General features: G+C 37.9%; 1 protein-coding gene across 2 annotated transcripts; it reads right to left on the reverse strand.

Annotated features, from left to right (window-relative positions):
- Positions 1-16,067: 16,067 nt before the first annotated feature.
- On the reverse strand, positions 16,068-51,318 carry wu:fa11c10 (protein FAM110A). 2 transcript variants are annotated; one of them, XM_056449224.1, is made up of 2 exons: positions 51,226-51,318; positions 16,068-19,938 (listed from the first exon to the last, which is right to left on the reverse strand). In XM_056449224.1, exon 2 carries the CDS (start codon positions 19,428-19,430, stop codon positions 18,090-18,092), a length of 1,341 nt encoding a protein of 446 aa, XP_056305199.1. In that variant the 5' UTR covers positions 19,431-19,938; positions 51,226-51,318; the 3' UTR covers positions 16,068-18,089. The 2 variants fall into 2 exon arrangements, with proteins under 2 accessions (XP_056305199.1, XP_056305198.1); XM_056449223.1 differs by lacking the exon at positions 51,226-51,318 and adding an exon at positions 36,126-36,251.
- Positions 51,319-58,223: the final 6,905 nt, after the last annotated feature.

The following is a 58,223-nucleotide window of genomic DNA, read 5'->3' on the forward strand; positions in this document are numbered from 1 at the left end:
TATATATATATATATATATATATATATATATATATTAGTTGGCAGCAACTCTCACATGGTCGCCCACTGAAGCTTAGCATGGCTGCGTCAGGTCAGTACTTGGATGGTAGACCACATGGGAATGCTAGGTTGATGCCGGAAGTGGTGTTAGTTAGGCCAGCAGGGGCTCTACGCTCTGTGTGGGTCCTAACGCCCCAGTATATTGATCAGGACTCTATACTGCACAGTGAGCGCCATCTCTCGCATGATCTCTCGATGTTTAGCTGAGGTCCTGACTCTCTGTGGTCATTAAAAACCCCAGGATGGCCTTCGAAAAAGAGTAGAGGTTTAACCCGGCATCCTGGCCAAATTTGCCCACTTCCCTCTGTCCATCATGGCCTCCTAACCGTCCCTATATCATAATTGGCTTCATCACTCTGTCTGAAATTCCCCCCCAAAAAATGTATGTTGAGTGTCCAGAAAAATCGCTATATAAATGTAAGGAATTAATATAATATAATATAATATAATATAATATAATATAATATAATATAATATAATATAATATAATATAATATAATATAATATAATATAATATACATGAAAAAATAAATCACTGGATATTATTATAATAATAATTATTATTATTATTATTACTATTATTAGATGAAAAGGGGAAGATACAATTATTTTAATTTTTTTATTAGTTAAATGTTTAGCTTGAATGTTTCTTTCAGTGTGATATTTGGCTTGAACATGCATAATATAAAAAATATACAGTCACATCAGTATTCTATTTTATGAGAATAATACTAGATCCATATGGTCTTTTTTCCACTTGTCTGTTCTACTTTAAGGAACTAAGCCATCACGTGCATTTGAAAAATGTGTAACAGTAAGATCAAAGAAATTCCGAAATGTTTGGACTCGGTTGGATGGTTTAGTGAAATGCCAGGCTACAAAACCGTAAACGGTGACATCTATGATTATGTGCCAGTGTATGAATCTCTGCGTATGAATCACTGCCTACAAACTTGAAAGTCATTTGTATTATTTTTATGTCTGAATGTTCACCCACACCTCAGGCTCAGGAGTGTGCAAGTGTGTGTGTGTGCGTGTGTGCGTGTGAGAGAGATTTACATTACTGAGAAACAGGCAGTGACATCTGAAAGTTGCGGCGGCAGTTTTACACGCATTAGTGAGAGCCGAAAGTGGGCTAGATTTTGCATTTTTAATTAGAGCAGGGATTTACTATCTGTATGAATCCTCTGCTGTGTGAATGAAGACAGAAGTGAGAGATAGAAGAGCTTTTGATGATGCTGTTGTTTTTGTGTGCTCAATACTGTATCTCTAGATGTGAAAGTTTTTCCCGGTCTAGACCTTCTTTCTCGTTTCTGATTTCTTTCGGCTGGCGCTCAGTGTTGTGGATTTTATTTGAGGTTTCACAGTCGGTTCATGAGTTAATAGGGCTGTTTTTGGCTCAGTTTTCAGGTTCACACTGCCTCACACAGCTGTTGAAAACACATCTGCGCTCAACAAGAACTAGAAGAGGAATAGTCGACCTTGCATATATGTTCAGCTCAAATTCACAGCATTTACACATCCAGAGAAAATTTGTGAGCCATGAAATAAAAAAAATTCTAGAGACATGAAAAGTGAAATGACAACTCTGAAGTAAATTTTGTTTCTGTAATAATGCATTCCTTTCTCTCTTCTTGAGCTACTTTCTAAATGTGTATTTATTTGTTTCATTTTATTTTAAGTACAAGTAAATCTCACAAATAATGAATATCCAAAAAGGCCCATTGGAACCCACATGGGCCCAAGATTCTCATAGAAATCAGTCAAGTTTGGTAAAAGGAAAAAACATGGTTTGGGGTTACATTCAGCATGGAGGTGTGCGAGAGATCTGCAGAGTGGATGGCAGCATCAACACCTTTAGCTATCAAAGACATTTGTGCTGCCCATTACATTACAAGCCACAAAAGAGGGCAAATACTTCAGTAGGATAGCACTCCTTCTCATACTTCAGCCTCCACATCAAAGTTCCTGAAAGCAAAGAAGGTCAAGGTGCTCCAGGATTGGCCAGCCCAGTCACCAGAATTAATATTATTGAGCATGTCTCGGGTAAGATGAATGAGGCATTTAAGATGAATCCAAAGAATCTTGATGAACTCTGGGAGTCCTGCAAGAACGCTTTCTTTGCCATTCCAGATGACTTTATTAATAAGTTATTTGAGTTATCAGGGATGTATGGATGCAGTCCTCCTAGCTCATGAGAGTCATACACCATATTAATGCTTTCTCCAATGCACCATGACTTTACATTCTATACTGTACATTATTTCTGGTAAGTGACAAGACTTTTGTCTAAGTAAAATCAGACCATATATTAAATCATTAAAAATAAAGGCTTGATCATATTTTATTTTGGTAAAATAAGTGTAATCTAGAGACCTTTGCCTTTCATATAAGCCACTTCTGATACCAAATGATCTACTAGAAGTCAAGTTATTATTTGTTGTTCCTAAAACTTGGATAGGCAACAAGACTTTTGTCAAGTAGTGTATAATCTAGCTTTTCCTTAATTTATAATTTTACTCCACTGGATTAAATAAACTCGAATTTCAGTAAGTAAAAATTACTTAAATCAACAACAATAATAATAATATTATGAAAAGAAAATAGATTATATGACAAAAGGTCACTTAAATATTACTACAGAAAAAACATTTGTGACACCAAGTAAAGAAGTCAAATGAGGCCAGTCAACAAACATTAAAATACATAAAGGGATAGTTCACCTAACAATGGAGTTTTCTTTCAAAGAGTTTCTGTCTTCTGTTGAGCAAACAATCACATAAACTGTTTTAAAGAATTCTGATTGCTGGGATCCATTGACTTCCATAGTATGTTTTTTTCCTACTTCAACATTCTTTAAAATATCTTTTTTTGCTTTCAACAGAAGAAAGAAACTGATCTCACAAGGAAGCATAACTATTTTATGTTTTGTCAGTTTAGTGGCTAATTTGTACAAATTTGTATGAGTTGAGTTGTACGAAAATGTACGATTTTAAAAAGGATGCATGGCACCAAACCTCACCCCTAAACTGAACCATCATTGGGGGATAAGCAAATAGTATTAAATTGTACAAATGAGATCAAACGAATTCATCCAAATTAGCCACTAAATCAAAAGTTAAGAATTGCCATCAGATAGCGTTGGTTTAACAGAGGTAAGAAACTCATAAAGGTTTAAAACCACATGAGGGAAAGTAAATGCAATAGCAATAGGACGTCAACAATATGCGTTAATATGAAAGTTCCTTAATGGTAAATCATAGTAAAATTACTAAACTGCAAATGATAATTCAGGAAGCTTCTCATTTCAATATTTACTCACTTTCCTTCAGCTTTTGGCCTTAGTCCCTGATTTATCAGGGGTCACCACCGAGGAATGAACCGCCAATTACTCTGGCATATGTTTTATGCAGCGGATGCCCTTCCAACTGCACATTTCAACATTTAAACTATCCAAAATGTTCCCCTTTAATTCAGATATTTTCACTGTTACTTTTCATTTAATATACATAGTCATAAATACATGGTACTAACTAAGCTGAGTTTGTATTAAGCATGAAATATCATTTTCAGCAAATAATAAATGTATCCTAATTGCTCTTGAAGTCTGTGTATCAAGTTTATTAAATGCTGACCATATAACCACTCTAAGTTGTTAACAGAGTGAGGACTGACTAAAAACATCATTTCATTAAGGGTTTTGTTAAAGTATTCCAATTTTCTGACAGTTTCTTTTGAATAATTTATACCCACAACATAAAAAACCAACATGTAGGGAAAAGCTAAACTGCTTTCCTTTCCAGGGTGATAAAGGAAAGGATTTTTGGGCGCTCAGAGATTCAGACATGAACCAGACAAACAGTCTCGCTCTTATCTACAAAAACACCTGCTGTCAGCCGAGACCTGGTGTCATTTCACAGAGTGAAGAAAAGACGAGAAAGAGCTGAGCACTACTGTGTATATCCTCTTTTCAGAAAGTAAAGTTTATAAAGTACACAGACCTGTAATGAACAACCAGAGACAAGAGGAAATGAGAGATGAAAATAAAGGTACTGGCACAAAACAAGTGAGAAAGAGTGTAAAGAAGGTTATAGATAATAAGTTATTTTTACAATGTTCACTCTAAAAATGCTGGATTGTAACCCAATGTTGGGTCAAATATGGACAACCACTGGGTTAAAACTGCTATGAAATTTCTGTAAAATGTACAGTAAGAATGTCAGCAATATTCACAAATTGTACAGTTAAAACTAATGTAATTTACAGAGAAACAGGCACTAGTAAATTCAGTGGACCATTTCTGCTGAATTAACAAGACATTTTATTTTTACCTTAAAATTCCAATGATTTGAAGAAGCTGAGCCAAAGTTGCTTTAAGGCAAGTCATTTCACCGGACGGCCATCTTTGAAACGCCTCTCAGGGTGTTTGAAATTAAACAAAAGCAGTCTCTTTAGTTTCATTTCTAAACATTCGAATCACACAAAAGCTGTGTCTCATTTCAGAGGCTGCATCTTTTGAAGTCCTTCAAAGTCCACACAGGCCAAACCGAGCGTTTTGAAATGAGCCGATCTAGCCTACAGAGGAAGGATCTCATCAACAGGCAACCATCAGAGCTGGCAAGCATCACAGCTGCTGTTAATAAGCAGTAATAAAATTTGTAATGACTTTTTTCAAAGTGATTTTACAACTTATTTTAAACGATCTGAAGGCAAAACAAGGTTACAAAAGCCGGAAATATATTTCCTTTGATCTATACATGTACATATAAAAATGTAAACTGTCTATAAAATCACTCTTTTGTGTCACGATCACCAGTGATCTAACCACCATATGGAGAACATTCACATTCACACGACCTACCATCCTGAAACTCTCATTGCTGAGTCTTGTTATAGTGTTGTGAACATTACGACAGTTTCCCTTGCCTTGTGTTTAGACCTTGCTTAGTTTTGTTTGTTTACGTTGTATGCTGCCTGCCTTCTGACCTATTGCCTGTTTTTCGACTACGACTCTGGATTGCCCATGCACTTCTGTTTGTTCCTGTATTGACCACTGCTTGCCTGACCATTCTGTTTGATAAAACCTGTAAAAGGATCCTCACTCCGTTGTCTAGCGTCACTGTCACATTACATTTAGTAAGACATTTCACACTCTTTTTGCTTTTTAACATGTGTTTAGATATCCAATGAAATAAACTGAAATAAAATCTTCCTGCTGTTATCAGCGCGCAATGAATCTTGAGATGTAGAGGCCGCAAAGGATCCACCGGTTGTGTCCTTCATTTCTTGGGAAACCAAGGACGCATTTGGAGGCTACATTTGAAGGAGCCTTTGAATTTTTTTTTAATAAAACAGTCTTGGTCGCGATATCGCAGCACACTTCGAACGCATCCTACGGAGGATGCAGCCTCTAAAATGAGACGCATCTAGCATCTGCAAAAACTCATATCTGATCTGAGCCCCTCCCCCGGAAAATCGTCAGTCTATAACGATCGATGATTGGCTCCTGTGGAAGGCAGGGCTTCATTCGCCATTTTGACCAATATCTGAGTTCACCAAGTAGGACATGCTCCTGAATTAACGTCTATCTTGATACTGGAACAACATTCCAATCAGCCAATCAGAATTGAGTGATGCATTTACCATTTGTGTTAAGTTTAGGCTTACGGTTAGGTTTATGCACTTCTACATGATTGTTATCCAGTTATTATTCCCCTCTGATTTTGGGAATAATTTACAGTTATGGTTGGGTTTAGGGGTAGGGAATTGGTATGGATTACATTTTCGAACAAAAATGATGTTCCAGGATCAACATAGATGTTAATCCAGGATCGCATCATACTTGGCAAAATCATGACGTGCATACGAGTGACATGTCTTGTGATTTCTACAGTCTATAGGTTGAGCTGCCATTTTGATGGGTGGAAGGAAGTGACATCACATGACCTGGTTTATGAGTCAGGGTTCAGCCATGCTCGTCCATCAGGGCCACGAGCCATTGATCTGTTGAGTCTGGCTGATGAAAGACCGACTGACACACATCAGATCAGCGTACACTCATAACATTCATCTAACTAGGCTTTAGTGTGAGAGTTGTTGTTGTATATGATCAATGAATATTGGGTTGCTAGGATTGTCAGAGTGGTTTCTAAGGTGTTGTCACATTTTCTGAGGTATTCTCAGATTTCTAGGGTGTATTTTTGGCTGATAAAATACTTCAGGTTGCTGCTTTTGTATTTTTATGCAGTTGGTACAGTATTTTAGGTGGTTGCTATGATACTCTGATATGGTTTCTAAGGTGATGCCATGTAGTGGCTAAGGTACAGTGCTCAGCATATACAAGAAAGTACACTCCTCACAAATCTATGCTTTAAATTACATTTTAATAACAAGCTAGACAATATTATATTTGTGCATATATATTAGATTAGTCAGTACTGAAGCCAAATCTGGAGCTAATCTAACAAAATAACTTACAATAACAGTCCAAAAACTAGGACATCCAAATTTATATGTTATAGAAAAATATTAAATACAAAATAAAAAAGAGGAAAAATCAAGAGAAGCAAAAAAAATTTATATTGTATTTTTTTTTTTTGCAATATGTAGCTTGAATTTAAATGTATTTTCTTTCAATTTCTAAATATGTTTGGTGACTAAAATATTATTTTAATAAATATTTATGTTTAATAAACAGAAAAAAACAGTTTTATTTAAATGCACCACAATACATTTTTTTTAATACACTGAGAATAAAATTATTTATTTTCATAATGGGGTGTACTCATATATGTTGAGCACTGTACTTGGGATGCTTGTTAGGGTGTTCTTCTGCAATATATGGTGTTTCTGTGTGGTTTCTAAAGTGATGAAAGGTGCTAGGACACTAAATAAACATAAATTAAGTTTAATTTACTTAAAAAAATGTATTATGTCTACATAATAATAAAAAAATAAGCTGAAATAACTAAATCCCCAAAAAAAGTTTACATTTTGGGTTGGAATTTATGTTTTTTTCTGCAAGTTGTGTTACAGTATATAAAGCACTATATAATATTAAAACTATCAATGATATTTAACATCTACAGCAAACCTTTCTGTAGATTTCACATTGGCAAGCTGATTCAAAATTTTCTTGTGAAATTAACTCCAAACAAACTTCATTTTGGCAATTAGAGAAAATCAAGAATATTGCTTGATAGAAATTGTTAGAAATTATGTTACATCAGTTCTTGATCACGGTCTGAAATCTGAAATTAGAAATACCCATACATTCAACGTAATTAAATGTATATTTTAAGGCAGGTTTTTACAACTTACAACAAGAACAGAAAAGCAATTAGGTCAAAGTCCTGATAAACATGGCCTTCATAACCCCTCTTTATCTCATGGCTTTAAGCGCAGAACAGACAGACATAAGAATGCTCTACATTTCCTGAAAAACTTTCCCAAGCCAGCAGCCGTGTCTCTCTCCCACCATATATATGCAAAGGCTTCTACCCATAAACAACCCAGCTAAAAAAGCTACTTTTCTTGCCCTGGGCATTATCAAGCTTCCCTACCCAATTTACTGTTCCCCTAGTCTTTAAAATCAGCTTTGTGGGATATCAAATATGTCTGAGAAAGGCAAATCAAATCTCCATATTGAATGCTGAATAGAAACCCTCTCAGATCTCTGAGCTGATCAAATATTGAGCAGGTTTCGGTCTTTGCTTTCCTCCCGTTAACTTGAGCTTGCAGCATTACTTTCTGAGTTCAGTTGTTATTGCTTTATTGTTTGGGGCTTGAAAAAAATAATAAGATGTTAATATTAAGTTAGATTTAAGTCACCAGCGTGATTCTCTTGCATAATATCTAAAGTGATGACAAAAGAGGTGATTTTGCTGACATTTTAAGATTATATGGCTGAACGGCATGAATGGCCATCAGTCTACAGCGATAGCTCCCAGTATTTCTTTGTTGTAATCGGGAGATCACAATAATTCACCCCGCAAAAGCACGAGCAGTGCAATCACTACCAGATTACTGTTGTGTTAGCAATAAGAAAAAAACGCATGCGGGTATTTCTTCTTTCTTTCTGTTTACTGAACTAGTCTGCAGTTATGAAAACAGGAGCCTCATTAGAAACAGATAACCAACCAAAAAAGTAACTCAGGGCTGTACAAAGAGTGACCAACACAAAATATATACATCCCTTATATGTGAGTCCCATCTCACACTCAACACACTACAATTACTATAGTATAAATACAGCACTGCAACATAAAAAAAAGAAAGAGATCGGCTTAGAAAGTCACTTACCAGTTTTATAATAATTTGATAAGCTGCGGTTTAAAATTACACTAAGCTTTTTATGCGGTCTCTGTTGACATCTTGTGGATGACGCTGTATCTCCGAAATTATAAATATTTAAAATAGCCACTGTCTTTATAAATAAACTCCATAATTACAATCTAAACAACAACATTCTTACCTAAAAAAAAGCCTCAAAAGTACATTATGTTGTCCAACAGCTGCAATATTTGTCAAACTAAAGTGAGTTTATTGATCTGCTGTCACTCTATAAGGGCGAATTAATACAGAAAATTGAGGAGGTTGTAGGAGTCCTGATATTGCAGAATATTGCACTGCTATCAGCCAATCAGATTCGAGAACCAGACTTTTTTTTCGAGAAACAGATTTATTTATTTATTTAATTTTATTTAGTTAGAATCACTTAATTGCATAATCACATAAATCCAGTTGATCAACCAATCGGTATCCATCCAAATTAAAATCATTGACTTTCCAAGTGTCAGATGTTAAAAGCAGAACATTAGTGTGTACACCAATAGAATTATTGCAATGGTTACAGCTCTTGATGAGAACAGGCCTTTAGGTAAATAAAAAACATACTGTGTATACAATACACCAAGAGAGTTTATTTATATTAGTATGAATGGGAGAAAGTGCAGAGTTCAAAATGGCAGAATAAGCCCCACCCCTCTAAATAAAAGAGCCAATCACATACTAATAAAGTCATCGCATCACTGCTGCTGCTGGTGTTCAGTTGCCACAAAAGTAGATGCACTATTTCTACAAAAGAAACAACATTTACATAACACCGAATCCCATATTTTGTGGCAGACAAGCTAGACAGAGCTGATGCAAAATGTCCACCAAATGAACTGACCTTCCTTAAAAGAGTCTTTACATGGGTTCAAACTGTCTCTCCAAAAGCATCGCTTCATTTAATAGGTCAAAGTTCACTCCTGCCATTACAACATTACAGATGTTTATTATGACTGTCCATAACTGACATAGATCTGAACGGCTTATCTCCCTGAATTCAGCTGCTGATGGTCTGGTCTCTAAGCAGATGAGTAGTGAGGGTTAAGTGGTTTAAGTTGACAACCAATACTCAATGTACATCACATCCTGTCTGGTACACATACACAGCCCCATCTGTCCTGTGCATCTAATCAGCTTATGACCGCATGACTGAGTGAGTCCATGGGACAGATACTGACATACATTGGAGGATGCTGAGCTTTGTGCTTTACATCTCATCTGCACAGTACCCTCAATGAAAAATATTCTGTAAGTAAGAAAATGTTATACATACCGTTGAAGTCAGAATTATTAGCCCACATTTGAATTGTTTGTTTTTAAAATATTTCCCAAATGATGTTTAACAGAGCAAGGACATTTTCACAGTATGTCTGATAATATTTTTTCTTCTGGAGAAAGTCTTAATTGTTTTATTTCCGCTAAATAAAAGCAGTTTTACATTTTTTAAAGCCATTTTAAGGTCAAAATTATTAGCCCCTTTAAGCAGTTATTTTTTGATAGTCTACAGAACAAACCCTCGATGTACAATAAATTGCCTAATGACCCTAACCTGCCTAGTTAACCAAATTAACCTAGTTAAGCCTTTAAATGTACCTTTAAGCTGTATAGATGTGTCTTGAAAAATATCTAGTCAAATATTATTTACTGTCATCATGGCAAAGATAAAATAAATCAGTTATTAGAAATGAGTTATTAAAACTATTAGGTTTGGAAATGTGTTGAAGAATATCTTTAAAAAATAAACACGGGGGGCTAATAATTCAGGAGGGCTAATAATTCTGACTTCAACTGTACATGTGTTTAGGGCAGCACAATATATCATTTCAGCATCGATATCGCAATGTAATAATTCACGATACACACATTGCAGAATATATGCAATGTTGATTTTGTATTATAATTTAGCATTTGCATGCGTTTTTGATGCCTGTGATTGTATAATGATCTTAAAAACATTCAGGAATAAGAAACTGTACAATGTGTGACCTAAACTATGATTGATTTTATTGGATTATTTTTATTTGTATTATTCAGGTACTGTACAGTACACGATATCATAAGACGTTAATATTAGGTTAGATTTAGGTCATAACGTCATGTGACCAAAATTCAAGGTCTAGTCAGCGTCTAAGGACCACGTTATTTTGACATCCAATAACGATGTCAAATTACTTTGATATTTGGTTGATTTGAGGTAGTGTTGGAAAGTGACCAAAATCCAACGTCTAATAGATATCACAGTGGTAACGTCCACACAACGTCAAGGTGTAACAAGATTAGACGTTGATATTTGGTTGATTTTAGATTGGGCATTGGACATTGTCATCGGCCTGATGTTGGGTTCTGACGTCAACCCGATTTTCATTTCCAAACAAAATCCAACATCCCCACGACGTTGGGGTATGTTGGGGTACGTTGGGGTACGTTGGGGTACAATGTCAATATGATGTCATGTTGACGTCCTGTGCCTGCAGGGCTGTTAGACTCGGAAATGCTTAAATATTTTATTTTTGCTGTATTTTTTTCTTGATTGTATTTATAGATAGTTATGCATGAAAATACTCTCAACACAGTCGAATACAGAAACGCACTGCACACAGCACAAACCACAGCAAAATGTGTCGGGGGACCCCAAAAACTTTATAGGTTGTTTATTAGATTTTATGAAGATGCACTCCCACTGCAGAATCATCCCAATCTATCGAACATTATAAATTCTTTCCAAATAGAGATATTGAGTCATCCGGTGAAATTCTATTCATATCACGATATATATCACAATATAAAAAAAACATCGCAATGATAGATTTTTCCAATATCATGCAGCCCTACATGTGTGTGCAAGATATCTTTTTTCCATTGTTGATAATACTGTTATCTGACTTTTTATCATTAAGTGGCTTTGACACAGTCTGCATTGTATTTACACACTAAAGTTACAAAGGTAACAAGAACGTAGAATTTGTTCACTAAAAGTAATTCTCAACAACTTAATTCCCTACATTATCAATGTAAAAAAAACATTTTATATATACATCTCTTAAAAGTATTGCCTTATTGGCAATGAAAAAAACATTAATATTTGTTTCATATTATAAAGAAATGTATACATTTTATAAAGTCTGATCAGATTTCTTCAAAAGTTCAAATAAAAATGTTTTTAGCGCATAATCAGTTTTTCAGAAAATGACAAACGGTCAGAATAACAAAATGTTTTAATTTGTTGTGATAGAAAATGATAGTTATTACTCCAAATATTAATATAGTGCAACTCTTATGAAGTTTAATTATTGGTATTGTATAGGCATGACACATTTATTTATTTATTTTTGTAATGTTCTGTGCCAGGATCTAAAACATGATTTTTGTTTTATCATCATTTTAAATGTCATTATTTTGTTGTAGAGTTTGCATTAATCTTTTTTCTGCAACAACTTGCTACAACCAAACTTTCAAAATGATCAAGACCATTTTTTTTACATAGGGGAGAGCAGGGACAAATGTAACAGGGCGAAAGTCACAAACTGATTTTCTTGAAGCCCTGACTGCATTTACTTTCCAGGCTATAACAGCACATTCAGAATGCAACGCTTGAAGGAGCTGCCATATATCACATAATTCTACAAGTTGTGTTTCACTTTTTATGTGTCACACTAAAGATCAATCTACAGGTCATTCAGTGCAATCCTTAAGTTTGCAAAGTCTGAGTTTTTTATTTTTTTTGTTTAAAAGTAAATCAGGTTTAAATGGCAAGAGTTCCTATGGGAACACTAAGTAACACTGTTATTTATGTGCCATTGCTAATATTTACACCTTACTTTTCGCTTCCACATTTGAGTTTGCGATGTTTGGATTTAGATGTTTTATCAAATTAATGCATATTGACAATAATAATAAAACATATTCAGAAATTTTAACATATTGCATTATTGGATTGCTTTTGAAACGTTTGATGGAACTAAAATTAATGTAAAAATGCTGTTTAATATTTTTTCAAAAATAAAGAACAACACAAGTTTGCAGTTAACATTAAAAAGGTGACGCAGTGGCGCAGTAGGTAGTGCTGTTGCCTCAGCAATAAGGTTGCTGGTTTGAGCTTCGGCTGGGTCAGTTGGCGTTTCTGTGTGGAGTTTGCATGTTCTCCCTGCATTCGCGTGAGTTTCCTCCGGGTGGTGCGGAGTTTCCTCCGGGTGCTCCGGTTTCCCCCACAGTCCAAAGACATGTGGTACAGGTGAATTAGGTAGGCTAAATTGTCCGTAGTATATGAGTGTGTATGGATGTTTCCCAGAGATGGGTTGCAGCTGGAAGGGCATCTGCTGCATAAAACATATGCTGTATAAGTTGGCAGTTCATTCCGCTGTGGCAACCCCAGATCAATAAAGGGACTAAGCCGAAAAGAAAATGAATGAATGAGTTAACATTAACAAAGTCATAGTCAGATGTATTTAAAATAAACAAGATTAAGCCAGTAAACCTAGCAAATATTGTTGTATTACTTTTGACCCACCCGTGTGCTGTTCGTCCCTGCTGATGGGGTCAAAAGTAACAATGTACAACTTTTGTTTAAAATGTAGTTATATAGGAGTTGTTCTACACCTGATTTTGATAGATCACTCTTGTGAGTTAGTTCCCACAGCAAAAATATATTTCTGCTAAAATAATGAGGCTATGAAAACTTACTTAACTTTTCTAAATTATTAATATAATTATCAACCTTATAATAGTGAGGATAATTATAATTTATGAGAGGTGCCAGACATAATTTTAGAATGCTCATTAAACTCTGTTATCAACAAAGAATAAACAAAGCTCAAAGTAAAAGTTCCTAAAATCACCATTGAAAACCAACAACACAGCACAAACAACATCAGCAAACAATAAAGTAAAATAACTAGCCTATAGAAATAACTGCATAATTTATTCATGCTGCAGCAATGTAGCCTATGTCAGAAATGCTAATTCAGCAACATTGTTCAAAGCACATTGGGGCACTGTTTGAATGAATCTATTTTAAACACGTTAGACAAAGTAATGGATATTTCTCAGCTGCGATTCAAAAAACCCTTGATAATACAACTCCAATTTTACCAGCCTCAGTGGTGCAATTCTCCCAAAACACTGCCAACACCAGTTTAATCACGGTAATATTTTTAAAATATGTGATCTCACTATAATGTCTAAGGAACGCAGGGTATTAGAATAAGCTACAGAACTAATTACAAGTGCAAAATAGTAAGTTACACAAAAACTGCGGATAAAGCTTTAACTACAAATCCTTCCCATTATCCAGTAGTGAGAATATATTGCCGGAGGCTCGCAGGTGCAGCAGTGTTTACCGTAGTACTGTGCGTGTGTTCCTGAGTGAAGCAGCTGGTGGAAATACGAACACACGTCTCCTTTCCACCATCAGTTCACTAAACACCCAAACAAACTCACTAGGGAACAGCAATTACTATAAATCGTACCCGTCCTTCCATCGCCGGATTAAAACAGGAAGTTCTTCAATAAAAACTAACTGGCCTTCAGAAAACGCTGTTAATCACACCTCTGTCCTCCATCTTTTATGCGGTCAGTCTTCTCGTCACATCCCCTTCTGGCTGTAATTTTCTGCTTCTTCGTTGGTTATATTTTACATTTGACTGAGGTCTGGGTCAACAGGAGACCTCAAGCTCGACCTCATGACACGATATTTTGCACAAATATAAACGATTGAAGCAGAGACAGTGGGGTTAAAGGCACAGGTGAGACAAAATGCCATTTGTTGTTTTTTATTCACTGGGTGACTTTTTGATTCAATCATTTTTGATTCATTCATTTTCTTTTCAGCTTAGTCCCTTTAATAATCTGGGTCACCACAGCGGAATGAACCACCAACTTATCCAGCTGCAACCTATCACCAAAAAACATCCACACACACTCATTTACTACAGACAATTTAGTTTACCCAATTCACCTGTACCACGATTTTGTGGGGGAAACCGGAGTACGCGGAGGAAACCCATGCGAACATGTAGAGAACATGCAAACTCCACACAGAAATGCCAACTGACCTAGCCGGGTCGAACCAGCAACCTTCTTGCTGTGAGGCGATTGTGCTACCCACTACACCAGTGTTTCTCAACCCTGTTCCTGGAGGCACACCAACAGTACATATTTTGAATGTCTCCCTTTTCTGACCCATTAACTTCAGGTGTTGGAGTCTATTCTGATGTTATGATAAGTTGATTCAGGTGTGTTTGATTAGGGAGAGGATGAAAATGTGTACTGTTGGTGTGCCTTCAGGAACAGGGTTGGGAAACACTGCACTACACCATCGTGCTGCCCCTCTGGTGATTCAGAGTTTAATTAAGTCCAAAAAACTACGAGCTACAGGAAAAAATAAATAATCTTCATGACTTCTGTGATGATTGGTTACATTTTGGTTTTCTGAAGCTAAACAATTTGATGTGAAATGATCTTTTCTTCAGAAAAACATTATTTCTAACATTATACCACAGGCTCGTTCAAAGCTTGATTGTGATTAGCTGATGAACATTCAAATGTGTGCAATTATCTTAAGAGAAAAATCAAGTAGTTCCAGAAGTTATTACAGGGCTCCATATCACTACGCCAACTGTTTTAGTTATTAAAAAATAAATACCCTCTCTAAAATTTGCAGTCAAGTTTAAACCACAGTTACAATGTAATAGTTTTTTGTTTTTGGTCCATACACTTGAAGTAATTATTTTGGATTGTGCTGACTTTCATTGTATAGGCAATAAATAAATAAATAAAAATGAAATAAAATAGAAACAAACAAATATCTGTGACAATATAAGCTATGAGTAGGGCCACACAGAATCTGCAGACATCTTTTGCCATTTATTCAGAGAATTTTGTTTAAAAAAATCTGTGGATTTATGGGGAATGATTTTAGAAGTATTGTAACTAAAAACTTAATATATGAAATAAAAAATAATACCTTTTTAACTTTTATTTAATGTTTACAATGCAAATCCAATTACAGCCACTTATTTGGTGAACAAAGCAAGTCTCTCACATAATAAATCTACTAAAAGACTAAATATTACTTTACAAACAGTAGTCTAAATAAATCATATGAACATTTAATATTACTACTGTTATATCACAATAATATTAGTGAAATGAACTTAAAAACCGAATAAATATAAATTTACACACATTTACACAAGTAAATAGACTCAATGGGCTAAAAATCTGATTTTGTGTTGGCCTAGCTATGAGCAAACTCATGTTAACACAGATGTAGTCAAGATGTCAAGCCCAGCTCACACTGTGTGATTTTTAATAATCCTAGATGATTGTAGCTTGTCAAACTGCATAAACATGATTTTCATGTAACACTGTAAAATTTGTTGTCATAATGTTAGCCTTGTGTCATAATGTTGAATGTGTCAAAGCATCGATCAAAGAACACCGATTTTAGCCTAGGATTTCATTAATCTTTTTAGCATTTCCCAAACTGGTCCAAGATGACCAAATCGTAGCTGAGCTCACACAATGTGAGCAAGGCTTTAGAGAGCAACATCTGTTCAGTTCAAGTTTGAATCTTGCCTCATGGTGGAATGTATCTGATACCTTTAGATTCAGCATGCTGTCTCTCAATGGACATTCTCAGTTTTAAACTAAATATATGGAAATAATAAAATCACAACTTGTGTTCAAAAACATCTTTTTATTGACATCTTCAAAAGACCGGTTTTGTATTCGACTCTTTCCGAGCCAATGGTAAACTTCACAGAAAATAGCAGATCCATCACATTACCCTCTTACTTCAATTACTACTGCGCTGAGCTGTATGAGGGTGCGTACCTTTGTGTCTTTTCTCTCTGAATGTGCCAGCAAAGCAATGTATCTCAGTCAATAGAAATGTTGCATTTATCTTTTCATGCATTTATGGCTATATTTAGATTGCACAGTCAAGGAAAAATAATCTTGATTATTGAGTTTTAAAGCAAAACGTTCAAAAACTTTCATCCTTTTGTGTAGCCCCATGACTTGTCTATGTGCACAAATTCAACCAGTTTCCATCAAAATCACATTTTCTCTTTGTAAGGCTTTCATTTTCAGTACAAGTGCGAAAATTCTGCAGTAAACACATTTAACAGATTTGATTCCCCCTATAGCAGTGGTCTAAAACTCAATTCCTGGAGAGTTGCAGCTCTGCATAGTTTAGCTCCAACCACCTCCAACTCACACCTGCTTAATAGTCTCTAGTAGTCTTGAACACCTTGATTAGTTGCTCAGCTCTGTTTGATTACTGCTGGAGCAAAACTGTGCAGAGCTGCGGCCCTCCAGGAATCGAGTTTGAGACCTATGCCCTAGAGCAGAACTCGGTCCTGGAGGGCCGGTGTCTTGCAAAGTTTAGTTCCAACCCCAATTAGACACACCTGAACCAGCTAATAAAGCTCTTTCTAGGTATACTAGAAATTTCCAGCAGCTTGTGTTGAAGGAAGGTGAAACTAAACTATGCAGGACACCAGGACCGAGTTTGGACACCCCTGGCCTAGAGTATAGTGCCAAACACTCTTTCAGTTCTGTCCGCTCTCAAACCTTACCTTTCTTAAACAACTGACTCAAAAAAATCTCTCTCCAAAACATTGAAAAAGGCAAAAGGAACAATCACAAACAACCACAACTCACACAAGCCATATATAAACATTATGTTGAACGGAATGTATGTCCATAGTTTTTTGGAATGCATGTTTGAGTGCACATTGTGCAACTGTGCTTTGCCAGGTTATACAGCTGTACACACACGTGTGCATGCTGACAAGAATCTCTCACATGCTTATATTTTGAACTTCTAAACCTCTTTTCAATATTAACAGTCTATCAGCCATGTTTGCTGAGAAGCAGTGTGTCCATGGAAGCTCTGAATTCTTCACAGTATCATAGTCTCGCCTTCAAAAACATCTGCACCAAACATCTGACGCACTTGTGAATTTGACACCTATGGAGCAAAAGTGTGTGCACAGTGAGCAGGGGTTAGTGTGCATCTTGGTTTCTATATGCGTGTACTGGTAGGACATTGCAGTCTGTTTTTCTGTTAGGTGTGGCTTATTAAACATGTCCCTGAGGCCTCAATACCACAGATACCAAATGACGACCCCATAAAGCAATGTAAATAGATTCAATCATACCTCAATTCTTTGAACAATAGAAAGGCTTCTAAAACTAGAAAGTACCTGCTTGATTTTCAATACTATGAACACAACGGTTCCTAGGAATTAGCTTAGGCCACATGTCCCACAGCACTGCTGTTAAATAAAGACTTTGTACCTGAACAGCACCGGCACAGCAGATCCACTGCTGCCTTCATCAACATCATCATCCATTCAGTCACTCTTTTATCGCATTTTATCAGAACAGTCTTATTGCTTAAATCAAACTGCATCAAAGTCACAGTGCTGAAAGTCTGTAGTATTCTGCATCTGGAGATTCATCAGATGCTCAAGATTCAGGATGTCCACGTAAATTCTATGTAACAAACATCATGAACATTATCCCGTAAGTAAGGCAAATACAAACAAAACAATTACTTGTCAGAGCCTTCAAACATTTTCAGACAAGAATGCAATAAATATTAAATGTGTGAAAGACATCAGTTCAGTCTGGCATCTTTATATTGTCTATATCTGATACTCCTGGCATAATAGACATCCTGAAAGAAGCTTCTAGACATTGGAAATGTTTTGTGATGCATCTCTTGCTTGCCTAATACCATAGAGCCACTTAATGACACGTGCATTCCTCTCGATGACAGAGATGCCGTAGGGAACTCGTTCACTGGGTTTGATTGGCCCCATATCGTCATCTTCATCCTCCTCCTCCTCTCCTCGCTGTCCATCCCCGCACTCTGAGCTAGGCGTACTGACACTGCGGAGCTTTGAGACTGAAACAATGTCTGAATTTGCCCGGGCAAAACACTCCACACCACCCATTCCATCCACCTCATCTGGGTCCAGCCCACAGTAATTAAAGAATCGCTCCAGGTCAGCTGTGGCCCGAGAGTAGCGATCACTTAAGTCTGATTTGGAACGGTGGAGGGAGGGGTGTTTCCGGGCTGAACCAGGACGTGAGCCTCGTGAGCTGGCTGAGGACAGGCGAGTAAAAGCAGGGGAAGGTGGGGGTATAATGCCTGGGCGCAGAAGCCGTGGGCTGGGGGGTATACAGGGCGATGGAGGGTGAGCTGCCGAAGGTTGCTGCTGAACAGGTGTGGGAGGTGCCTGTGGCTGGGCTACCTGTGGTTGGGTCTGTCTAGGTTTGGGTTGTAGAGGCATTCTTTGAGGTTTTCTGATTTCCGCTTGAGGTCGCACATCCACCCGTCGTACAGTTACAGAGTTGGGTGGACCATAACTACCTTGTGGTATCAGTCGGGGAGCTCTAGCTGGGACAGGAGGCGGCCTTCGACTAGGCTCTGCAGGTGAGGGTTGATTGTTAAGAGGAGAAGATGTGCGAGAGGAGTTAGGTGTTGAGGCAAGATGTGCTTTGAAATTGATGCAGTGCTGCAGTTCTGCAGATTGTCCACTACCAACACTCTGACCACCAGAAGAGGGAGAGGAGGCTGAAGGAGAAGGAGAGGAAGGAATGGAAGAGGATGCAAGTGGCCCATCGCAAACATTGATTAGATTATTGAGTACTTCCAGATTGAGTTGCGGTCCTCTGCTCATGCCATGATCCGGTCCTCCATTCTCTGTGTCAAGTACCCGTCGGGTAATCTTCCTTGCTGGTGGAGTATTTATTCTGCATTGCATTAACATGCTTGGTGATAATAGCGGTTTGCGGATTATTGGGGGCTTCACGGGTTCTTGTCTAGTAAGTGCGACTTGTTGGCTCTTTACGTACTTGGCCTTGTCTGCTTCCAGGCGCTCAACTGCACTAAGCTTCCGAGTTCCTGTCTCTGGTACTCTGCGAAAGTAGCCCGGGCCTTTGTTGAGGATACGGAAAGGCATAGCAGAGGTGAAGGGACCCCCCGTCAGACGTCCATCTGTGGGACGAAGGGTCTCCACTGGCATGATGGGTAGCAGTGGGATTAATTTAAGAGGTGAAATGAAGGCTAAGGGTCAAAGTTTTCCTTGCTTTTATGAATGCCTTGCAGTCCCCAGAAAGACTTTCGTATTCACAGGTCTCTTTATTCCTTCTTCTTTGTGTTTTAAGCTCTTTTTCCCCACCTTTAAGGGCCCCTTTAACTTTCTTACTAGTCCGAACACTCCTGCTGCTGTTACTTCACTCCTTTTTGTGGGGCAGCCTCTTGCTTCTATTATCTGTGCTCTCCCGAGTCCAGCTCATTGAATAGAGGCCCGTGGGATGGGGTCATAAAGGGTCGCATTCCACATCAGTCCGGCTGAGTGACCCACCAGGATGGGGCAGATCCTAAAGTGAGCTTCTTACAGCTGAAAGGTTAGCGGAAGAGTTTTGGTGAAACACATTGGCTCTGTCCTATCCTGTCAAACTCTGGATGCCTCCAGCTTGTAAAACACTCCTTAAAAACCAGAGCCTCTTTTGCAATCCTGGACTCTTTTCCTGGAGGAAGAAGAGAAAGAGAGAGATGCTGTCAGACATGGGTAAGCAAAAAGAGGACCTCCTCTCGCTCCCTCTACTCCACACATACAGATACTCGAGTGCTCTACAGAGAATGGGGGCAGACGTTTGGTTTAAATGCACTGTCTGACCCCTCCCACTCCACTCTTAAAACCTCCAGATGCTGCATGTGTGAGCAACCAATCTGCAAAGAGAAAAGGGTTCCGAGCACAAGAGGAGGAGAAACCAGCAACTCATCTCTGATTGGCTGAAGGTTAGAACTCCGACCAATTGCACCCTCCCCCCACTCACAACAAACACTCCTACTGAATTTTCATTCAAATGTGATTCTTTGAAAAGAAACAAAAATGAAAAGAGCATAGCTAAAGAACAGCTGCAATCTTTTACATTCAGTTGCATCAAACAGTGCCTTTTTATGAAAATATTTAAATGTCCTCCTCCTTTCCACTTGTCCAGTGTTCGTGAGCACACAATGGTGCCTAGTGTATTGTATTTACAGAAGTACATTATATGCAGATTATCATATATTATTTTCTGGTCTGAGACGAGAGCCAAGCCAAGGCTCATTTAAATCTGTGTGAAACACTCGTGAGTATCCCCACAGCTTGAGTGCCACACAATGCAGTACAGTCTTTTTACCTTCACTTATGATAAACAGACAGAGAACTGCTCTCAAGTCTGTGCTGGCTCAAAATTAGTCTCTTCTTCAACTCTCTTTTTTCATCACAACTTCTGATGTATTCATATTCTCTTGATCCTCAGTGTCAGGGGAGTGAAGTCAATTTCCCTTTCTTTTTCTTTGACTATTCTCCTTTTTATTACTACATTAAAGGTTTGGATTACATCATTAAGAATGCTGAGAGGTTTGTTCCTTGCCATCCTCATCCTCATTATATTCGTATACACATTTTTAATTAATCTTTTTATAGCATGACTTTGTGTCTAGGCCCTCATCCCCGTTACGCTCCCTCTCCCCTACTTTCACTAATAAGATAGAAAAGACTCAGTACAACAGTAAAACATATTCTCTAACCAAGCAATAGTTCAGGCAAAAATCTAAATATAATCTTAAACTCTAATTACAGAACAGAATGTACAGCCTTCAAAAAAAACCTCTATCCTTACAGACATTCGCCTGAAAGGCTGAACAATAAAAAGCCTCAATTGCTTAAATGAGCTACTTGGTTTCCACTGCAATTATTTTTAACCTCAAATCAAAACTGACCCCATTTAATTTTGTTTAATCATAAACATTTTAGCGATTTATATGTTTCCAGATACTACAATTGTGATTTTCTTCCTAACCCTAATCCAAACATTCTAACTGGTTCTTCATCTGAAACAACCTTTCCTTTTCTACTTTCATCCCTTAACTAATGGATAGTTTCATAGCTATTATTTCAACAATTTCAAATTAATTTGGACAGCCGATTTTCACAATCCAATCCAATCTCAATGGATAAATTCAAGCTTCACACTATATTTTATTGATTCTGCAGAGTGATTTGTTTTGAATGCAGGATTACTGTTGCCAGATTATTCCATTGTGATTTTTTACATCAATTGGACAGCTGAGAAAAGTTAAATGTTGGTTCACATTGGTCTGCGAACACTGAAAAATGTTTTGTTGTGGTGTTTTAATTATGAAAAGAGAACTATTTAATCATGCTTTGGATGCCTCTGTTATTGTGTCTTATAAGTAGCTTATGGATAATGCAATAAATGCTTATCCAGGTCAAATTCTGTGATGCATTTAGATGATGATGAAAACACACTCACACATATACAGCTGTCTCTCGGTGACCAGGCTTTTAATAGTAACCACAGTTGCTCAGGATCCTGCCATACTGAAAGGGGTGAGGCAGCTCTAGTGTCCAAAAACCAAAGTGGATCATCATTCCATCCCTTCTACATCTCTGTATTCCCCAGCGCTAAACTGGCCTTTACCAGACACCAGCATGGAGGAAAGGGCTTCCACATGGACCATAGACAACAAGCACAAGGGCTTACATGGACGTATATGGATAACAATGAGCGCTTGCAAAAATTCTCAGCTTGTTAAGTCATCAGAGCCCTCTTTGAAAACTACTCAAGTACCTCAGGCATCAAAGAGATAAGCACATCAACAACATACAGCAAATGTAGCAACTCATGCTTAAATTATACCCTAGATCAGGGGTGCCCAAACCTCAGAGCCAATAGAATGATTTCACGCAGCCACCATTTTAAAGGCGAAATCGAGGCCAAGAAGAAACCCAGAAGTATCGCCTGAAGTCACACAGGAATGTTGTGTACCTGGCTGTATATTCTTTCACTATATTAGACTTGTCACGATGCTGAATGTCGGTACTGAAATTTTAAAAAACACCAACTTCCCACTAACATTTAAGCACTGTTGAGCACGTTCTTAAACACCGCCATAGTATTCGCCAGTGCTCGACGGAAATGACTGTGATTGGCCGTGAAGGTCATCAGTTCAGTGCACTTCACCAATGTTTACCAAGTGCAAATACAGACGAGCAATGGACTGATCTTTGCAGCTTTAAAGTGCTCCAGTGTCCCTGTATTTATGTTTGCACTCGGTGAGAGTGGTGAACTGATGACCTTCACAGCCAATCACAGTCATTTCTGTTGAGCACTGGTGAATACTATGGCAAATCAGCAGTGTTTAAGAATGCGCTCAGCAGCGCTTAAATGGACGTTTTTAAAATTTCAGTATCGAGACAACACTATTACAGACAACATGAGGGTGTGCTACAGAGGACTGCATCGTTTTATCACTCACCGGGTTACATAAGTTGAAGCAAGGAATTGTCCTCTCGATGCTTACCTGGTGCCATGAACTGAAGTCTAGGAGGACACTTAAGTGGATTACTCTTAAAGAGATTGTGATGCCTAATATGCTTTTAATTATTTAAATTAAACTTAATGGAATGATATTAAAGTGTTCACACAATATCTGCATTTTGAAATCGCGGTTGAAATGGAGGTTTATAGTCCACAGCAAGTTGTTGCAATGTTTACAGTGCTGATCCTATACTTCTGGGTTTCTTCCCACTTCAGCCTCGCTTTTGTTTTTAAAATGGCAGCCGTGTGAAATAAGCATATGTCCAGCAGAGTTAAAACTCTTGTACCAGCCTATATACTGTATGTGTTCCATAAGACAAGAAACATCCAGGCAAGTGCTTTTGGAATTGGAGACACATCACTAGAAACATTAAAATTAGATCCAATACAGATACAGACACAAATACAATCTTTAAGAAAACATAAACATACCAATATAAATAAATATCCTTCATGCATGCAGAACGTAACCTTCATTTTGATTTTCCTCAGCAGACCACAATAAGCAAGAGTTTGTTTCCTCGTGAATTGTACCTGACCAGCTGAGAACCATTGTTTACAGTTGATATACTCTGTCCAACGGAAGCAAAACTCAAGCTCATCTTACAGCACACAGTGATCACAAAACCATTAAAGCGTTTAGGTCTCATGTAAAATAAGATCCCCCAACAGAAGCAGACTCATTCCAGACTGGATTGTGATGGCCATGGGGGCGATGGTGGCACGAACAGCCCACAGCTTTGGGCACAAATGTGGTGTGAACTGATTGAGATAACAGAAGTCTATCAGCACTGAGCCAACTGGACCCACAACACTGAAGACGTGGGGAGAGCCAGGAATACACACACTTAGAGCCACATACACAGACACACATCTACATTAGACTGCCACAACCACAGACACATGCAGACATCTCCAAAACAAACCTTACTGGGCACAAAACTGAAGATCTGGTCTTGATTTCTGAGAGCTGATGTAATGTTCCCCACAGAGTTTAGTGGTAATATGTACCATTGGTTGAATTACAAAAAACGTGAATGGAAAAATGTTCGCTAACGGCTTAAACGCTGAAGCTAACAGTGATGTTTTTGTGAGTGTTTTTAAATTTGAAGAGATGTGATTTCCAATGTTCGTTTTAGTACTGTTTGAGAACACAATGTACACTAGATAGAGGAAAATGTGATGCAAATAAGCTAATCCAAAAAACCCATGGGTGAATCCACTGGGAGACGGCGGGTCGAGTGCGGCGGTCTACAGCTGTAGGGGGAAGAGTAAAAATGACCTCACTAATTTTGGCTGAAAGAAACTCCGCAATGTAATTAGAGGGGAATTTTGCGTGACTGCATGAGATCTGCTGCTTTAAGAATATCTATCAATTATGGTTGCGACAACAGGCCTGACATGACAGACACGTGAGAGGGGAAGATAAAAAAAGACCAAGGATGAGAAAATTATAATATAGTGTACATACGTAATGGCCTATGGTAAAGGTCTGCAAGTCAAAAAGAAAAACTAAATGTAGTAACTACAAGACTAGACCAAGCACAATTATTTTTTTTAGAATTTGATTAATTTTCATATCAATTTTCAGTTCAAAAGAATATCAAACAATAGAACAGATTTTAGTCATAACTCATCATAATTTAGACTAAATTTATTGTTACTATATTTTGTTATAAAATGGAAGAATACTAATGGAGATGCCTGCCATAGCATTAAAAGGATAGCACCCAAAAATAAAAAATAAAAAAAACCCACACAAACACGGGGAGAACACGCAAACTCCACACAGGAATCCCAGCTGACCCAGCCGAGGCTCAAACCAGCGCGACCTTGCAGTGAGGCAACATCGCTACCCACTACACCACCACATCATCCAAAATAAAAACAGTAATACTGTAAAAATAGGTACAAAATCTGGATTTAAACATAGCTGATACAGTCTTTCTCATATTTAACCAAAATTGTACAGTTTTCTTACTGGAACTATTTATTTTGACAGTGGTGTATTCCAAACTAATAATGTCCAGTAGAATTCTTCTTTGGTTAATGGATAAGGAGAGTGATGAATCATCCAGCAGGTGAAAAAACAATGGGTTGCATTGGATTTGAGTCTCCGTTAGGCCTGTCACAATATTCAATATATCGACTTCTTGCACAACACATGGACATGACTTCAATCATTTTTGGTGATGCAATATATATCGCCCATACATAAAAACCAATTCTAGCAACATTTTAGCTGATTCTATGTCTATTGGAGGTGTCAGTGTCAGTATGGTTAAAAAAACACTATAGTATTTACTGTAAATTACTTTAGTATATTTTCATGTGGGTATCTGTATACTGAAAATAGATCTTGTAGCAGATATCGCAGCCTCTATTACATTTCACCTTACACTTTTTTGTTAACATTTATTATTATTTATTTAGGATTTGCATTTTCACATTCTGATTCCAATGACTAATTATTAAACCATTAAAATTACTATAATTAAATTCAATATTCTTAAGAATAAAATATCATGTGTTCTTTGGAAAAGTGTACTTGCATTGTGATTATATTATATTGTCATTGTGGCATTAAATAATGAGTGCCAAAAATGGCCTTAAGATGACAATAATATCGTTTATCGCAATATATTTTGGTGCAATATATCATACAACAAAAACAAATGGTGACAGGCCTAGATTCCATTAGGTCTGATAGTAGTTCTCGTATCTTGGACCAGAATAATGCAATTTGGGGACATTCCCAGAACATATGTACATAAAGTACCTAGTGTAGAGTTGTTACATAAGTGACAAAAAGGGACTGATTTTTTTTTTTGTTTGTTTGTTTTAAATAACAGGTAGGGTGTACCATAAGCCTTAAAAATTAATTAATAGTAAATCATTTGGTGAGCTGGGTTTTTTGAAGTTACAAAACAGTTCTCCCAGACAGTATCCCAATCAATAATTATATTGAGTTCTCTCTCGCAGAAGCCCTAAATTACGATATTTGAATATTGCCATACTAGTGATTTATAAATTATATTTACAATACCTCTCGAGTCCAAACTGGAATCTATCCTGTCTATCATAGGATGAGGGGATATTTTGATTGACCAAGGAACTCCATAAGCTTTCAGCACAGATCTCAATCTTAAACATAAGAAAAAGGAGAATCCTGAAAAACAGAATTCCTCTTTCAAAATCTGAAACGATTTAAGTGCATCATCATTGTATAGGTCCTTTATCACAAAGATACCATTTCTGCCCAGCATTTGTATATAAATGATTTGTTACCAGTACATATATTATTACTATGCCAGATGGATGTGGAATAGGGCTGTGAGATTAATCGAAATCGAATCTCAATTTGAAATGGTGTGATTAGTTAATTGCAAGAAGCTGCAATATAAAATATATATGTATATGTAAACAAAAATAATGAATAACATCTGAGGTGAAGCCCTTTAAAACCAGCACGCTATGCTTGACTTTCTGCGATAGTGAGAAGATTGAATCTTGTGCCACGACGTCCATTTGTCATTTACAACTTCTCATGACACCCAACGTCAAAGAAATCATGCCGAAATCGTGGGATCTGACTCGGGCTTTATAACTAGCCAATTGAATAAGCACACTTTCGTTCTGCCTAATCAGAATTGCGCAACTGAACTACGCCCACGATAAAAAAAGAAAACATACAGGAAAGCGCTGACAAGTGGGATTATGGCGTCTGCTGCTTCAGAAGCATTATTAGATGAATTAATGTCATAGAAAAACAGCATTTGTAATATGGGAATATTTTGGTTTAAAGTCAAAGGCACTGAACAAAACAGATCATTTTTAAGAGCTGTCGCAGAATTGTTGCCATGGCTTACAGATTATTGAGCTAAAGCTTAAATTAAAATAAAATCAGCTTGAAGCCTGAATTAAATTGTAAATCAAATCGCAATTGCAATATCTATAAATAAATAAATAAATAATCGCAATTAGATATTTTCCCCAAGTCGCACAGCCCTAGTGTGGAATCACAACAACAATCAGATGCTTCCATAATTTTTTCTGATGCTTTCCAGGTTAATAGAATGGTCTATAATTGGACCAAAATTTTCATGAAATTTCTTGGATGTTTTAGTAAAGGGTAGATCCTTAGATGCAGTGGATGAATAATATTAGCTTTTAAGGCCCGCCATGGAACAGAGGAAAAAAAATACAAATTATTTGAAGAATGTTGGAAACACTGACTTTCATAGAATTACTTTCTTCTACTATGCATGTCAATAGTTACAGATTTCCAACATTCTTTATACATCATCCTTTGTGTTCAAGGAAATAAAGAAACTCAAACAGATTTGGAACAAGTAAAGGATGAGTAAAGGATGACAGACTTCATTTTATGCTGAACTATCACTTTAAAGCACTGTAGAAAAGCTGAATGTCAAATGATCTACGCATGCAGGCATGTTAAGGCTTAATTACTAGGGAATGACAGCTTTAAAATAGGTCAAAACCAACATTTCCTGCTCCGAGCAACCTGGATTTACTTTGAAGCTGAATCACCTATGCCAGTTACACTCCTGTTCCTCAGGCTGCATGCTATCCTTTAACATGTCAACATTCCAGGAAGTTTGTGTGAATCCTCAGAGGTATTAGGTAAGGACTGAGCACAGTGATCTGACGTCACTATGAGTAACAGGGGATCTCAGGAATTTCTCCCAAATGTGAATGAGACATTCAACTGACAAAAGCGGAAGTTATGTAAAGAAAATACAGAAGGTATGTCAACGACGAATGCTCATCATTGACAAGCCCACTGACGTCTTTACAGACTGCCGTTCTGCCCCTTTTCCACTTGATCAGAGAAGATCTGGCTACCCGACTGAGCCTGAATTCTCCCAAGGTTTCTTCTCCACTTCAGTCAATTGGAAGAGCTTGGTTTCTTGCCACTCTTGCCTCTGGCTTGCTTGGTTGGGGTTGGTGTAGCTGCTTTTCAGTGGAATATTACTCAACTCATCATATTAATGGAACATTCCACTTTTTAGGGAAATAGGTTCATTTTGCAAGCCACCTAAAGTTAAACCGTAACATTTTCCCATTTTTTACTCCATTCAGCTGATCTCCAGGTCTAGCACGAGCCCTTTTAGCTTGGCATATACCATTGAATCGGACTAGACCATTACCTTCTGGCTAAAAAAAAAAAGAGTTTCGATAATTTTCCTATTTAAAATTTGACCCTTCTGTAGGTACATTGCTGCAGCCATGGTACAACAACAAAGTTGATTATTACTCCTGAATGAGAGTAGTTTCTTGAGATCTTGAAAACATCAAGGTTTCATTTTTTGTTGGTCTTAGTACACAATGCAATTACAGAATATTCTGTAACTCTTTTTGAATACATGGAGAGTGGCTGAATGGATTAAAAAATATATAAAAATAAACAACTGTTTAACGCTAGGGGACTATGGAAAAAACGCTTTAAGCTGAGCCGAATCAGTCTTAACCTAATCTACACCAGCAGTTACACACTCAAAAAATGACTTTTGGTGCTTGTTCAAACTACGTATTTAAAATTAGTTGAAACAACACAATTCTTACTTTTTGGAGGTGGACAGACAACTTAATTGTTTTAAGTTCAATCCACTTAAAATTGTAAAAATTATAACTTACATAGTTAACTTAATCAATTTGTGCTGAAACAACAAAGGAATTGTGTGGAAGCCAGCATTTTTTACAGTGTACCACTGCTCTGCTGTCTGTCTGATACTGTAACTGTGGGAGGCTGGACAAAGGATCCACGTGCAGTTTTTATTAACAAAGAATAGTTATGCATCAAATACAGGAACAAACAGTAGCATACAGGTAATCCAATGTGGTATTCAAAAAACAGGCGGGTGGTCGGTACAGGTGGCAAAGAATCAATAACAGAAAACCAGGTAAGGATCAAACATGGAATGACTAGATAGGATAACGCTTTGTAATGCTACAATACAGTGAACAAGACTCAGCAATGTCTGTGAGTGTGTGTGCTCTTTATATGGTCCATGTAATCAGTCTTAAGTAGCTCCCAGCTGTGAGTGTGTCTGTAATCAATGGAGAACTGGAACAGGTGTGTGTGTGTGTGAGGTGCCTAAAGGGAGTTGTAGTTCATATGTAGTTCGATCTATGAGGGTTAGATCACTGGTGACTGTAACAAATATGCTGAATATATTCCACAATCTAAAATATTGTTCTGTCTTTTTATTCACTCTATAAAATAAAGCTGCTTTGATACAAGTGACATTGTAAAAAGCACTATAGAAATAGAGATGAGCGTGTGAATCAAACAGGTTTGACCATCACCTGGTGGAGAAAAGTGAGGAAAATATTTCCCTCAGAGTCATATTCTTCAAGGCGGATGCTGATAAGGAGATTATTTTGGACAAGCAGTCATAAACTACTGTTGAACAACAAGTTGTTATATATGCCCAGTGCTTTTATGTGACACTTCCTTATTGATTCATTGATAATGGCCTGTTTCAGTTATATTAAAGTGATTTTGAGTGGCTGTGCCCTACAGATGAACCTCATTTGTGTGACCGCTCACTTAAATCTTTGACCTCTTGCACTATACTGTAGCTGTTAGGTGTAAGTACAAGCTAACTAGCATAATTCCCAAGGGTTTTCCCTGACGGCTTTTACTGCATTGACAGAGTCACACCTCTCCCTCAGCCCACCTCAGCGACTGCGATAAAGACGCCCCAGAGGATTCAAGCCTTTAGCCTGATAACCTTTCACACTGCCTCCATCCGTTACTACCACAAAGCTCTATCGGTGAAGGACAGCTGGTTATAAAGAGTTTTAAACAGGCTTCTCTTCTGCACAGCTGTTTCCCCTCTGTCCACAGCAGGCCAGGATGACCTCTCAACACAACATCATTAGACAGAGCTGGTATTGTACTAAACGTCCCACAGATACACCACGAAACAACTAACACAGAATGTCTGAATGAGCCCTCAGGATTTTATCATCATTCATCTCCCGTGAATAATTACAGTCAGTACGTGGATTTCCAAACAGATGTAAATACAGTTGCCCTCAGTGCCATTTCTTACATTGATGGTTTACACAACAAAAAAAAGGAATGACAGTTCTGTTGTTTTTAAATAATGTTAATAATAATATTAATAATAAATCAAGAACTACTATAGAATTCTAGCTTAAAAATTCAAAAAATTTTTACAATTATGGCCCGTTTCCACTGAGTGGTACGGTACGGTTCGGTTTGGTACGCTTTAAGGGCCGTTTCCACTGTCAAAAGGCGTACCGAACTGAACCGTACCACTTTTTCGGCACCCTTTCGAAAGTGTACCAAACACGAGAAAGGGTACCAAAAGGCGGAGCTAGACGCGCAGCTGAACGCTATTGGTTTACAGAGATACGTCATTCGCCTACGCAACAAGACAGAATGAAAACAAAAAACCCGCCATGTTTAAAATACACACACAGCCGAGAGATTACAGCGGAATTATATATACATATAATAACGAGCCATGGTCAATCTGGGCTCAAACAAACCTTGTTGTCGTCTTGATGAACAGCCACAAAGCCATGAAGTAGAGCAGAATCTACCCTGTGCCTCGTAGTTTTTTACAAGGCAGTCAGAAGCGTGAGTGGTTTCGCTTTCTTCCTTGCGTTCGCCGCGCGTCTAACATTATATCTGAAATAACAAACTTCTTGAGCTGATGATAATAACCTGCGGTTGATTATTGACGTGCTTTTGAAACCCAATCCTGTCAGACACTGACGAACGCGAGAGTGAAGCGTGAAGAAACAAAGGAGAGGCCGGAAAAAAAGGAGCACATTACTTTTCAGCAAACATGAACAAAATGCCATGTATAACTAACTTATTATCTTCACCTTTTGGACTAATATGAACTGGGAATGATGGAATTACTGTCTAACAGAGGCTACATGTGCTGCTGAAGATTACAGACACAGATGAGAGGTTTTCACTGACTGTGGGCTATATTTTGTGTTGTTTTTGAACCTAAATAAGGACTAAATGTCTGCTGTGTGTAGTTCTTCTGTAGTTGGTAACATATCGGAGACTGTAAGGGGCTGTATGTGTTTATATATGTTCATTTATTTATTTATTTTATATAATTACAGACGTTACAGTAGGCTGTTTCGCACCGTCATTGATCTGCAGTTATAATCAACTCATGTTCATTGTAAAGTTAGTAATAAACATTTCTACACAAGTATTTATGTGTGTAAAGCATCTGTTTTGTGAGAAGTGCTTCTCATATGATATGTGAGCTACCTGTACAGCTTTATTGTAAAAATGTCCCCGAACGAGAATGACGTCGACTGAAACTTTCTGTCATGCACCACGCCCACCAAAAGTGTACCCTTGTTAGTGGAAACGCAAGCCTGATAAAGGTGACCCGTACCGACCCGAACCGTACGTACCGTACCGTACTGTACCAGTCAGTGGAAACGAGCCATTACTAATAATCAATGCTTTCACATTCTGGTAGTAAATTAATCTGTTAAATATTTCTTACGGTAAATCAGATTTAAAAACCATGCTAAACCAGCGTTATCCTCCGAACATTGTGCAAAAACAATGAAACAAATATAATTTATCAATGTAGGCCACAGTGTAATTTCAGTACCCCTGAGTAACTGCTGAAGTAGTTTTCTTTTTTGTAAGTTTATCCCATTTGTTGTGTTTTTTTAGGTCTATTTAATTGTTTGAAGGTTTTATTTAATATAAAGTGAAAGTTAATTAAAATAAGTTAATATATGAGCAATATCACACGAGTAGCAGTGCGATGTTGTATACAACAGTTCAACGACATAATCGTGTATATGAAAAAGAAAATCAAACATGGAGAGTCTAAAAATCCTTTTGTATGAGGAACTACTTTTCTTCCGCCATTCATTCACATCTGCAGCTGCGTCAGAACAGCAGAGACCAATGCTATTTTACAAACGTCATTTTAAAGTTAGTATTTGAATGATTCTCCAGCGTAATGTCTAAAATGATGACAAAACAGGTGATTTTGCTGACATTTTAAGATTATAAGGCTGAACGGCATGAAATGCCATCAGTCTACATTGATTTCCCAGTATTTCTCTGTAGCAATCGGGAGATCACAATAATTAACCCCGAAAAAGCCAAAGCAACGCAAACACTACCAGATTACTGTTGTGTTTGCGATAAGGAAAAACGCTAAATACATGCGGGCATTTCTTTCTTTCTTTTTACCGAACTAGTCTGCAGTAATGAAAACAGCAGATTCATTAGAAGCAAACAGATTGTCAACCAAAAAGTAACTCAAGGTTGTACAAAGAGTGGCCAAAACAAAACATATATATTCCTGATATGTGAGTCCCATCTCACACTCAATACACTACAATTACTATGGTATAATTGTACTACAGTACTACAGCATACAAAAGAGAGTGATTGACTTAGAATGTCATTTACTAGATTAATAGTGTTTTGATCAGCTACAGTTTAAAAATATGCCAATCTTTTCTTCTCTAAGGGCTTATTACGTGGTCCCTGTCGCCATCTTGTGGATGGACAATGTCAACAGCCTTTGCTCTGCTCAGTATGACAGGTTGATGGATGCTGATGTGCTGTCTCTCAGAAATTATAAATATTTTAGATAGGCACTCTCCTTATAAATCAACGGCATAGTTGCAATCTAAAAAACAACATCCTCGCCTGAAAAGCGCTTAAGTACATTATGTTGTCCAACAGCAGCAATATTTGTCAAACTGTATTGAGTTTTTTCATATGCTGTCACTCTATGTGGGCAGAGTAATACAGAAGGGTGAAGAGGCTGTACGAGTGCTGTTATTGCAGAATATCGCATGGCTGTGAGTCAATCTGATCCGAGAACCAGACAGAACTATTGTATAAATATATTCACACACTTTGTGTTGTTTCATTTAAAATTCAGTACTCTGAAAACAGTTAATTATTATTAAAATATCTTGTACATTTATTCATTTATTCCTATAACATTAATATGATATTGATTTTCTGTCTAAAAGCATATAATTCATATAGAAATTTAAAAAACAACAAGTGAAGTGACACCAGATCATTATTAAGTTGTACTGATTAATTTTCCTGTTCCAAATACCAATTCATCATTGACAGAAAAAAGTAATCTAAAATAATAACGATTATTTGTCCCAGAGACAGGAAACAACCAGAAAATATGCTCATCTTTCATGTTGACTATAATAAGATAATCAGATGAGACTAAAAAGTCCATCTGCCACCCTGAGACCAAAAATTCCCCACATCTCCCTGCGTCCATTACTTCAAAACTTCAAATCAGAGAACCTAGATTAGATCAAATCAGATCCCTTGAGTTTTCAGATCAGGTTTGAGCTTTACAGCAGATCAAGACGCTCACGTGGCACAGACAGATGTATCTGACCCCAGAGACCTGGGCGATCTGTCACTTACAAGACTATTAGTGATTTACCGTTGTCACTGGATAAAGCTCTGCAGCTCTGCAGTACCAGCTGCACATTCGAAGAATGACACTGAGTTGCCAGAGGTCACTTTAAACTCTCAATCCAATTTATTCACCTTGGTAACATTCTCTGTAAAAAGAGACATGCACATCTCTGTCATATTAATCAAGCCAAATGGCCCGATTAGCCTCTAATTATAACCACGACAACCTTGTCCATGTCAGACTCATCTCAGGAATCCATGTCCTCCAGCTCCTTTAAATGAACCCTGACCCTGTGGCCTGTCAAACTAACACTGAGAAATATCCCTCACACGTTTCAAACACACTCACACCTGCACAGAATTACTGCCTGCTAGCTGTCTGCCACACATTAGCATGCTAACAGACACACAAAACCCTAACTGTACGTGTGGACACAGCGTGTAATCACAGAGAGGAGATGGTTTTAGCGTCAGCAGCACAGTCTGTTGTTTTTACCATCTTCCACCGCAGCTACCAATTCCGCTTTCCCACAGTTTCCCCAAACACACACATTCGCCAAAACAAAGGAACAACAAACAGCTAGTATCTGCGTTTACATTAACTAGCGCACAACCCAAACATGGTCTGCAAACGTATACAGCAGGGGTCACCTATTAACCCAGTTTGCCCAATAACTAAGCCAGGAATGTTGGAGTTAATGGATCTCAGTGAGGAAGAGAGATAGTGAGAGATAGAGATCTTGACCTGCAGACAATATGACACAGAAATACCTCACAGTTGTTATTACATGCACTGACTCAGTTCCTCATTTCTCAATCGCTTTTAGTTTGACACATTGTTGACGTTCATGCTAGGGATGCAGATATTTCATAGAGGTTAGCATGTTTTTGTTTTTAAATGATTAACTGTCATCTAGTGCAAGTTACTCTCTTATAAACAAATAATTTCATAAACAAATGTAATAATTGGTTATTATTAAGCTCACACAGAATCTGCACATGCAGAAAGATTTCCACAGATTTTTAGCCCATCATAGAGTCTATTAATTTAAAGGGATGTCCTGATCAGGGTTTTTTTGCCCTCGATTCTGAGTCATTTGATTTTGAGTACCTACCGATACCGAAACCCGATCCGATACTTCTATAATACATAAAAAAAGAATAAAGAAGAGCGAAGAAACAGATCCAGGATGTTCCTTATTTTATATTTAATCCACCTTATTTCAACATTCAACAACTCTGTTAACAAACAGAGAGCACTTCTGTGAGGTAGCTTGAACAATCGAGTAATAAATAATATAAATTCTTCACTTTTGGACTATAGTGCAACAGTAAATATAAAGAAATCTCTAAAAACAAATAGCACCTCAACTTAAAATACCCGGTAGGCAATCCCAAGTTTACATATCTCACAGTTTGCAGTCAAGCTGCTTTCGTGTTCTACTTTGCCGCATTTAACCAATAGAGTCTCTGCAACAAAGTGATGTGAGAGGTAACGTCTGATTCCAATTCAGTCTGAAACCGCGTGATTGGCCCCGATTTCAGATCACGTGATCGAATCTGGACATCCTTATTTATTTACTTGTGTAAATTTGTGCAATTTTATATTTATTCAATTTTTTTATTAATTTCAGTAATAATATTGACTAATATGGAAATGTTTATTTGATTTTGTTTACAATACAGTTTGTAAAGTAATATTTTCTGTCTTTTAATAGATATTTTATATGATAGACTTGCTTTGCTTACCAAATAAGTGGATCTAATTGGATTTGCATTGTAAACATTAAATAAGAGTTGAAAAGCTATTATTTTTTTATTTCATTTATTAAGTTTTTAGTTACGATTCCGCATAAATACACAGATTTTTTACTAAATTCTCTGCAAAAATTGCAAAACAATGTCTGCAGATTCTGGCTGGCCCTAGTTATCACTATACAAATTATATTTTTTAATTATGTTGCTGTGATGCCAAAACCATTTAAAACCATTTTATTTTTTCTTTATTAGTATATTCTATTTTTCAAATATAATTTAATGGTTATCACCCATAACATGAACATTTTATTGAAAATAGTTTTGCCTACATTTAAAAATAAGGTATTTAATTTACAATGCATTATTTATATTGATAAAATATCATGTCTGCATTGAAATCTCTCTCTGAGACTTTTAAAACCAGTTTTAAGTTATTTTATATAAAAGTAAAATAAAACAAATAAAAATAAACATTTGTTAAAAAGATCTAACTTAAAAAAAATAGAATTATCAGCCATGAAATGAAAATCATCATCTCAACAAATTAATATCAACATCTATCACAAATGAATGGCACAACACTCATCAAAAAAGACAACAGCAACAACACAACCTAACAACTGAGCTCATAAATGCAAAGTGACAGTCATCCACCGTTAAATAAAGCAAATAATATAAAAGAAAAGCTCCAAATGAGATGGGAAAATACCTGGAGTTTATCTATATTTAATGTCTCAAAACCTGAACTCAATCACCCTACGCTCACACCATCCCATATAAACAACCATTACGTCCTACAAGGCAATCAGTCCAGTCCCAGCACGCTCAAATTAGACTAACTAGAGACTCACATCCTTCTTGAATGAATGATGAAATGAGAGGACATTAGTTATACATGAGCTTCACTGTTCTTGCAATTACAGTGGTGAATAAAAAGAAAAGTAAATGAGATACAAGGGTTAAAAAAACTAGCAGAAATCCTGTGTTCAACAAATCTCTCACACAGACACAGACAACACAAAACTAACTGCAGAAAGCTTGAGAATAATCCATTACTAGTCTATAAATCAACTGGATCATCTCTGCTAAGGGTTGTTTAACTTACCAGGACAAGTGATTTCCGAGAGCAGGATGAAGCTCTCAAGCTGTAGAGCCTTTTAAAGAATGGAGCTCAGCAGTGAGTCGGCGCTCCAGTGAATGTATCTGTGTGAGTGTGTGTGTGTGAGCGCGACTGAGACGGCAACTCAAATACCACTTTCCTCCTCCCTCTTCTCTATTTGGCTCCTCCCACAGCCTGCTCTTTCAGGAAAAGAAAGACGGGAGAAATACAAGCAGGAAGAACAACACTTCCCAACGGATACATGACCAAATCAATTCATTCATGCACCACAGTATGTGTTGTGTTGGTGCCTTATTTACACCACAAATCCTTTGCCTATTCTTGGCCTCAAGTGGTTTTCCGATTGGAGCTTTGGGTTCCGGCTGGAGATATTTGTGGTGGTCATTTCCCAAAACACCTCTAAATAAGCTTTTCCCACGTTCCACCTCAAGGAAGTGATATAAGAGTGTCTGTCGGCTTCATCAAAGTAAATAGAGTCCAGCAGAACACTGAAAGACAGGCAATGGTGGCTATAAGGAAATCCCGTCATCTGCTTTTACAATTTCAGGAAGATTTCCAAAGAATTACCTGAGAGAGACTCATTTAGTATGACTGTTTCTGTTCTTGGAAGCTGCATTCTTCTTGGAAGAAGAGTTTGTGGTTTCTCGGCTCTCCGAGTATGAGTTTGGGTTGAGCGTCGCCCTCAAAAAGCACAAGTTCATCTCGTAAAATCCCGTAAAAGCAGGGAGTGGATGAAGTCCAGCTCAGAGGGACAGAAAGGAATGAAAGTTATGAAGCAACACTTCATTTCACTGACACACCAGTATCAAACTCACTTCAGAGACTCCGCCTCTCCATTTTAAGTAGGATTAACTGGATTATCTAAGGAGTGGTTGGATAAAGTCTGGTTTGGCAGACCACCTTTGAGGTGAAGGTGAATGTTCTCCTGAAACACAGATAACATCTGCCATCCAGATGCACAACAAATAAACAAGTCTGACCTGAAGAGATCCTCCTCTTCAGGGCTATTCATTCAATCAGTCAAGTAGGCTTATGGCCAGATTATTATTTTTTTTTTGCTGCGATTAATTGTTGAAGCTTTGATGTTTTTATATTTAGTATATGGGATTATTCCGATATTGACCTAAACTCCAATAGAGATTCCTTTGACAGGTGTATGTTTCAATCAAACTAAGCTACAAAAGGATTATAAAGTCCAATAGGTAACTTTTCTTTATCCCAATTCTATTTTTGTACCCCTTCCCTTGGCAAACAGAGAGTGAAGAGGAAGGGCTTCAAAATTTACCCCTAAGAAATAGGACACCCCTACAGCACCTGCACACGTCATCATATGTCATCGATATCGCTTACTTCGTATGAGATCTGACGATGGAGACTGCTGTAGTTATTTTAGTTGCGTTAATTTTTGGTTTTTATTTTCAGAAAATCACTGAAGGCAACGATATCATGTTATCATAACGATCTAATGTGGCAATAAGCTCATAACTGTACTGTGCATTTACACCCTGGCCATATTCATTTATGTAAACACAAGAGAACAACATTAACATTATATCAGACACTGTAAAAATTAAGGTCATTCTCAGTCACTTGACTTTTCTGGCAGGGGATTCGAGTGTCATCGAGTGACAGAATATTGTGGGACTGCTATACACGAGTTATTATTGGGGATTATAGTTACCGGGTCAGCTATGCAGCCGTTGTGGCTGCTGTATTCTGGGAAATTTTCGTACCCCTTGGTTTTTGGTGTGGTCCTGAAAAATCTCTATTTCGAGGGCTATCTAGCCCTTCCCCTTAGCCCTACACCTTCAAGATAGAGAATTGGGACACCCCCACCCCTTCACATGAACACGCAAAACGAAGGGTAGGGCTAAGGGGTAGAATTGGGATTGAGCCAAAGTCTCACTATAAATGTTAGTAAAAGGATTAAAATCAACAGTTGCAAAACCAGATTAGTTACAGTGTTAATATTAGTGAAAAAAATTCAACCCCATTTAATAAATCGATTATGACTATGATTTTAATGTGTTTTTACGAATCAACTAAGAGAGCATTTGAACTATTAGGCTAAACATATAAATGTTCACGCATTTGGGACAGTTATGAACACACTTTAAAGGGCAACTATGATAAAAATCCTCTTTTGGAAGCTGTTTGGACAGAACTGTGTGTAGGTATAGTGCGTCCGCAGTCATATTTGGCTGATATAAAGACAATAAGTCTCTTTTTTTAATTTCCTGATGTTAAAATAGGATCCGAATCCTGTTAAACGCATCCGCTGTGAGTGTGTGTGTGTAAGGGCGTGAACTTTGAAACACAAAATTGTATTGTGACTCATCATTGCAACTCCACAACAAATACATCAAATAATCATTGTGAAAGTTCTTGCTGTAGTATTTGTCACCAATATTGCGTGAGATCTGCTTCTTTCATGTCTGTCACTGTGCTGCTTATCTGACCGAGCCGAGGTGGAGATTGAGGCACACTCTGATAGGCACGTGGAAACGGTGGGCGGGGAGAACTAGCATTAAAGGCACAGGCAACAAAAACAGCTACACTGTGTTCAGAGCACAAAATCCAATATTCTGAAAAGTATAATAAATAATCTGATGGGTGTTTTGAGCTGAAACTGTACAGACACATTCTGGAGACACAAAAGACTACTTAAATCTTGAAAAAGGGTAAAATAGGTGCCCTTTAAAAAATAAATAACGATATTTCAAAGTGCCCACGTTATCAGTATTGTGCATGTTCATTTTCATTACAAAACATTGAATATGTCTACATGTCTACAGTCAAGTCCAGGTGTGGATTGTTCCCCCATTCCTCTTGATTTGACTGCCTTTGAAACCCACACCCTCATGCCAAGGGGTGTACCTGAGCCCCACCATAAACACAATACCCACAGAATGTGAGCCTGTGGCTGTGGTAACAGATCCCTATGGGAATGTCTGCAGCTCTGTTTTGAGGAAAGGGAATGGAGCGGATGCTACCAAAGGTCTCAAATATGGAGGCAAATGTTCATTTATTGCTGCGCATAACTAATCAATTCAACACTTAACAACAGTGTGTACACAAACTGTATCTAAAGTGAGAATGCAGATTGAGATGTGAGACAGATGTGTGCACCCCTGACTTTTGAAAATGAAACTAAATTGAAAGTGTCGCAACATTTCACTGTCTGTAAACAATGATAAAATTCATGAAAACACATTGACAGTGTGATAATGATCATCACAACAAGCACTATCAGTGATCAACTGTAAAGATTCCTTCTGCTTGCCAAGTCAGGCCAACACTTATCCTGCCTACAGTATATTTTCACTTCATATATATTCATGTAAATATTGAGCAAAATGTACAATTCATTTGTTAGAACTCCATATATATATATATATATATATATACATACATACATACATACATACATACATACATTATATATATATATATATATATATATATATATATATATATATATATATATATATATATATATATATATACACACACACACACACTTTACAATTTATTTACAGTTATAAAGTTTAAGTCTCTGTTTCTATCAAACTCTCTTTTCTTAAGCATATTTACAAACAAATACATCATATGTAAATTGGAGTGAATTTTATGAATGAATAATACCCAGTGGTGGAAAAAGTACTGAAAAATCATACTTAAGTAAAAGTACCATTACTTGCCTAAAACAAGTAGAGTAAAAGTATCTGTTGTAAATATTACTCAAAGTATGAGTAAAAAGTAGACCTTTCAAAAATACTCAAGAGTAGTGAGTATTGAGTAAAAAAGCTGATACTTTTACATGTAATTTGTGGATGTGTGAAAATGTAACATTCTGTAGTGCATTTAGTTTTTGCCCAGTAGGCACACAACGTCATAAGACGTTATTATTAGGTTAGATTTATGTTGTGATGTTAGGTGACCAAAATACAATGTCAAGCCAACATCTTAAACTAAAATCATATTGACGTCAAATACTGACATTTTTTTGTCAGGTATGGCAACCAAAATCTAACATCTGATTGACGTCATATTATTAACATCCACACAACGTCAAACTGTAACATCATTAGACGTTGATATTAGGTTGGACGTTGGACATTGACGTCGGCCTGACGTTGGGTTCTGACATCAACCCGATTTTCATTTCCAATCAAAATATCCCCACGACATTGCGGTACAATGTCAATCTGATGTCATGTTGAGGTCTTGTGCCTGCTGGGTGTTTAAGACCATTTAATTTATCATACAGTAAACATCCGTCATCTTCTCATCAGTTACATGCATCTAAACAGTCTCAAAGTCAATTTGCAATTTAGTTTGCTGCAATTATAAATGACCCATATCTTGAGGTAGTTCATTATGATGCGATTTACCTTCTATGTGTGATTTGATTGGACAGGAATCACTGATTTTTCCAACATTCTGAAAACGTAGCCTTACAGACATTTCTTTGCGAATTACATAGCCAGAGGTACGTATGGCTGCATTTCATTTTTTTAAACGAACGCTACGGGGCTGTGTGACGCCATTCCTTTTCACGCCGAATGGCACTTGCGAGGGAAATTTGAGATCTCAAAAAGCGTACACAGCGGCCTCTCGTGGATTCGCGAAAACAAAAACTACACAAAAACAAGCTGCAGGACCTATTTTGCTGTCTTCAGAAACGTCTGTAGAGGTGCGTATTCAGAATGAGGCTGGGTTGGATTTTTCTAATCCCCATAGACAAGAAAAAATAAAGCAGTGACTACAGGTTGAAGGAAAGTAGTGGAGTAAAAGTACCGATACTGCACAAAAAAAAAAGTAAAAGTACACATTTTGAAAACTACTTAATTAACTAGTTTAGACTACACTAGTTTATCACATTGTCCGATGCTGAATGCAGTACTTTCATATCCATCATCAAGACGAGAGGACCATTCAGTTCTTCTCATTTCATCATCAGATTTCTATTTCTATATTCATCTCTGTCTATATGCAACTCTGTGCAGGTATGAAGACCTCTGATCTTTAACCTTCATGTCGTAACTTCACTCAAGTTTCTGACTCTGTTTTGCTTACACTGCAGGATCAGTGCTAATGTTGAAGAGCCCAGCTGGCCTGAGTGTCACACTGGTAATGCTGTCAGCACTGATCTGTTTGGGTGCTCATCTGAGCTGCTGAAGAATGGCAGTGTCTGAAAGAGAGGATTATGAAGCAGTGCAGGATTACCTCTGCTGCCCATCTTTCATACTCAAGATCACGCTGTAGGCTCTGAGCGACACACACACACTCGCCGGGTCAGACTTGTATAAACGTAACTCCTTTTACAACTCCTATTACACACAGACATGTCCAAATAAGCTTTCACAGCAACTCTAAATAATCACAAATACACACCACCGCATGCACACACCTCTCTTTGAACGCATTTATGTGCACTTAATATGCCTGATTGAATGATTAGTCAGACAGTGATAAAAATGACTCAGTTCAAATAAAGCCACAGTGAGGTTACCTGTCATAACAAGCTATATACATACTTTACTGTCGTATTTGCACAAACGGATCAAATTTGCATGTGGATAGGTTACATTCTTATCAGAAAATAGGGGAAACAGAAACCATGTAATACTTATTTGGCATGATGTGCATTAAATTATAGGACTCTATTTTAACAATCTAGGTGCAAAGTCTAAAACACATGACGCAAAATCCTTAAGGGCATGTCCGAATCCACATTTGCTGTTTTAAGGATGGTCTAACAGCATTGTGCTTCTTCTCTTAATGAGTCATGGGTGTGTTTTGAGCATAACGTGCATTAAACCAATCAGAGTCTCATCTCTCATTCCCTTTAAGAGTCGGTTGTGTGGCACATTTGCTATTTACGTGGCGGACTTTGTAAGTAGAAAAACTGAGTGAGAAAAACGCTTCACTAGTGAGAAACGCTTCACTAGTGAGAAAACAGTTAAACAGACCATCTGCAGCGCGAGGATAAAGAACAAGTCTCCTCCATTTGTCCTCTTTACTTTCTTTTTACTTTAATTTTGCTCCTCCTTTACTTTTGTGAATAATGAAACGATGAAAACACACTCCACTGAAGACATCCATTAGCCTACATATTTTGTTTGTTAAAGGTGCTGTAGGTGATTGTCTTCAGAAACATTTTTTGTTGTTCTGGTTGAAAGTCTCTTCACAGTTTAACAGTACTGATTAAAGTAAATTATCTAAATTTTTTATTATGTATTTTTATATTCTGGGTAAGGCATAAGACTAAAAAATGTTCTGCTGTCATCTTTAAGGTGCGCACGCTCATGTTTTCAGGAGGCGTGGCTTTGGACGGCAGGGGAGGGACGGTGTATCAGAGATTTATGCTAACAGGCTAGCATTGTGAAAGATCACCTACTGCACCTTTAAGCGCAAAGATTTGTTTCAAAACTATTTGTAAATTTAATTCTAATTTCCAGCTGATGAATAAATAAACAATAATAAAGAAGTGTGGTCAAAAAACTGAGCCATATCCAAACACACGTCCTATTCCTATGCCCGATATGGTGACGCATACGTTTTTTGGACAAATCTGGCCTTGTTTTTATTAAATCAAATATAATAAATATAATAAATATAATAAAATAATAACTAATACTGCTATTAATAATAACATTATTAACTTCCAACACGAGGAAGACATGCAGGTAGTGGTTTTTAAATTTATGTGGAAAATTATTTTTGTAACATTTTAATCCTCTAATTTTTTCATTTATGTAAAGATATTTGTGTATTGCTGTACATCCTGTGTGTATTAAGCAATGTGTACGCTTTTTGGACCTGCATAAGCGCATAACTAACGTGCTCTGCGCTGGACTTTAGACCAAGTTTTAGTTGGTCATTTGTGCAGTCTATTTCAGTTGTTGAAAGTAGCAATGTACCAACAATGCACCTTAACACAACTCCTATTTAGAGCGGAACACCCATGAGTCCACAAAGTGGCACAAATGGATTTGCTATTTAAACAACTTGGCGGAAAACCTGAAAATTAGGGTTGCGCTGGTCTGAAACTAGCAACAAATCGCACCAAACACATCTTGCACCTTATTGTGCAATAGGGCTCAATGACTCTATTTATACCATATGGTGAACTCATGCTTCTATGAATGGTTGTATTAACTAGAATGACTTCTAAATAATAAAGACACAATCACAATTCATAGTTTTCTGTAATCACATACCAATTACTACTTAGAATGTATGTTATTTTAAGTATGTTATGAAGATGTGAGCTTGACAGGTAGTATTTAAGAAGATATTACTTGGTTTTGGGAGCTATAAATATCTGCAAATATGCAGATGCTGAGTGAGCATATTTGCCTTTAAAGTGACCTTGAAGTTCTGTGGAGTGGTTTTAAACAAAGGGTGCGGCATCTACAGTATGTAACTTCCAATTATGCAGAAACTTGGATGGTTTTCTGCTGAATTCTGTACAGAGATTCAGAAAATGCTTGATTATAAGTAGGCAGTGGGGCTGAACAATAAAGCGTTTGAGCATCGATGTCGCAATATGTTTTTCTGCAATAGTCACATTGCAGGATTAATTATTTATTAAACATTAAACATTAATAGATGAAGATATTATATATTATTTTATTATTTATACTATGGTGACCACGTTATTTTACATTTGATTGTTTAATTTCTGTACTTGAATCTTGTTACACTCCCCATAAAACCACAAAGCACTGTTTATTTACTGTTTGTTTTGCTTGTAATGTATTATATTTAATGCAGATAGAAAAAGACTGCATTGAAAAAGACTTGGATCATCCCAGTCAATCTAAATTAATAAAATATTTACAAATCGACCTATTTATAGCATCTAGTGAAATTCGCAATACATATCGGAGTAAAACAAAATATCGCAATGTCAGATTTTTCCAATATCGTGAAGCCCTAGTAGGCAGTACACTGAAAGCAGTGTCTGTTTTAACACGCACGCTCAGAAAAAAAGGTTACCCTTTTCTAAAGAGGCCAGGAAAGTCAATATCACAGGTTTGTAAAGGATACACCAAAAGAAGAGCACCTGAGCTAATCAATGGCCAGAGAGAGCGGGAGATCAGGGGTTAATGTACTTTCAGTTAAGTGCCATCCAGGAGAAGAGGCCAGATTCTCTATCTCACGTGCTGGAGAAAAACAAGGCCCTCTGGGAAGGGTGGAGGACTGGCTGGACTTCGCTGTTTATCTTGGGAGGGCAGTTTGTAGGGAGAGGCTAAAAGAGCCAACTCAAATTCCACAGGAAAAAATGGAGATTAAGAAGCGTGTGTGTGGAAAAGGGAAAAGCTTGGTCACGTTCTGAAGTGCAAACTTCCAAAAGGAAGCTGTATTTAGAAAACATATGTGGGTGGAAATCTCTCATGGGTCGAAAATTTCATCCAGAGATAATAGTAAATATTTTAAAGTGCTTAAATTATGAGTGGTCATAGCTGAGCATGCCAGACTTTCATATTTCAATTACTATATTGTATTATACTGTATATTACTATATTACAACTTCAATTACTATATTGTGTCATTGTCTGGATGCTTTTCTGTTAAAATAAAATATTTGCATTTATTTATTTAGCACATGCTTTTATCCAAACTGATCAACAAATAAGGTAAATTAGCATTTTTCAAAGCAACTTACATAAACAGTGTTCCCACTCTTCCATGGACACCAGATTCAAGCACTTTCAAGGAAATAAAAGCACCATTCATTTTTATATCAAGCACCTTTGTTATTCATACATCAGCTTATGTAGCACCATTACTGTACCTTACATTTCACTCACACTTAATATTTACATTAAAAATGTCAGAGTCATTTTCAAAGACTTAGACCATATTAAACAGTCATGCTTAAAGAACTTTAATAAAACATTTGTTGAATTCAATACTGGAAATATTCAAATGCGGTTTCTGAAATATTGATCAAATGTGCATTACTTGTCAGTGTTATTATACAATATTTAAATTTAAGATTTTTAAATGAAGAGTTTTTTCCATTCTGTTTTTGACAGCAGCACAGCACAGTTTGTTTGTTTTCAAATTTACTTTAAGCACTTTAAAGCAGGTCGCACACCAGATGCGCCACTTGGCACAGCGACACGGCGCGTACATGACAGTTGAAAGTATCGCACACCAGACACGCACGTTCCAATGTTATTTAAAATGAAACTACTCAGATGGCGCTCTGGGGTGAGGCTGAAATATGATGCATGCTGCTGAGTGGCGCAGCGCAGGCAGCACAGCGCATTGCCGAGCTGTGCATCTGGTGTGTGACCCCCTTAAAGGACCGGTGTTTGTTTTTAAGTACTTTCCAGGTCTCGAATCCATATGTCTGAAATTCAAGTAATTCTGAGGCATCACGGTGGCACAGTGGGTAGCATGATCGCACCACAGCAAAAAGGTCGCTGGTTCAAGCCCCGGCTGGGTCAGTTGGCATTTCTGTGTGGGTTCACGTGGGTTTCCTCCAGGTGCTCCAGTTTCCCCCACAGCCCAAAGACATGCGCTATGGGTGAACTGGATAAGCTAAATTGGCCGTAGTGTATATGTGTGAATGCAAGAGTGTATGAGTGTTTCCCATTGTTGGGTTTCGGATGAAAGGGCATACACTGCGTAAAACATATGCTGGATAAGTTGGCGGTTCATTCCACTGTGGTGACCCCTGATTAATAAAAGGACTAAGCCAAAAAGCAAATGAATGAATAGTTTCTGAGCTCAATAATAAACTTCATATAGTCTACTGTAGTTGGTTCTAGTCAGAAACACTTTTTTATTCTCTATATTTTACTGGGGAAAAAATAATTTTAATTAATTTTTAAAAATGAATTTAACTTTATGTCTTTGCATTTTACATTTAAAAAATGTAACTGGATTTCTATAAGAGTTTAGCTGATTTCAATAAGGCCAGAGACTAAGCAAACCACATGAACCATTATGTGGGTCAAAGGGAACAACGTCACAGTGAATATCATAGCTTGCATGGCTTGTGTGTGTATACACAGGCTATATATGTCATGCCCCACTATCAGCCCATCAACTATTGAGAAGTCACACAAACCTGACCACTTGTTTATATACTGACGCATAATCAAACTATAGTATATATTATATCCACTACCGGTCAAAAGTTTGGGGTCAGTAGGATTTTATAATGTTTTAAAAGCAGCTTATCCTGCTCACCAAGACTGCATTTATTTAATCAAGAAAACAGTACAAATTGTAAAATGTTATTGCACTATAAAATAACTGTTCAAAAATTGTTCATAATTTAAGTTAATCATTTATTCCAGTGATTTTAAAGATGAATTTTCAGCTTCCTTACTCCAGTCTTCAGAGTCACATGATCCTTCACTCTAATATTAATTATAATTATTATTATTACTTTTTATATTATTATTGTTGTTATTATTATTATTATTATTGTTATTATTATTATTGTTGTTGTTGTTATTATTATTATTGTTGTTATTATTATTATTATTATTGTTGTTGTTGTTATTGTTATTATTGTTATTATTATTATCATCGTTGTTGTTATTATTATTGTTATTATTATTTTATTATTGTTATTGTTATTATTATTATTATTATTGTTATTATTATTATTATTATTGTTATTATTATTTTGTTATTGTTGTTATTATTATTATTGTTATTATTAATATTATTATTGTTATTATTATTTTGTTATTGTTGTTACTATTATTATTGTTATTATTATTATTATTATTATTGTTGTTGTTATTATTATTATTATTGTAATTATTATTGTTATTATTATTATTATTATTATTATTATTATTATTATTATAAAAGCAATATTGACTGGGGTAATAATTTCATTTGAAACTACATACAATAAGAAAGCAGTTATTTAAATTTTTAATGGATATTTAACAATTTAACACTTTTTTTTACATATAACAAATGCTGCCTTGATAAACAGAATGAATTTTCTTAATAAAAAAACATGAAACAACTAAATAAACTAACCCCAAACTATTGATCGCTAGTGTATGTGCCTTTTCAAACAATTATCTGATTCAATCTCTTTCCAAAATGAATCACCACAAAGAATTACACAATCTTAAGGAAGATTTTAGAGATCACTCTGAGAACCTAAAATGACTCAGATTCTCTCTAATCCTCTCATTTCATTCGCTGGAGCCCTGAGGCAGTCAGGCTGTTAACTTTCACTGAGAGAGACACTGTGGCGCTTTACATGGTTTGGAAACTAACTGGCTTAGGACCTAGTGGCTAGTCTGTGGCTGAGGATGTGTGTATGCTTTGAGAAGACTCTGGAGCATTTGGAGAATACACACATTACATGCTAATCTTCAGTAAACGGTAACGGTCCCCAGAAATGTTTCTCTGCTGATAGACCTCTACTCTCCGCTGACTATCTTAAATTGGAATTTGACTTGTGGCATGAAGCAGCGGTCATACTGGAAATCCACAAAGAACAACCGCTGGAGACAGAGCCCAGTGATGCCGTTGACTCAGACTGTGTTATGACATCCAGACAGACCCCACATTTCCCAACACTGTGGAGGAGGATTTCCACAAACTGACATCAGCACTAATTCTAGGATAAAGATTGGACAATGTTTAGCCACATGTGGGCTGCCGAGGGTCTTTATTAACTGAATGCATTTATCCGAATACTTCTTAGGCCTGGGTGTATTTAATTTACACAATGTTTCGCACACAAGCCCTTCAGAGTGTTTTTGGTGTGTACACACTGCCATGTTGACCTTTCTGGTTTTGTCCGCACATACATACACTGTCATTGAGCCAAAAATATAAATGAATAAATAAAAATAGAAACAAGGGAGATATTCTTTTGGCCTTATTTCCAAACTATTTATTGTACATATATACTAGGGCTGCACAATATATCGATTCAGCACCGATATTGCTATGTGATCATTCGCAATAGACACATCACAGGATATGCAGTGTTGAGTTTGTATCATAATTTATCATTTGATGCCTGTGATTGTATAATGATTTTAAAAACATTCAGACATAAAAAACTGTACCATTTGTGACCTAAACTATGATTAATTTAATGAATTATTTTTATTTTCATCATTTAGTTACTGTACTTGAATACGGTTAGACTCAGGAAACAATAAAACACATTTTCAATTGTATCTTTTTTCTGATTGCATTTAAAGATTGTTATGCATGAAAATACTCTCAACACAAGCAAATACAGAAAATGTGTCGGGGGACCCCAAAAACTTTATAGGTTGTTTATTAGATTTTATAGAGATGCACTCCCAATGCAGAATCATTCCAATCTATCTAACATTATAAATTCTTTCCAAATAGAGATATTGAGTCATCTGGTGAAATTGTATTCATATCGCAAAATAAAAAAATATCGCAATGTTAGATTTTTTTCAATATCGTGCAGCCCTAATACACATTATTTTTTTCATGCTTTTAAAATGATTTTTTGTCTGACCAAGAATGCATTAATTTGATCAAACGTACAGTAATTTAACCATCATAAAATGTTAAAGTTTTGTTGCATCTTACATTTATTATTAATTGTAATTTAATTCTGTTGCAAAGCTTTTATTTTAGCAGCCATTCTCTAGCTTTCAGTGTCAAGGATATAATTACTAAAAATAAAAAAATTCTAATGTAGGAAAACATAAATAATACACTATCGGTTAAAGTTTTGGGTCAGTGCGATATTTAAATGTTTTAAAATAAGCTTATCCTGCTCACCAAGGCCAATTAATTAAAATTAAGTATTAATTAAAAATACAGTACAAATTAGGGCTGGGCTGATAAATGATTTAATATCAAATCACAATAAAATTTATGTCAATAACAATGATAAGCCCTGGACTTTTGATATTGATCTAAAACCAAATCACACAGCAAAAATGTGCAATAATGAAAATCTAAAGTGTGCTGATATTAGAGATGTACCAAATTTTTGGCCAGCGAAAATTTATCAGGTGAAAATGTTTTGCCATTTAATAGATCCTCTAATTTTTGTGGCTTCAGTCATTGTTGGAGTACTCTTTTAAATCTGGAGGCATTAACATCTTATATCAAAGTATATATCGTTATCATTCATTCATTTTCTTTTCAGCTTAGTCCCTTTATTAATCTGGGGTCGCCACAGCGGAATCAACCGCTAACTTATCTGGCATTTGCTTTATGCAGCGGATGCCCTTCCGGCTGCAACCCATCACTGGGAAACACATACACACTTATTCACACACATATACACTTCGGACAATTTAGCCTACCCAATTAACCTGTACCGCATGTCTGGAGAACATGCAAACTCCACACAGAAATGCCAGCTGACCCAGCCGGGGCTCGAACCAGGGACCTTCTTGCTGTGAGGTGACAGCACTACCTATACTGCGCCACTGCGTCGCCCCCGTTATCGTTCAATATGGAAAATAATTATCAAGATTGCATTTTTGTCATAACGTCCAGCCCTAGAAAAAATTGTGAAATGTTATTGCATTATAAAATAACTGTTCAAAAGTAGTTTATAATTTAATTTAATAATTTATTTCAGTGATTTTAAAGATGAATTTTCAGCTTCATTACTCTTCATTACTCCAGTCACATGATGCTTCAGAAATCACTCTAATATTAATCATTATTATCCTTATTATTAATCATAAAAATATTAATAGCATTAATAGTAATAGTAATATTATTAATGGTAATAGTAAAGCAGTTATTACATTTTTTTTTATAAATATTTAACAATTAATTTTTTTTACATTTAATAAATGCCGTCTTGATGAACAGAATAATTTTCTTAAAAAAAAAAACTGACCCCAAACTTTTGACTGTCAGTGTAATTCACAACAGAGTAATGCAGTTAATATTTGACTGAATGTTGTAGGTTGTATTGTGTCCCTTTAAACAGACATGGATTGATAATGTGCCGGCTATCTGCTAACAGGCAAAAACAAAAACCATACTCGAAGCCTAAACAAACCCCTTTTCAGTGGATCCAGGTCAAAACAAAAGAGTAGTAGTCTATATGTCTAGTGTACGGCAAAATGAAACACTTTGTTTTGCTATATGATAGCTAATAAAGCATCAACAGAGGAAGTTCCTGACTTTCTTTGTTAGCAAAATATGCTCCCTCAGTGGTCAGTGAAATATAAAAATAGTGCAAAAGACACAGTAAAGGGAATCAGATAGGAAGCACCTGTCACTTCATACTTCTGAGCAGCTATTTTGTTACTCGAGTGAGCAGAGCTGCAGTCAAGGACACATCACTCACTCAGAATGTGTGTGGTAAACCTTCACTCCACATTCGCCCTTGGGCTCTACTTTTAACAAGACTGCACACCAATTTTCAACGCCTTGTTCGGCTGCAGCTCTTGACATCCAGCAGTAAAAGTGCTCATCATCGCCCAGAACTGATTAATGACGGGGGTGCTGAGTCACTGCCGCCAATCGGTTCATTTGAACAACTCTTTTCAAAGGAAAGGATTCAGAAATATTTAAATTACGTCATCAATGGGGTCTCTTACATACATAAACGTTGTTACAAATTGTACAAAAGCACAGTTCAGCTTCCTGCGAACACAATCCGCCTCGAGCTATAGTAATTTAGATCATTAGTGTAGTCCTGATACTTAACGAATCGTTCAGATCACTTTAGTGAATCTGATTAAACGACTCACTAGAACAAATACACCCTGATACGCAAGTGCACTGTTATGAGAATTGGTAATCACGTTTTATATCACTTGTTTTCAATCATTTTAAACGACATACTATAATATAAAGAGTATAAAGTGTGTAGGGTTTAAGGTGTAGGTTTACGATCCACTATTGAGCTTATTCTGATATTTAGACAGTAAGAAAACTACGTTAGAAACAGTTTAGAAACTCTTGTTAGCTTAAAACACAATACCGAAGTTATTATTTTGGATCTCGAACACATCAAGAGTGAGTGATAGTCACATGGCTAACCATGTCAATGAATATTGTGCATATAATAACTGTCAATGAGTTGCGTGCATTCATTGTTCATGTTTACACTCACCCCAATAACACTGCAGCGATGTCCAGAAACGGGTAACGTTAAGGATTCAAACTTGATTGTAATGTACCGTATAAAAGTATTTAGCAGCTGAACGTCTTTGAGACAGAAAAGTGAGAGTACCAACATTTTCATGAACCCCGAGAGCCGATTGAATTTCTGCGGGGAGTATACCATTATTGTACCGTAAAATATGATAGTGCAGAGTTGTTGTGATAGAGGAAAAAAGTACGTCAGTGATCATATATGTCTTTATTTACCATACACATATATGCTTACTTGTATTTATATTTAATTACAGAATAGCAAAAATACTGTTTAACGCAAAAATACTGAATAGAGTGTCTACACACCCCGTGAACACCCCTAGCACTGCAAATAATAGTATGAGCCAAATCCCGCCATTGGTCGCTTCACAGTTTGGAAAACGCAGGAGATTTCCAACCGCCCATCCATGTGTTATTGCGTCATTGTTTTGCCTCCGTCCACACTAACTAGTGATAAAGATTATACTTACCAAGTTTACATCCTTGGTTGTACATTTAGCTGTCAGAAACACCTTTTCTCAGTATTACTTTAAAAACTAGATATTTATATAAATACCATTAAGGAAAGTACAAACTAAAAAGCCTCTACATTTGTTTGACACGATTTAGTTACTGTGAGTTAGCAAGGCCTAGCATCATTTGTCTTTTTTTTTGTTTGTTTAATTTTATTTTGTTTTACCTATTGAGTTTTTGTACTTTTATAGAACTCTATTTATGGCGGTTCATTCGGCTGTGGCGCCCCTGATTTATAAAGGGAAATGAATGAATAACTCTCTTGTGCTTTTCATATGTTTTATGCACACCACTGGCATTGTTTTGTATATGTCATTAATATGCATTAATAATAAAGAAAAAATAACTAGTGATACAAATTGTGTCTTTGTAACTCAAATATTGAATCGATTGATCTTTTTGTCAAATGCCCACGTGTTAGTTTTTTGGTCTGATTTATTGTTTGTTTGTTTTTTACACCAATATTTAAGTTTAACATTGATTTTTCCATGTGTGATATAATTTGTTAACCTTGTTTTTGCTTGAAAATGATTTGAGGGTGATGTCATATATCAACAAATAACAGTTTCAAGCTGAATACAAAAACTGGAAGGTGATTTTCTAAATGTTTTTTTTAGGTATGTTTATTGAAAATATACATAACAGTATGTAGAATATAAGAATACAAAGAGTATCAGGACATTTTTAAAACAATTAGCAAAAGAATAATAATAAGAAATTAAAAAAAAATACAAATACAACCCAACCACCCATCCATACATGGTATAATTGTCACAAATGATGTCAAAATGTTTCTCATTTTGATGTTAAATAAAGATTGCAATAGTTGATGGTGTTATGAAGCGGACAGGAGACAGAGGTAAGGAAACGTTAGGGTGTTTATTAAATGACAACAAGGAGCACATGAAGGATAGCCAGGAGGATCAGGAATGATGTTGGGGTCTTTTCCTCCGTGGCTGGGTAACAGGAATACACGAGGATGGACAGCACACACCAGATACAGCTGACAGAGGATGACACAGACTTGGAAGGACTGGAAGACAGGACGATTCGGGAGGACCAGGAAGACTAGGAGGAATACAAAGAGAACAGGTAAGTAAATCGTTTGTTTTAGCTGAGGATGACTACGCTGAGTGGTCGCTCAGTTGTCCGCTTTCGTCGAGACGAGCCCGGACAATGAGCGACTGGAGTGCTGTGCTTTTATCTGGTGCTCGTGAATGTGATGCAGCTGTGTGCTCATTAGAAGTCAGGTGATGGTGATCTTCGTGAGTGGGGGTCGTGAGAGCCTGACCAATCCATGACAGTACCCCCCTCCCCAGGGCCCGCTCCTGAGGGCCGACACCTCCGACGCCGTGGTGGTCTCCCTCTGCCTCTAGGCGCTGGGAACTCAGGGTGGCTCTCATGAAACTCCACCATGAGACTAGGATCGAGAATATCAGCTCTGGGAACCCATGTCCTTTCTTCGGGGCCGTACCCTTCCCAGTCCACCAGGTACTCCAACTGGCCACCACGACGTCGGGAACGCAAGATCTCCTTCACTGCGTAGACGGCTCCTTCTTCTAGGAGCAGTGGAGGAGGGGGTTCCTCTTCGTGGTCAGGCTCTGTGGAGGGAAGAACAGGATCGTGATAGGGTTTCAGGAGTGATACGTGGAATGTAGGGTGAATACGGTAGTGAGAGGGTAATTGTAGTTTGTAGGTGACGGGGTTAACCTGTTCCACGATGGTGAAGGGACCAACAAATCGGGGACTTAACTTGCGAGAGGGCAGTCGCATGCGTATGTCCCGGGTGGATAGCCACACCTTTTGTCCGGGTGTGTATCTGGGTTCTTCAGACCTTCTTCTATCGGCGGTTACCTTGCTTCGACGGACTGCCCTCTGCAGATGTTGATGAGCCTCGTCCCAGACTCTCTCGCTCTCCCGGAACCAGTGATCCACTGCGGGGACATCAGATGGTTCGCCATCCCAGGGAAAGAGCGGTGGTTGGAAGCCCAGGACGCACTGGAATGGCGTGAGTCCGGTGGAGGGTTGCCGCAGTGAATTTTGGGCATATTCTGCCCAGCCCAAATACTGGCTCCAGGAGCTCTGGTGACCACTGCAGAAGGTCCTCAGGAACCGTCCCACCTCCTGAATCTTCCTCTCTGTCTGCCCGTTGGTTTGGGGATGATATCCAGAAGAGAGGCTGACGGCCACACCTAGGAGCTTGAAGAAGGCTTTCCATAGACGTGAGATGAACTGTGGACCTCTGTCCGACACAATATCTTCTGGAATACCAAATGACCTGAAGACTTGATTAAAGATATTGTCGGCTGTTTCAAAGGCTGTGGGAAGACCTTTCAGAGGGATTAGTTTGACAAACTTTGAGAATCTATCTACGATGACTAGAATACAGGTATTACCTTCTGACGAGGGGAGGTCAGTGATAAAGTCCACTCCTAGGTGTGACCAGGGACGGTTCGGAATCGGCAAGGGATGGAGCTTTCCAGCGGGTAGATGACGTGGGCTCTTGGATTGGGCACAGTCCTTACAGCCCTGAACATATTGCCTCACATCCCTTGCCATGTTTGGCCACCAGAATCGTTGGGATACTAGCGAGAGAGTATTGTTGATCCCTGGATGTCCAGTGCCTAGCGAGGTATGTAAGGAGTGGATCAGATCTACCCGGTGTTCAGGTGGTATGAACTGCCGATGAGGAGGGCATCCCGGCGGAGCAGGGGCTTCCGGAGTGGCAACGACTGGAGGAGCGTTCCAGGTGATCGGACAAATGGAGATGTGTTCGGGAAGAATCTTCGTTGGGAGTTCTTCATGATCGTGATGCTCGTGTAAACGAGAGAGAGCGTCTGCTCTTAGATTCTTGGGTCCTGGACGATAGGAAATGGAGAAATCAAAACGTGAGAAGAAAAGTGACCATCTGGCTTGACGTGGACATAGTCTCTTGGCCTCTTTGATGTATTGGAGGTTTTTGTGATCTGTGATCACCTGGAACGGATGTTTGGCTCCCTCCAACCAGTGACGCCACTCCTCCAAGGCTAGCTTGATTGCTAGAAGCTCCCTGTCTCCTATGCTGTAATTCTGCTCCGCCGGGCTCAACTTCCGAGAGAAATAGGCACAGGGATGCAGTCGGGGCGGTGTATCATGATGTTGAGATAATACTGCCCCGACGCCGGTGGTGGATGCGTCCACTTCCACCACGAAAGGAAGATTTGGGTCAGGATGAGTCAGGAGTGGGGCCCTTGTGAACTCCTTCTTAAGAAGGCGGAAGGCTGCGGCTGCTTCTTTGGTCCACTCCAGTCCTTTGGGTTTACCCTTGAGGAGATTAGTGAGAGGTGATGTAATCCTGCTGTAGTCCTTGATAAACCGTCTATAAAAGTTAGCAAACCCAAGAAACCTCTGGAGCTCCTTAATGGAAGTGGGTTCTGACCAGGCTAGAACAGCCTCAATTTTCTTCCCATCCATACGTATACCGGTTTGGTCAATGATGTATCCCAAGAAATGAATCGACTTCTGGTGGAATGAGCATTTCTCCGCTTTGAGGTAGAGGTGATGTTCTCTCAATGTGTGTAGGACCTCCGCAACGTGTTGGCGATGTTCGGCCTCACTCCGGGAGTAAATGAGGATGTCATCTATGTACACTATTACACAGTGGTGAAGAAACTCCCGGAGGACTTCATGAATGAAGTTTTGGAATACGGAGGGGGCGTTGACCAGACCGTAAGGCATGACCTCATATTCATAGTGGCCAGTAGGGGTCACGAATGCTGTCTTCCATTGGTCCCCCTCACGTATTCTTATCAGATTATACGCGCTGCGGAGGTCCAATTTAGTGAAGACTTTAGCTTCTCGGAGCTGTTCCAAAGCGGCTGGTACCAGAGGAAGGGGGTATCGGTATTTTACTGTACCGTTATTTAGGACCCTGTAGTCGATGCATGGACGCAGCCCTCCGTCCTTCTTGGCCACAAAGAAGAAGCTTGAGGCGGCTGGTGATTTTGAGTGACGTATGTACCCCTGACTCAGAGCCTCCCTTATGTAATCTTCCATTGCCTGATTCTCTGGAAGCGAGAGCGGGTAGATCCTACCTCTTGGCAACTGGGCATCTGGAACTAGGTCGATCGCGCAGTCCCATGGCCGATGCGGCGGTAGCTGGGAAGCTCTCTTGGGGCAGAAGACATCATGAAAGGAGCTGTACTCCTTAGGAATGTGGATAGACTGCTTCTCAGGAGGGCTCTCGACCGATGTTGCAAACAAAGAAATGGGGTTCCGACCTTGAAGAGGTAGATTTGGAAAACAGGCAGGTGTACATCCAGATCCCCATTTCTTTATCTCTCCTGTGCCCCAAGAGATGATGGGATCGTGCTTCACCAGCCACGGGCGCCCTAGAATGATGTCCATATTTGCACCCTCCAGAACCAGAAATTGAATCCTCTCTTGATGTAACAACCCCACTTGAAGAAGGATGTCTTCGCATTGTCGATGGATACGGGTCGAAGATCGAGTGCACTGGGTTATCGGTTGTATCTGGTATATATGCGAGGACGCCTCAGTACGGAGGTGGAGTTGACGACAGAGGGATTGGGAGATGAAGTTACCTGCTGACCCGGAGTCGATGAGGGCTGTGACAAGGAGAGAAATAGAGGCAGTAGTTATTTGTACGGTGGTAGTAAGTGGTTTACATTGTTCAATATTCGTACTGAATACACTCACTGAAGTCCGAATGGGACGAAGGGGACACTCCATACGGGTGTGTCCACTGACACCGCAGTATAGACACAGACCCCGGGTCAGCCTCCTCTGTCGTTCCGCTGATGTCAGTCTTCCAGACTCTATTATCATGGGTTCTGGTTCTGGAGAGGCTGTTGACTCAGGCGATTGGAGGAGTGCAGACGAGGGGGTGATGGTGTCCTGTTGATAGGAACGGAGACGATCGGAACATCGGAGAGAATGTTGGATGAATCTCTCCAGACCCATTGTATCATCTAATGTGGCCAGTTGGATTCGGAGAGTGGGTTCCAAGCCGAGCCGGTACGTGGTCAACAACGATCTCTCATTCCATCCACTTGCAGCTGCTAGAGTGCGAAACCGGAGAGCATATTCCTGTGTAGATAGAGTACCTTGCTTTAGATGATACAGCTGCTCTCCAGCGGCTACTTCCCCATCAGAACGTCCAAACACCTCTTTGAAATACTCCGTGAAGGTAGTGATGGAATTCATGACCGGCCCGGCTTGGTTCCAGATCGTCTCAGCCCATTTAAGTGCAGGTCCAGAGAGTAGAGATACGATGTAGGCGATCTTCGACTTATCTGTGGGATATAGAGAAGGTTGCATTTCGAATATGAGGGAACATTGTAACAGAAAACCATTGCACTCCCCCGCTCCGCCTGAGTAGGGCGCTGGTCGGGCCATGGGACTGGAAGGAAGGGCCGAAGAAGAAACTGTGGAGGCGGAAGTGCTCGGTGCTGGTGGTGCGTTGGAAAGTGGAGCTGGTGGCTGTAGAATCCGCTTCAACTGGTCCACCAGCTCTTGAAGGTGATCGGGGGTGCTCATGTTGTCGTCGTTATGGGTCCGGGCTTCTGTTATGAAGCGGACAGGAGACAGAGGTAAGGAAACGTTAGGGTGTTTATTAAATGACAACAAGGAGCACATGAAGGATAGCCAGGAGGATCAGGAATGATGTTGGGGTCTTTTCCTCCGTGGCTGGGTAACAGGAATACACGAGGATGGACAGCACACACCAGATACAGCTGACAGAGGATGACACAGACTTGGAAGGACTGGAAGACAGGACGATTCGGGAGGACCAGGAAGACTAGGAGGAATACAAAGAGAACAGGTAAGTAAATCGTTTGTTTTAGCTGAGGATGACTACGCTGAGTGGTCGCTCAGTTGTCCGCTTTCGTCGAGACGAGCCCGGACAATGAGCGACTGGAGTGCTGTGCTTTTATCTGGTGCTCGTGAATGTGATGCAGCTGTGTGCTCATTAGAAGTCAGGTGATGGTGATCTTCGTGAGTGGGGGTCGTGAGAGCCTGACCAATCCATGACAGATGGTTAATAAATAAAAACAATAATGTCCAGAAATGATGCACAAATAAATGACATTTACAAATATGTTAAAACATTGAATTAAAACAGTAACACAAAATAAGAGAAGGTAACAACTACAACAACAAAAACCACAAAAAGGACTAACAAAACTAACAATTATTATACAAAATAATCAATTAATAAAGTCTAACAGATGTAAAGTGTGCTTTTCTAAGTGCTTAATAAACAATTTGGCCAAATGTTTGCTGCTGAGTAGCTAATGTAAACCTATATATTGCTTTGCGAATAAAGAAATATTCATTTGTCAATGGAGGTGCCTTCGTTTTTTGAGAAAGACTAATAAATTAGTGTTGACTAATTAATTTGTCTAATTGAAGTAGTGGTAATGCATGGACTACCCTATG

This window comes from Danio aesculapii, chromosome 23, assembly GCF_903798145.1.
Source record: "Danio aesculapii chromosome 23, fDanAes4.1, whole genome shotgun sequence".
In the NCBI taxonomy this organism is placed as follows: domain Eukaryota; kingdom Metazoa; phylum Chordata; class Actinopteri; order Cypriniformes; family Danionidae; genus Danio; species Danio aesculapii.

Coding starts and splice junctions, on each gene's coding strand:
- wu:fa11c10 (XM_056449224.1), bottom strand. CDS start 19,430: ATGCCAGTGGAGACCCTTCGTCCCACAGATGGACGTCTGACGGGGGGT.